The sequence below is a fragment of the Coffea eugenioides genome, chromosome 6, assembly GCF_003713205.1.
Source record: "Coffea eugenioides isolate CCC68of chromosome 6, Ceug_1.0, whole genome shotgun sequence".
Classification (NCBI taxonomy): Eukaryota; Viridiplantae; Streptophyta; class Magnoliopsida; order Gentianales; family Rubiaceae; genus Coffea; species Coffea eugenioides.
The window spans coordinates 9651379-9723086 of record NC_040040.1 but is presented as its reverse complement, the minus strand read 5'-3'; the positions used below and the strand labels follow the sequence as shown (position 1 = coordinate 9723086).

General features: G+C 38.2%; 4 protein-coding genes across 5 annotated transcripts; 3 read left to right on the top strand and 1 right to left on the bottom strand.

Moving 5' to 3' along the window:
* Positions 1–5037: 5037 nt before the first annotated feature.
* Positions 5038–10071, top strand: LOC113773091 (2-oxoglutarate-Fe(II) type oxidoreductase hxnY-like). The gene is made up of 11 exons (XM_027317626.1): positions 5038–5234; positions 5760–5955; positions 6323–6421; positions 6524–6575; positions 7524–7645; positions 7714–7814; positions 7902–7960; positions 8328–8384; positions 8853–8898; positions 9160–9239; positions 9548–10071. The coding sequence occupies exons 1-11, from the start codon at positions 5124–5126 to the stop codon at positions 9618–9620; spliced, it is 996 nt and encodes a 331-aa protein (XP_027173427.1). The 5' UTR covers positions 5038–5123; the 3' UTR covers positions 9621–10071.
* A 12329-nt stretch (positions 10072–22400) lies between these two features.
* Positions 22401–27057, top strand: LOC113773092 (2-oxoglutarate-Fe(II) type oxidoreductase hxnY-like). 2 transcript variants are annotated; one of them, XM_027317627.1, is made up of 11 exons: positions 22404–22555; positions 23072–23267; positions 23653–23751; positions 23853–23904; positions 24855–24976; positions 25045–25145; positions 25233–25291; positions 25651–25707; positions 26205–26250; positions 26512–26591; positions 26912–27057. In XM_027317627.1, exons 1-11 carry the CDS (start codon positions 22487–22489, stop codon positions 26982–26984), a joined length of 954 nt encoding a protein of 317 aa, XP_027173428.1. In that variant the 5' UTR covers positions 22404–22486; the 3' UTR covers positions 26985–27057. The 2 variants fall into 2 exon arrangements, with proteins under 2 accessions (XP_027173429.1, XP_027173428.1); XM_027317628.1 differs by lacking the exon at positions 26512–26591 and having other exon boundaries at positions 22401–22555.
* A 13171-nt stretch (positions 27058–40228) lies between these two features.
* Positions 40229–47051, top strand: LOC113773094 (2-oxoglutarate-Fe(II) type oxidoreductase hxnY-like). The gene is made up of 11 exons (XM_027317629.1): positions 40229–40359; positions 43011–43206; positions 43592–43690; positions 43792–43843; positions 44794–44915; positions 44985–45085; positions 45173–45231; positions 45591–45647; positions 46154–46199; positions 46461–46540; positions 46867–47051. The coding sequence occupies exons 1-11, from the start codon at positions 40291–40293 to the stop codon at positions 46937–46939; spliced, it is 954 nt and encodes a 317-aa protein (XP_027173430.1). The 5' UTR covers positions 40229–40290; the 3' UTR covers positions 46940–47051.
* A 5192-nt stretch (positions 47052–52243) lies between these two features.
* Positions 52244–57192, bottom strand: LOC113773090 (NADP-dependent malic enzyme). The gene is made up of 19 exons (XM_027317625.1): positions 56906–57192; positions 56224–56344; positions 56033–56107; positions 55688–55839; positions 55495–55600; positions 55285–55350; positions 54947–55042; positions 54779–54850; positions 54547–54630; positions 54370–54468; positions 54014–54061; positions 53868–53921; positions 53637–53735; positions 53464–53553; positions 53303–53380; positions 53050–53124; positions 52867–52957; positions 52656–52784; positions 52244–52546 (listed from the first exon to the last, which is right to left on the bottom strand). The coding sequence occupies exons 1-19, from the start codon at positions 57055–57057 to the stop codon at positions 52458–52460; spliced, it is 1776 nt and encodes a 591-aa protein (XP_027173426.1). The 5' UTR covers positions 57058–57192; the 3' UTR covers positions 52244–52457.
* Positions 57193–71708: the final 14516 nt, after the last annotated feature.

Sequence of the window (71708 nt, the reverse complement as noted above, 5' to 3'; positions counted from 1 at the left end):
CTTCTCTTCTCCTCTTACTATTGCACGTCAACCAGCAAAGATTCTTAAGTTAACAAATTTATTAATTGAGATTGCTTTTTGCCGTTATATTAATAAGTATATGCTACCGTACAAAGTCCAAATTACTACTACTACGACTTAGTCTAAGATCTTTTCGATGAGTTGATGGCGGCCCGCACTCCGACCGCAGTCGTATTCCTAAACAGCTGCTCTGATATTTTTAATTTCACACCTTCATTCATTCAATCAAGCCTCTCTCTCTCTCTCTCTCAAATCAAATGAAATATTGAAGAGTAGTACATGTTTTAAAATTTAGCATAACTTGTACAGAAATTGATGGTGACAGTTTTGGTCCTCAAACAATGGTCGAATTTTTACTGGGAACTTGTATCACTGGAAAGTGTGCGTGTCATTATCAATTACCATCAAGACTAGAGAGAAAACATACAACATGGGTATTCGTGTAGTAGCAGTACAAGGTGAGATATTTTGTTTCAAAGAAGAAGAAGATAAGAAGATATTACTCATACCTGACGAAGAAATTAAGAAAGATAAGGGCAACGTCAGCGTCAACTTGCAGTTGCAGTTCGATTTGCACGATCAATTGCCAGTGGGCTTCATCGCAGCTGGCGGTGTTTGATCAAAAGAGCCAATGGCCATTTTAGCCTTTCATGATGCAATTAAATCCATCCCATTTTTGCCTTTCTATCTATGTGTTAATACAGGCTAATGCATGAAAACCTTAAATCTGGTTTCTAAAGCCCTACATCGTTTGGATCAGACGGATCCTCTATTCCTATCCAATGTAAAATTACGTAATTTCACTTATTAATATTGTTGATGTGGTACGTAACATTGAATGCATATTTAGGGGATATTTGATAAATGAGTTTTAAATTCAATTTTAGCATGGACGGCCTATTTTCTGAATCAACAAAACTGCACGTTAACTGCAACTCTGACAAACTCAAGGATCTTGTCCTCAAATGCTTGTCTAAGCTCATCTGAATCATGCAGCGTGAAATTCCAAAGTAGAAAACTATAAGTACAATTAGAATATTATTGAATTTGAAACCTATTTACCAAACACCCCTTAAATATGCATTCAATATTATGTGACACATGAGCAATATTAATAAGTGGAACTACGTAATATTGTATTGAACAGGAAAAATTGACAGAGAATCCTGTCTGCGTTTGGATAGCCTTTTCCTTTTTATTTTTCTTTGGCTTGCATAATAAATTATGTCTAGTTATCTTGTTTATCATTTCAATCACCTTTTTATCTTACATATATTACACCACAAAAGAGATACTTTAGTGTTATTCTAAAAGAAAAAAAAAAGAAGAAAATTTCCAAATAATCTGCTATCCAAACATAATTTTCAAATTTACATGACATTTATATACTATCTACATAGTGTTCAGCAAAGACTTGGAATAAAAAAGGTTAAATGATTTAGTATTAATTTAATATGTTAGTCACACCCCCTTTACATAATAGTAGTAAACTGTATTTCTGAAAAAAACCAAATACTAATTACGTATTCACCTTGTTGGTGGAAAGGTCCGTGATAAAAGTTTCTCTTACCTTTACGTACTTAAACGCGGACCGTCAGCTTCATGAATAACGATGGTGGGAGCTTCAAAGAAGTCGTCATAAAACGTCTTTCTCTACAGCCCTCTTCTTTGTTTTCTTCTGCTTTTTAGTCATTCTGCTCGCCATGCATGTAAAACACCGTCTGAGCCAGAAACAGCTGCCGTCAACCTTGAATTGAAGTTACTACTAGATGCACGCCGCCACGCTTTAATTTGGAAAGCAAATCTAAGCATTAACTTTATTTCTATACATATTGAACATGTTCACCACGTGTAGGATAGTCAACATAATGCCCTTTTATTTTTATTTTTTTTTGAGAAAATGAAAGTTTCAAATTAACATAATATTTGCAATTTTGAACAAGATCTTTCTATGGTCTTACAATTAATTCACAAAGACCGTAGAAACCAAATTAATTGACCACATAAATGTTCTTAATCAATCACATGATAAGAAGGAAGCTTTTTCTTTTCTTTTTTTTTTTTCCTGGGAGTTAGATTACAGTTAGTAGTGATTATTTCCATCAATTTTACAATTTAATTGAATTCAGACTTAACCTCTCATATACTACGAAAGCTCTTCGAAATTGTCTTAGATCCACAATTATGTACCTAATCCTCTGTGAAGTAACATGACGATAACTCGTAATGAAAATTACTATATAATAGCTTTATCACCATAGTTGCTCTCATGGCAAAATAATTAATCTGGACCAAAATGTATATATTAGCCCTTTGCTTTATTACAAAATACTAAAAGTCCGGGCCTTTTCCATATATATATAGATGCACCAGCCATCTTTCCTACCGTACAAAAAAGTCAGATGATCCCATATCACATACAATTTTTAATAAGGATTGCACCTGAGTCTTTACCATGTGAAAACGCACACTCATACTTTCTCAAAATAATTATACTTTTATATATATAAAAAAAAAAATTTAACATCTGACCCCTCTCAATGAATGCTAGCTAAGGCCCACAAATACAATGGTCGGTCTTTCCCTGTCGAAATTCTGTCGAACGATGGTCCCACAGAATACCACAATATAGGAAACTAATCAGAAGGATCAAAACGGTTGACCACATATCCAAAGGCTGCCAATGCATCTTGAGCTCCCCCCTCCTCCTCCATCCCTTCTTGCGTATGCATATATATATATAGACCAAATTCATCAGCAATTGATGATGTACTATAGTATAGTACATCCACGTCCAAGCAAAAGAAAGATCGTAAGACGCTACAAAATACCCGCAATCCCAGATAACTGGTGAGTACTTCCTAGCTAGCCTATATCCTAATTATAAAATCTCGTGCCAAATCCAATGGAAGGAATGTTTGATCTGGAGATGGCTCTGTCCATGACAACTATGGAGGAGAACTATATCCAGACAAAGTTGTTTGAAGCCAAGACTTTGAACCAGAATCAACTGAGTGAAATGCCGATGGTGGAAGCAGTTGGAGACTGCATAATTTGCATGGAAGGTTTCGAGTCCGGCGTTGGGGGTAAACAAGTTCCATGTGGGCACGTCTTCCATTCATCTTGTATAGCTCAGTGGCTCTCCGATCACAATTCTTGTCCTCTTTGCCGATCCACAGTTCTTATTGCCACCTAAACATCATCTTCTCTCACTTCATCATTTGAAAATACACATTCTTTTATTTTTTTTTCTTTCCCCTTCGATTTTGCATCAATTAATTATTTCTGTAACTTGAATCATGCTCCGTTGTCATAAATAAAGACTTGGAGCTGATTAATCGGACGTTACAATTTGTTATGAATATTCATGCTCCTTTATTAGATATGGAATGGAAGATGCAGACGCCTTTACTTCCTTCTATTCCTCGAGTTTTTCTTTTTCCCCTTTGTTTCTCTTATTATCAGCAGATATGCAATGCACTGAGACATAGGATCCAAAGCTGCGTTAAAGCATTTGTGTTGTAATAGTTTAAAGACGGATTTGTACGTTCTCCTTCTGGGGTTAACGATTCCATCCGTTTGGATTACCTATTTTTTATTTTTAGCGTGTTTTTGAAATCCTTTTGGATTTACTGTGATAGAGTTTATAAAGTATATTTTGAAATATTTAAGAGTAGTAGAATTTTTAAAATATATTTTAAATATTTTAAAGAATTTAAATTACTTTTTAAAAAAATTTTATAATATTTAAAAAACTGAGAGATCCAAACAGTTCTTTTATTCTTGAATTTTTCTAATAAGTGTTTACGGACACTATCTAAATAATTCTTAATCTATTGTATGAATAAAGAAGGCACTTGTAATTATTAACTTCTCTTGCATTTATGTGTCTTTTCAATTGATCTCCACTCTTCTAAGAAAAAAAAATTTAACGCGTAATCGCATCAAGTACTTGTTTACAAAAGAATTAAATGAGTCCATGCACACTTTTGTGGCACAAAAATGTAGCGGAAATGATGATGAATCAGCTCCACACATTCATTTCCATCACATGTCGTCAAACAAAGTATCATATACGACGATCCGAAGAACAGAATGTTGTCGCAATCTTTTCACGTGAAAAAAACGATGCCTTCTTTTTGTTCGTTGGCTCGGACTAGAATGGATTTAACTTGACGAGTTACGTGGTCGATTGGAATGGAAACTGGAAAGTTAGGACCAGACAAGACACGTTTGTTTGTAGTCGGACCAGACAATTCAATGATCGAACTCGTTTCAGATTTTTAAAAATTGGGATGAAAGCCTACAATCTAACAATGGAATTACCTAAAAGTTAAGGATAAGCGTTTAAAAGTCTAGGTTGAAAATATTAGTGGTTAGTGCAATTAGATCGAAACATTATTATTTATATAACAAAACTATTAATGGTTTATCAACGTTTATAACTCTCAAATTAATGGCATCGATGATCTTCATATTATCCGGATAAGAGATCTGTTTTGGTGCTATCTTATCTGCAAAATTCCAATTTCTAACCTCAAAGTCAAGAGGTTGGTGATACTGTCAGATTTTTTTTTATTTTTTATTTTATATATATATATATATATATATATATGGCGGGCTCATCACTTTTTAGACCATAGAGTTAAAAAAGCCATGAAATTTAAGAGTTAAATGATGTGGCAGTCTAGTATAAACCTGTGCTACTGTAAACAATGAAGATGCTTTAATCCTACGCTAATCAACGTCCGTGAAGAATGCAAATATATTTTTCTTTTTTTCCAGAATAGTTTGATCCGATGTTGCCGTAAAAGAATGAAGATGTTCCTTGAAACATGAGAAGCAAGCCCAACTGACAACCCAATTGAAAATGGGTTTTAAGAATACTGGAATCGGTTTCCAATGAAGTCCGATTTTGTGCCCATTTCCAAGACAGTTAAAAACTCAAATCCAGACTGACAAAATGACCCACTCTGGCTTTTTTTATCCAACTTCCCCAGAAGACTTCTTCTTGAAAAGCTTCTCCCTACTCCTTTGTCAACGCTGCAACTTGCTGACATTCCCTAACTTAATCGAGGAAAACCAAAAGAAGAATATTAACCATGAATTTCGACGAACAGAAGCTTCCGGCGGCATCTGCAAATATGGCGGCACTGAATTGTATAGACCTCTCCGATTCCGACATACAAAGAACAGTCTCTCTCCTCAGACAGGCAGGCACTCCACTCCTCCTTTTCTTTTTATTCCCACCCCCCGCCCCACACAACACCTGATATCGCTCGATTTAAGTTTATTTTTGTGCATTCTTTGGTCTATCTGTGGGGTAAATTTACAGTTTTTCCGATGATGAGTAATTTAGTTTGAAGATTGAAGAACTAAAGGAGTGAATATATGAGTAGAGAGTAGGACTAATACTTCTTAGCAAGTAATGAATTGTTCAGTTGTTAAGTTAGTATATAATATTTCCATGCAACGATGTAATAGATACAGCAAGTAACGTAACGTAACGTAACGTAACTCTGCATCTCAATTCTATGATCACTTTTATCGATTAGTGCTGCATTAATTTGTTATTGCAGCTATACATGGATAACCTGTTCTTGCCTGCACAAATACTCTTACAATAATATACACCTTTATCTAAAGCCGTTTCCATTCTCCATATCAGGGCTTCCCAATGATTGGCATCGTTCTGGGAGTTGATTTGCTTACTCCTAATGATGTTATCGTTTATTTAGGCTTGCTCGGACTCTGGATTTTTTTATGTAGTCAATCATGGTATCAGCCCAGAATTTATGGATGAGGTCTTTTCTCAAAGCAAAAGGTTCTTTAGTCTACCACTTGATGAAAAGATGAAGCTTCTCAGGAATGAAAAAAACCGTGGTTACACTCCTCTTCTAGATGAGCATCTGGATCCTGTTAACCAGATACATGGTTTGTTTTCTCATACCTACTGCGTTTATCCTAATTTTTATATACCAGAATACAAGGACAGGTGTAGCCAGTGCATTAAACAAGTGAATAGTTGGAGTTCATTCTCTTGTTGCTCTAGAATATTTTCATTTTCAACACCTTCCGGCCCTACATGTTGACTATATCAACTCCTGGTCGTGGCTATTTTTGCATTGCTATCAAATGTCACTTATCAGGCCTCTTTTATGTTGTTTATATGCTCCTTTTCTTTCTGCGTCCTCTGTTCTCTTATGTGATGTTTGTACATGCCACTTACCAGAATGAGCAGCAGAACTAAGTTCGTGTTTTTATTTGAGCTAAGCATTTCTGCGCCCTGATGTTCTTGTAGGAGATTATAAAGAAGGATATTACATTGGTGTGGAAGTACCAGAAGATGATCCTCAAGCCGAAAAACCATTTCATGGACCAAACTTGTGGCCTACGGCAGGTAACTTTGCTACGCAATTATTGTTACATGGTGAACATCAATCTTGCTTCATAAATCTTGCAAATCTTTTGGTTACAAGTGGAATTTTTTTTTTCTGTAAAGATATTTTACCTGGATGGAGAGAAACTATGGAGAGATACCACCACGAAGCACTGTAAGTATTGAGATACCTATCATGTATCAGAAAAACTATCTATTTCTCTTGCATGTGGTTGCACTCATCGGTGCTGCAGAAGTAACTTAATGTCGAGTACTGACCTGAATCATCTTTGCTGTTGTATGAGTAAGCAGCAGATCAGTTTAGTTAATCATATTGATTAATCATCTTTGCGTGCAAGGGTATATTTTTTCTTAACCAATTTGCAATTCCATCACCTTAACAACATTTGATGTGTTAAGTTCTAATGAAATTGGTTGTTGGGCCATTTAGATTGCAAATTGCTGGCCATCCGGTTAAATTACTTATTTCGATGTCACTGATGCATAAGATGTTATATCTCTTCTCCCATGTGGTTGTATGTTTACAAAATCAGATAAATCATTATTTCTTTTAGTGGAACAGTCATTATTGATGAATATGTGTCATCAAATTGTGCTGAGTAAGTCCAAATACATAGCTTTTGTATTTGCTCTCATTTCTAATACATTAATTGATTAGACTTAGACACAATTTTTTGTCTTCCCTATGATGTCATTAAGCACTTGCTTGAATCCACACATTCACTGTTAATTCTTCCTAGTTTGAAGAATGGAATCCTGTATTTAATGATCAGGTAATTAAACAATGAGCACCACATTTCTCAAGCGAGAACCTATCATTTTGTTCATCATTTGACTATTGAAATATTGGTGTTTTTCATTTTGGAAAGGCTTATCTTGTTCCAAGGTACAATACTAGTTAATGATGTTGAAATGAAACTGAAGTCGTTGTCTGGTTCTGCATCTTTTCTACTGCCAAATTTGAAAGGTTCTTGATTATTATCTTGTGATGTACTTTCAGTAGTTCTTTCTAAATCTTCCTACATTTAGCTCTACATCTTGCAGACTGCTTTTACAGCTTGTTTGATACTGACATCCTCTCTATCTTTATTCTTGCATTCAGCGAGGTTGCAAGGGCAGTTGCTAGAATTATAGCCCTAGCACTTGACCTGGATGGAAACTTTTTTGATCAATCAGAAATGCTAGGCAATCCTATTGCAATCTTGCGGCCGCTACATTATGAAGGTCAGGTTGTGGACAGTTTCCTAAAGAAGGCTGTATTTATAAGCTGACATGAGCTTGATTAATTTCAGGTAAAATCTCTGAACCAGAAAGAGGAATATATGGTGCAGGTGCCCACTCTGACTTTGGCTTGCTTACCTTCTTAGCCACAGATGATGTCATTGGTCTTCAGGTATACACAAACGTTGGAATTAGATTGCTTAGGAATGATCCCATAATTATTCTTGAGTGGGACCATGAACCTGCTTTTCCATTGCAGATATGCAAGGACAAGCATGTTGAGCCTCAGATTTGGGAATACGTGTCACCAGTAAAAGGGTAAGGCCTTTTTCTCTCAACAATCAGTTTCTCTTTAGTAGAAACGAATTTTCTGTTCCGGATTCCTTGTTTGGTGTGTCTGGACATTTCATCATACATATATTCAAAAAAAAATAAAAAAGGATATTATGCAGTCACTCTATAGATGAAAAAGTCTTTTGTGGAGTCAGCTCATGAATTAGTATAGCTCATTAACCTAAAGAACTTTCTTATGGCTATGCTCTTGACATTCTGCCATTCTTATTTTTAGACTTCTTGTTAAATTATTGTTGCAGCATAACTGTTATAGATTAGATTAGTCCCAACGATAAGTATCATACTGCATTCTATGATGGCTGCAAATAAATAGTTGATGCACAAAATGCAGAGCATTTATTGTGAATCTTGGAGATTTACTGGAGCGCTGGAGCAATTGTTCTTTTAGGTAATTATGAGTTTTTACTAAGCACAGTAATCCTTTTTTCCCCCTCCTAAAAAAATGAGAATGCTTCTTGAGCTATTGCAACTGTTAGTTCTCATTTTTCTTGTCTGTGTTTTAACACAAATCATGCACCAATAATTGAATGTCTAACACAGACAAGGGGTTCCCATATTTTACCAGTCTTTTCTAGAAGCATTCAGTTTTTAATTAGACAGCTGTTTCAGTCAAGGAGTTCTCATGTTCTAGCACACATTGAACCTAATTATCTTTATGGTGGTTTCGTTGTAAGAAAAACAATCACTAATGTCTGAAGTTACAAACTCTTCGTAAAAGCAGTCATCCATTTTCAGTGGTTGGGTTATGAAGTTTGATAATTCAGGAAACCTGAAAATTTGTAGTTGAGGGCCTGGAATTTATGGTTTCTTGGAGATAAAATAATTGAATATCTAATTTACTGAACTTTCATTTCAGGTCAACACTACATCGAGTCTTGGTTAGTGGTCAAGAAAGATATTCTGTAAGGCTTTCTGAACCTCCATATGTTCTGTAACAGCAATGTTTTGTTGGAATGAGATCCTCATCTTAAACAGTGTCTGCGTGAAATACATTAGCACAAGGAAAGTTTCAAACGTAGTTCTAAATAGTTAAATCTTTCTCAAGCCATAGCTTTACAGATACAGTGGACGTTACAAGCTCGGCTGATTTCTCCGTAAGAAATTTAGTTCTGTAAGCAGCGATCAGGGCCTTGCTAACTTCTTCTCTCTGTGATGGTGGGCAGATTGCTTTCTTCGTGCTGCCCAGTTTCAATTGTGTTGTCAAATGCCTGCCAACCTGCCAGTCAGAGGATAATCCTCCGAAGTATGTATTGTATTTAGATACATGATATGGGATTTTGTAGGTCATTATTATCTTCTTTTAGTTGTTTTGGCCAGAAGAGATCTGCTATTGGTTGCAATGTTCACGTACGTGAAAGGTTTGGTCGTAAATTCTCAATTACAAGTTTTTTTTTTTCGCTCTTGGAACCGGTTATAGTAGATGCCAAGCTGTTGAGTTAGTAAATTTAGTTTGACCTATAACATCCAAGGTGGATCAGCGGAAAACCTTTGTATGTTTTGGCCAGATGTAATGGGGTCATTGTGCCATTGATTTATTGTATCTGTGTTCAGGTTCCCACCCATCACATGTGGAGCTTACTTGGTGCAGAGATATGAAGATACGCATGCCGATCTGAGCTCCTAGAATAGTTCGTCCCTGATTTTTTTTTTGGTAACCCGGAACATATCTCGACCCGAACCCTTTGGACCCGAGCTGGCACACCAAATCGGAGGGAAGCCGACAGCCCCATACAGCTTTTCCGGGCGAGTCAGGATGTGCGACGCAGCGGGCACGAACCCTGGTCAGTGGGGACCAGGGTACGAATCGAACTTTAGTTAATGGAGAAACCAGCAACATAAGACTGACCCCTCAACCGTTGCGCCATATGTCCTAGGGGCGTTCGTTCCTGATTGGCAAGGTTGTTGAACCTTTTGCTGATCTGTTGTTTCATGTAACGGATGGTAGATGTATATTCTTATCAGTTGGTTTTTTCCTAGTATTTGATGGTTAGGAACACAAAAATTATGACTTAGCTGAAATAATCCAGATTTTGAAACGTTAAAATACATTAAATTGTATATTCAGCCGTTACATTATGAATGATATGAAATGTTACAGAAATCCAGTACATAATATTTTATTGTTTCCAAGAGATCCATCATGCTAGTCTAGTGATTATCGATAGACAGCAGGTTAGACGTAAACAACGTTAGTTTTATTAGCAGGTCATTACTCTCTCGTCTATGCTTCTGATTCACCATATCCTGTGTGCATATTTGTTTGGATATCAGAAGTGTTGAGATATGCCAACTTTTCCTACAGATTTTATCAGATTGAGTTTGATATCAGAATAATTTAGTTGGTAGAAGAATAAGTCTTATTGTTAGGATATTTGTTAACCAAGATCATATTGGTTTGATAACAAATATTTTAGCTAAGATTTGCTAGGTAGAAGATCAAGTTATCAAATAGTTTTTGTTGAGATTTTCTAGAGAATTGTTAGCTGAAATTGTTTTAGTTTGTTCCTTTGTAAACACTATAAATAGGGTGCTAATGAATGAAGGAATTAAGCTCCTTTTTCAACCCTCAATATAGTCTTGATATCTTTGTTTATGCTTCAAAAAATCAACAAAGTGGTATCAAGAGCCTAATCTTAAGGGCCTGTTTCTTTGAGAGTGAATGAACTTGGTGAGAAACCCTTTTCACTATAAAATTATACACTTAAGCCTTCAACATCAAAATGCCAGGAAACAACTTCTTGTCCAATCCTCCAAATTTCACTGGTGAAAACTACCAAATCTGGCTGTCAAAATGAAGTCCTATTTGGATGCTAATGATCTTTGGGATGTGGTAGAGACAGATCCTGTTCCTGAATTATCGGAAGATCCAACTATTGCAGAAATGAGAGCCCATAGAGATGCAGTCAAAAGGAGATCAAAAGCCATGACGTGCATTCATTCAGCAGTTTCTGATGCAGTATTCACAAAAATTATGACTTGTGAAACTGCAAAGGAAGCTTGGGATACTCTCAAAGTGGCTTTTCAAGGCAATGACAGAACAAGACAAATGCAGGTTTTGAACCTTAGGAGAGAGTTTGAGCTCCTTAGGATGAAAGACACAGAAAACATCAAAGAGTACTCTGACAAACTCTTAGATGTTGTGAATAAAATCAGATTGATTGGAGAACAATTACCAGATAGCAGAGTTATAGAGAAAGTCTTGGTGAGCTTACCTGAAAGGTTTGAGGCCAAGATTTCCTCCCTTGAAGATTCAAGGGATTTGTCTCAAATCACTTTGCCAGAACTAATCAATGCATTACAAGCACAAGAGCAGAGAAGAGCTATCCGAAAGGAGGAAGCAGTAGAAGGTGCTTTTCAGGTGAAAGACAAAATTCAAAATCAACAAGGTGGCAAAGAAAAGAAACAGCAATGGAACAAGAAGAGCAAGAAAGAAGGTGAGTCTAGCAGAGATGAAGGAAGAAGAGGAAAATTTCCTCAATGTCCACATTGCAAAAAGACTTCACATCTGCAACAATATTGCTGGTGGAGACCTGACGTCCAATGTAGGTCATGCAATCAGAAGGGACACGTCGAAAAGGTATGCAAAAATAACAGAAGAGACCAACATGCTCAAGTAGCTGACCAACAAGAGGAGGAGCAATTATTTGTGGCCACTTGCTTTGCAAGCAAGATCTCCAGTGAAGCTTGGCTAATTGATAGTGGCTGTACTCATCACATGGCATATGATGAGTCCATATTCAAATTGGATAAATCATATATTTCCAAAGTTAAAATTGGAAATGGAGATTGTATTGGGGTGAAAGGCAAAGGTAATGTGGTTATTGATTATGGTTCAGGTACTAAAATAATTTATGATGTTTTATATGTACCTGAAATTAATCAAAACCTGTTAAGTGTTGGACAGTTGCTTGAGAAAAATTATTCTGTTGTCTTTAAAAATAGGAGGTGCTTCATTTATGATCAAAATGGAGGTGAACTTTTTTCAGTAAAAATGAATGGAAAAAGTTTTTCTCGAAATTGGTTGAAAGCAGGTTCAAGTGCATACCCAAGTTTAGTGGATCAATCTGAATTATAAACGATTGGGCCACTATCACTATTTTGCACTTAACTACATGCATAAGAATAGTCTTGTGCAGGACTTGCCTTTTATAGAAGATAAAGGTGGAGTTTGTGAAGTTTGTCAGTTGGAAAAACAGAGCAGATTGTCATTTCCTCACAACAAATCTTAGAGAGCTTCAGAAAGGCTTCAACTTGTTCACACAGATGTATGTGGTCCAATGAGAACTTCTTCATTAAATGGCAGCAGGTATTTCATAATTTTCATTGATGACTTCAGTAGATATTGTTGGGTCTATTTTATGAAACAAAAATCAGAGGTTGCTGCTATTTTTTTGAAGTTTAAAAATTGGATTGAAAATCAAAGTGGCAAGATGATTAAAGTGATTCGGTCAGATAATGGAACAGAATATACTTCTAATCAGTTCAACAAGTTTTGTGAAGATGCAGGAATTGAACATCAGTTAACTGTTACTTATACTCCACAACAAAATGGAGTAAGTGAAAGAAAGAACAGGACAATCATGGAGATGGCTAGGTATTTGTTGTTTGAGAAAAAATTGCCAAAGAAGTTTTAGGCAGAAGCTGTCAACACTGCAGTGTATCTTTTAAATAGGTTGTCTACAAAATTATTGAACGGTAGAATCTCGTTTGAAACTTGGTTTGGATATAAACCTTCAGTACAAAACTTGAAGGTGTTCGGCTCCATTTGCTACACACATATTCCTGATGTAAAGAGAGGCAAGCTTGATGAAAAGGCAGAAGTTGGGATTCTAATTGGCTATTGTAGCAGTACCAAAGGTTATAAAGTTTATCAACCTTTGATTGCAAAAGTGATAGTCAGTAGAGACATCCATTTTGATGAATACGCAACATGGGACTGGAACAATTCCAAAGTTGAACATTTCAAGGGATCAGAATCTAAAGAATTGCATGAGGAGAATATTGATGAGTCAATAGATCATATTCCAGTTAGAGGTACCAAATTACTCTCTGACATTTATAACAAATGTAATGTTGCAGTTCTTAAACCTGCAGATTATGAAGAAGTTGCCAAAGACTTGAAGTGGATCGAGGCAATGAAGGAGGAGTTGAGAATGATTGAAAAGAACTAGACTTGGGCGCTTGTGGACAGACCAATTCACAAGAAACCCATTGGTGTAAAGTGGGTTTTTAGAACCAAATTAAATGCTGATGGTTCCATCAACAAGCACAAGGCAAGGTTGGTCGTCAAGGGATATGCTCAACAATTTGGAGTGGACTTCTCGGATACATTTGCACCAGTAGCAAGACTTGACACCATCAGGTTGATCCTAGCACTTGCAGCTCAAAAAGATTGAAGAGTTTATCAACTTGACGTCAAGTCAGCATTTCTAAATGGCTACTTGGAGGAGGAAATCTTTGTGGAGCAACCTCAAGGATTCGCAGTGAAAGGTCAAGAAGACAAGGTGTACCTACTTCATAAAGCGCTATATGGCCTAAAACAGGCACCAAGAGCCTGGTACAGCAGGATTGATGAGCATCTTCTGAAGATTGGATTTAAGAAGAGTTTGAGTGAATCAACTCTTTATATAAAAATTGTTAATGATGATATTATTGTTATTTCAATATATGTTGATGATTTGCTTGTCACAGGAAGTAAGCCAATATTGGTAAATCAGTTTAAGGAGCAGATGAAGCAAGCTTTGAAATGACAGACTTGGGAGAGATGTCCTATTTTCTTGGCATGGAGGTTATTCAATCTCAACAAGAAATCTTCATAAGTCAGCACAAATATGCAAGAGATGTGTTGAAAAAGTTTAATATGGAAAGTTGCAAATCAATTAGTACTCCGTTGATGGAGAACGACAAGCTTAGTAAAGATGATGGAGCTGCCAAAGTTGATTAAGACCTGTACAGAAGTCTTGTAGGTTGTTTGATGTATCTTAGAGCAACAAGGCCTGATATTATGTATGCTGTGAGTTTACTGTCTAGATTTATGCATTGTGCAAGTGAGTTGCACTTCAAAGCTGCAAAAAGAGTACTCAGGTATGTCAAAGGCACTGCTAACTTTGGAGTTTGTTTCAAAAAATCAGAAAAATTGGAGTTACATGGCTATTCAGATAGTGATTGGGCTGGTTCATATGATGATATGAGGAGCACTTCTGGATACTTGTTCAACCTGGGTTCTGGATGTTTTTCATGGAATTCTAAGAAGCAAGATGTGGTAGTTCAATCTACCGCTGAGGCGGAATATGTTGCTGCTACGGCTGCTGTTAATCAAGCCTTGTGGCTTAGGAAATTGTTAGCTGATCTAAATCAAGTTCAACAAGAGGCTACTCAGATTTTTGTTGATAATGAAGCTGCTATAGCTATTTCCAACAATCCAGTGTTTCATGGGAAGACTAAGCACTTCAAAATTAAATATTATTTTCTTCGAGAAGTTCAAAAGAATGAAGAAATTGTTCTAGTTCATTGCAAGACTGATTATCAGATTGCAGATATTTTTACGAAGGCCTTGTCGAAAACAAAGTTTGAATGCCTAAGAAGACAGTTGGGGATCTGCAGTAAAAGTGGCAAGGATGAGTGTTGAGATATGCTAACTTTTCCTACAGATTTTATCAGATTGAGTTTGATATCAGAATAATTTAGTTGGTAGAAGAATAAGTCTTATTGTTAGGATATTTGTTAACCAAGATCATATTGGTTTGATAACAAATATTTTAGCTAAGATTTCCTAGGTAGAAGATCATGTTATCAAATAGTTTTTGTTGAGATTTTTTAGAGAATTGTTAGCTGAAATTGTTTTAGTTTGTTTCTTTGTAAACACTATAAATAGGGTGCTGATGAATGAAGGAATTAAGCTCCTTTTTCAACCCTCAATATAGTTTTGATATCTTTGTTTATGCCCCAAAAAATCAACAAGAAGACATCTGGCTCTGGCTAGCTGGCTTTTATTATTTGCGGTGGATGGTCCGAAAATTTGATACTGCTTCATAAATGACATACCATCTTTGCCCAAACGACTAATGATCCCATACACACCATCTTTTGCCCAAATGCCTAATGTCCCTGACTCGGGAGATGATCTAGGCCAGAATATTGTTCCCGGTTAGATTACAGTTAGTAATGATTACTTTCATTAATTTTACGATTTAATTGAATTCAGACTTAACCTCCCACATACTACGAAAGCTCTTCGAAATTTTCTTAGATCCACAATTATGTATCTAATCCTTTGTGAAGTAACATGACGATAACTTGTAATGAAAATTACTATATAACTAGTGTGAATACCCGTACTACGCACGGTGCTGACATTATTGAAAAAATAAAAATAAAAGGGTGAATTAAAAAAGATTAAAAAATTGTACTAATACAATTAAAATATAATATCTGTCTAACAATAATTTGAAATATAATAGAATGTGTATATTATTCAAAAATTACCTTTTTCGGAAGATATATCCTGAAAAAAATAATAGAAATTTATATTAAAAAATGAATGATATATGAATAAAAATGAATATAATTAAATATTGTTAAAATGAAATACTTACAAATATTATGTATTCGATACGATAATCTTGCATGAAAGTGCGAGCACTTTTCACACCAATCAACTTTTAGTACGAAAGATAAAATTGGTGATTTAATTAATTCTGTTAATTTTTGTGGAATGCGTATTACAAATAGAAATGTACGATTTTTGCATGAATTGATTCGTTGGTTGAACAACCTATCACCATTGTCCTGAGAATTAAGTACGTGCGAAATTCAAAATTAATGTATTTTTTTTTTACATAGTTTATAAATAACATTATAAAAAATAAACATATATCAAGAAATTCTATCTTCCGTTGTAATTTTCTGAGATAAGAAGCATCACAACCAAATACGAATCATGCATGTCTGTCCTGTAGATTAAGATACATGACACCACTAAAAATTTTGATTTGTATGTTAACATTGTACTTGTTTGACAAATAAAATGTTATATACAATACAGAAAAATTTGTTAAAATTAAAGGTATATGAAATTAATTACCTAACAACAGTGTCGACCACGTCATTACAATGTATATACACTGTTTTTGAAAAATGACCTTCACATAGTTATCCACAAATTTTACATAGCTCATAGAACATGTTTTCTATATTAATACTCTAAATGTAAGCAAGTATTCGAAAATATTTAATCTAGTAAGAATGAAAAAAGATATATGTTATGATTATAAATTTAAAAAATTTGTGCAGTAATTAAATTAAATTGAGTAAGTTTACCGTATGCATGATTGTATATTCGGATATCCATATTCTCCTTGAATTTGCTATCAACAATACTTGTGATGTTATAAAATTGCTTGACCTCAACCATGTAACTAACTTTCGAGCACATGTATCATTTTCAAACCTACAATTTTTTGAAATACATATTGATAAGAGTATGAAACAACATTAAAAGTTTGATGTAGTGTTACTAATGGAACTCACCAACTGCGCAGGTATCGAACAAAATCTAAATTGTGATTGATATACAATTTGTTAGTTTCAATTATACAAAGTGATGGTCCTGCATAGTATGGTTATATTCGCTAAAAAACTATTCAAATTATATAGAGTATAAGTAAAAGTATTTGATTTACCTCTGAAATTTCGTATGCAAATACCATATGCTAGTAAAATATTATTTTTTGTAGTAGACTGAAATTATACGATTTATAGTATATTCAATAATTTGATACTCAAATCACCAATGAGTCAAAATTTGGCTAGATAAGTTTTACAGTGTCCTAATTCCTTGCAAAAAAAAAAAAAAAACGCTAAATACTCCTAATTGGCGTTGCAAGTTACGACAACGTGCCAGTGGCATATAGGCTTAATTTTTTTTTTTGGAGTCAAAATTTAGTCCTAATTGGTTCTGCTGTTTCTTGATTATGTTGTATGCTTTCGAATTAAAATTGTATTAAAATAGCATGTGAATGAACATTTGTTTTTAATTAAGGAGTAAAAAGGATTTAAAATATAAAAAACAAACTATAAACGGTTTATGAAGTAGATTGTGGGAAAGTTTTAAATTTTAAATTTGACTGATGATAGAGTTGGTTATAACCCACTACTTTTTATGTATTAAAATAAATACAAAAATCTATAACCCACTACTTGTTTCATTCTTGAGATTTTTTTTAGAATTAAATATAGTAAACCCCCTTAACTTTACATTTAGCTGCACTTTACCCCCTCAATTTTACATTTAGTTGCACATTTGTGATTTTTTTGAAACATGATTGTAATTTGCAAAACTTATTTATAGAGGTGGTTGTAGGGTTAGTGTGGTAACAAATATTTCTTAATTATAAAAATGTAACATTGTATTAAAATAGCATAGGAATGAGCATTTGTCTTTAATTAAGGAGTAAAAAGGATTTAAAGTATAAATAACAAACTATAAACGATTTTTGAAGTAGATAGTGGGAATGTTTTAAATTTTAAATTTGATTGGTGATAGGGTTGGTTATAACTCACTACTTTTTATGTATTAAAATAAATACAAAAATTTAGAAAAAAGAATGAGAAGTTTGGAAGTTATTGAGAGGATCTCTGTTAAAAATTCCTTCTGCAATATATATAGATATAGATATAGATAGTTTTATCACCATAGTTGCTTTCATGGCAAAATAATTAATCTGGACCAAAATGTATATTATCCCTTTGCTTTATTACAAAATAATAAAAGTCCGTGCCTTTTCCGTATATAGATGCACCAGCCATCTTTCCTACCGTACAAAAAAGTCAAACGATCCCATATCACATACTCCCTCCGTCCCACTTTAATAGTCCTGTTTTCCTTTTTCGTCTGTCCCAAATTGTAGTCCATTTTCCAAGTGAAGAATGTAGTTGTATTTTAATTTTCCTAAAATACCCTTATTCAATGTAAGTTGTTGTTACTATAAACCTACCCCATTTAATGAGAGTTTATTCTTTTTTAACCATCAATTCAAGTTCCCATAAAATTATACTCTAATTAATGTGAGGGTATTTTAGAAAAATAGCTATTTAAATTGATTGTTCCAATAAAGTTAACTACTTTTTCTTAAACTGTGTGAAAAAAGAACTAGAACTATCAAAATGGGACGGAGGGAGTATAAATTTTTCTAGGGATTGCACCTGAGTCTTTACCATGTGAAAACGCACACTCGCACTTTCTCAAAATAATTATACTTTTATATATAAAAAAAAATTTAACATCTGACGCCTCTCAATGAATGCTAGCTAAGGCCCATAAACACAATGGTTGGTCTTTCCCTCCCTGCCGACGTTCTGTCGAACGACGGTCCCACAGAATAGCACAAAATAGGAAACTAATCAGAAGGATCAAAAACGGTTGACCACGTATCCAAAGGCTGCCAATGCATCTTGAGCTCCGCCCTCCTCCTCCAGCCCTTCTTGCGTATGCTTATACTAGAGGTACTTGAGCTGTGCAAAGCACAGTTTGGGCCCCCTAGAAATTTAGTCCAACACATAACATCAAATTATTTTGGCACATGATGAATGAATAGAAATATAGGCGAAAATTGAGTATCAAAACAATTAAAATTGACAAATGTTATTTGAACTCTCATTTTTATTAATCACACTTTCACTATTATTTTTATCATATAATTTTTATTTATTATAGGATTACGATTAACGAAATATAGAGTATAAATAAAATTTCCCTCAAAATTTGTTGTGAAGAGAAATTCTATCTATGAAATCAACCTCCTATTTATTGTGATTTAAATAAAAAATTTTAAACCACTCTTATGATGATACCCAAAAAGGAGAGAAAATTAATACATTACAAGCGCATTGCTGTATTAATAGCAGTATAGTTTTAGTTGTAACTAAACCAAAAGTAGTTATAATACTTCCAATACTTTAATAATGAGAAAAAGTTTAGAAAGCCACTCAGACATGGCACAATCCTCAACATCAATATAGTTTATTATAAACTTTCACATTTTCATTCTTTTGATAGAAGAAATTAGTTCATCTATTTAAATCCCCGCTTCTACAACTCCGTAATATAAATAGCAAGGTCAGATAAAAATATGAATTACTACGTTTCCAGATCTACATATACAAATTAGAACTAAATCATTTTTTTTATTGCAAAAACATCTTCCTAATCAAAATTGAATTTTCTAACAATTTTTTGTTAAGTCACACTCTAGGTTGAAAGTCTTGACTGTGACTTCCACCACCAACTACAAATCCTTTTATGCCAACCCAATTGATACTACAACACTTGAGTAATTAAAAAACAAACAAAAATTAACATTAGTTTAAATATATATACAAAATCTTATTGGATCCTTCAATTAAATTGAATAGACCATAAAGTAATTCCAAAGGGGGGAGGAGGAGAAAGAAACAGAGAAAAACAAAGATAGACGAAATTCTAGTTAGATTTATTTTGGTGGAAGCATCACATGATATATCTTTTCTCCTAAAAAAATACACAAAATTGTAGATAATTACAAAATGTAACAAAAACAGAAAAGGAAAAAATGCGAAGTAAGAAATCAAATATTGGGAGGAGAAAAGAAAAGAATGAATTTTTGTTTTATTCTTCATAGAAAATGATCATTGGTATAAAATGAATTCTAAGATTTTTTTACATATTTTAATACTTCACCTTTTATCCATGAAGAAATATCAAATAACAACATCATTCTATAAATTTAACAAACAAATGCCAGTTGGCTATAACATTATGATCGAAGAATAGAGCAAACATAAGAGATTAGAGATACAGAAAAAAAGAAAGAAAAGAAAATGTAAAATGGGATAAAAAAAATAATAAAGACTTCTCTTTGTTAAGTAGCTAATCATCTCAACGAAAAAAATGGCAACAATCTTAGTTAGATTAGTTTTAAAAAATAAAAAATAAAAAGGTGAGGGATAATAACAGCTGTGGCAAGAAGAAAAAGAAGAGATGGAGTTGATTTTCTCAAGGAGAAAAAATATTTTAATCCTTTTGACCCAATTGAATAAAAAAAGTGAAGGAAAAATTTAGCTAAAATAATCAAGATTCCACTTTTCAAAAATATAAGTAATACATGTGTCAAAAAGATAGACTGCTACAGTTACTTGGCTTTCTTCTTATATACAAGGTAGAAATTAAACAGGCAGCAAATTGAAATTGCGCTGGCCGTGGACTGTGATTGATTCTTGAGTCCACGTGAACGAGGCGAGGCAACCACGAAAGCTGCTTCTTGGATTCATTTGTTTTTCTTGGATTCACTTGTGTGTTCAAAATGATTTTAACCGGAACACTGGCTCCATTTGATTATCATAATTTGTTAAAATGATTTTAAATATTATTACACTTGCATCATAAATCTTGTTTTTTTTTCCTTTTGCTCTCCTTTTTTTTTTTTTTAAATGCTAAGGAAAGATAATTGTTTTGTTTTTCCTTTTTGCCCTCCTCATTAGTATTATGACATCCATGTCTTGCTTATACCGTGACCCTTATTCTCAACCCCGAAAAAAAAAATGTCCACGTTTGATGCTAAATTGAAAACCGGGTCTCCCCCACCCCCCTTAACCGTTAAACAACAGGGCTATTTTTCTTTAAGTAAATCTTATATATATTGACAGTGTATACACTATCACCATTAAATTCATGATATGTGTACAAAAGTTAAATTTTAAATTCAAAATTTATATAATTATCATTCATCCAATACTGACGGTATATACACTGTTAGTGTAGGAAAAATTAATCCTTTTTCTTTTCCCTTTATTCCCTCCGTATTCTTGAGGAATTAAATTTGTGGGTTTCTGTTTTGCTTTGAGGCCCAATACAACGACGCAGCGCATGTGGTGTAAAGTAATCTTGAACCCTCAAGTCCCAACTGCCCGGGCAATATCTAATCCCATGATTAAAAAAATCCCTGTAGTGGCCTGTAACGGAAAACGCGGTAGGTTGCAGCTTGTAGGTGCCTAAACCATTCCACTTGTCAAAAATATACGTAATACATGTGTCAAAAAGATAAGCTGCTACAGTAACTTGTTTTTTTTCTTTGTCGACATAGGGGTGTTCGGGTCAATCCTTACGAGACCCGACTAATTCCCTGCGGTCCGGGCCTTGACGCCCCAACCCGACCCAAGCACGGTAAGTGCGCGGAGGAATCCAACAGCGCAGGGACTCGAACCTGAGACCTAGAGGTTTACCAGAAGAAGGTGCTACCACTGGACAATCCATCAGCAATTGATGATGTACTATAGTATAGTACATCCACGTCCAAGCAAAAGAAAGATCGTAAGACACTGCAAAATACCCGCAATCCCAGATTGCTGGTGAGTACTTCCTAGCAAGCCTATATCCTAATTATAAAATCTCGTGTGACTAGCATCATCAAATCCAATGGAAGGAATGTTTGATCTGGAGATGGCTCTGTCCATGACAACTATGGAGGAGAACTATAACCAGACAAAGGTTCGTAGATATGGATTAATTGGACGTTACAATTTGTTATGAATATTCATGCTCCTGTATTAGATATGGAATGGAAGATGCAGACGTCCTTTACTTCCTTCTATTCCTCGAGTTTGTCATTTTTCCCCTTTGTTTCTCTTATTATCAGCAGATATGCAATGCACCGAGACATGGGATCCAAAGCTGCGTTAAAGCATTTGTGTTGTAATAGTTTAAAGACGTATTTCTTCTCCTTCTGGGGTTAACGATTCTATCCATTTGGATTAGTTTTTTTTTTAGGGTGTTTTTTGAAATTCTGTTGGGTTTACTGTAGCAGAGTTTTTAGAGTATATTTTGAAATATTTAAAAATAGTAGAATATTTAGAATTTATTTTAAAATATTTTTTAAATATTAAAAAAAAATTTAGACTACTTTTTAGAATATTTTTAAAAATTTATATAGTATATAAAAAATTAATTTTTAAAAACTGATGAATCCAAACAGTTCTTTTATTCTTAGGTTTTTCTAATAAGTGTTTACGGACACTTTGTTAGCATATCTAAATAATATTTAATCTATTGTATGAATAAAGAAGGCACTTGTAGTTATTAACTTCTCTTGTATTTATATGCCTTTTTTCAATTGATCTCCATTTTTCTAAAAAAAATTTAACACGTAAACGCATCGGTACTTATCCACAAAAGAATTAAATGAGTCCATGCACACTTTTGTGGCACAAAAATGTGTCGGTGTTATCCGGATAAGAGACCTGTTTCGGTGTTATCTTATCTGCAAAATTCCAATTTCTAACCTCAAAGTCAAGAGGTAGAAATTGGACCGACTGCTTGAACCAGTCGCCTGTCAGATTTTTTTTTTTTTATATATATGGCGGACTCATCACTTTTTTCGGTGTTCTTAATATTTGCTCTTAGACCATAGAGTTGAAAAAACCATCGACGAACAAAAGCTTCCGGCAGCATCTGCAAATATGGCGGCACTGACTTGTATAGACCTCTCCAATTCCGACATACAAAAATCTGTTTCTCTCCTCAGACAGGCAGGCACTCCACTCCTCCTTTTCTTTTTATTCCCCCCCCCCCCCCCCCACAACACCTGCTATCGTTCGATTTAAGTTTATTTTTGTGCATTCTTTGGTCTATCTGTGGGGTAAATTTACAGTTTTTTCCGATGATGAGTAATTTATTTTGAAGGTTGAAGAACTAAAGGAGTGAATATATGAGTAGACAGTGGGACTAATACTTCTTAGCAAGTAATGAATTGTTCAGTTGTTAAGTTAGTATATAGTATTTCCATGCAACGATGCAATAGATACAGTAAGTAACGTAACGTAACTCTGCATCTCAATTCTATGATCACTTTTATTGATTAGTGCTGCATTAATTTGTTATTGCAGCTATACATGGATAACCTGTTCTTGCCTGCACAAATACTCTTACAATAATATACACCTTTATCTAAAGCCGTTTCCACTCTCCATATCAGTGCTTACCAATGATTGGCATCATTCTGGGAGTTGAGTTACTTACTCCTAACGATGTTATCGTTTATTTAGGCTTGCTTGGACTCTGGATTTTTTTATGTAGTCAATCATGGTATCAGCCCAGAATTTATGGATGAGGTCTTTTCTCAAAGCAAAAGGTTCTTTAGTCTACCACTTGATGAAAAGATGAAGCTTCTCAGGAATGAAAAAAACCGTGGTTACACTCCTCTTCTAGATCAGCATCTGGATCCTGCCAACCAGATACATGGTTTGTTTTCTCATACCTATTGCGTTTATCCTAATTTTTATATCCGATGGTTGTTAATACCAGAATATAAGGACAGGTGTAGCCAATGCATTATACAAGTGAATAGTTGGAGTTCATTCTCTTGTCGCTTTAGAGTATTTTCATTTTCAGCTACACTTTCCGGCCTTACATGTTGACTATATCAACTCCTGGTTGTGGCTATATTTGCATTGCTATCAAATGTCACTTATCAGGCCTCTTTTATGTTGTTTATATGCTCCTTTTCTTTCTGCATCCTCTGTTCTCTTATGTGATGTTTGTACATGCTACTTACCAGAATGAGCAGCAGAACTAAGTTCGTGTTTTTATTTGAGCTAAGCATTTCTGCGCCCTGATGTTCTTGTAGGAGATTATAAAGAAGGATATTCCATTGGTGTGGAAGTACCAGAAGATGATCCTCAAGCCGAAAAACCACTTCATGGACCAAACTTGTGGCCTACAGCAGGTAACTTTGCTACGCAATTATTGTTACATGTTGAACATCAATCTTGCTTCATAAATCTTGCAAATCTTTTGGTTAAAAGTGGAATTTTTTTTTCCGTAAAGATATTTTGCCTGGATGGAGAGAAACTATGGAGAGATACCACCGCGAAGCACTGTAAGTATTGAGATGCCTATCATGTAACAGAAAAAACTATCTATTTTTCTTGCATGTGGTTGTACTCCTCGGTGCTGCAGAAGTAACTTAATGTCAAGTACTGACCTGAATCATCTTTGCTGTTGTATGAGTAAGCAGCAGATCAATTTAGTTAATCATATTGATTAATCATCTTTGCGTGCAAGGGTATATTTTTTTCTTAACCAATTTGCAGTTCCATCACCTTAACAACATTTGATGTGTTAAATTCTGATGAAATTGGTTGTTGGGCCACTTAGATTGTAAATTGCTGGCCATCCGGTTAAATTACTTATTTCGATGTCACTGATGCATAAGATGTTATATCTCTGCTCCCATGCGGTTGTATATTTACAAAATCAGATAAATCATTATTTCTTTTAGCGGAACAGTCATTATTGATGAATATGTGTCATCAAATCGTGTTGAATAAGTCCAAATACATAGCTTTTGTATTTTCTGTCATTTCTAATACATTAATTGATTAGACTTAGACACAATCTTTTGACTCGCCTATGATGTCTTTAAGCACTTGCTTGAATCTACACATTCACTGTTAATTCTTCCTAGTTTGAAGAATGGAATTCTGTGTTTAATTATCAGGTAATTAAACAATGATCACCACATTTCTCAAGCGAGAACCTATCATTTTGTTCATCATTTGACCATTGAAATATTGGTGCTTTTCATTTTGGAAAGGCTTATCTTGTTCCAAGGTACAATACTAGTCAATGATGTTGAAATGAAACTGAAGTCATTGTCTGGTTCTGCATCTTTTCTATTGCCAAATTTGAAAGGTTCTTGATTATTATCTTGTGATGTACTTTCAGCAGTTCTTTCCAAATCTTCCTACATTTAGCTCTACATCTTGCAGACTGCTTTTACAGTTTGTTTGATACTGACATCCTCTCTATCTTTATTCTTGCGTTCAGTGAGGTTGCAAGGGCAGTTGCTAGAATTATAGCCCTAGCACTTGACCTGGATGGAAACTTTTTTGATCAATCAGAAATGCTAGGCAATCCTATTGCAACTTTGCGGCTGCTACATTATGAAGGTCAGGTTGTGGACAGTTTCCTAAAGAAGGCTGTATTTATAAGCTGACATGAGCTTGATTAATTTCAGGTAAAATCTCTGAACCAGAGAGAGGAATATATGGTGCAGGTGCCCACAGTGACTTTGGCTTGCTTACCTTGTTAGCCACAGATGATGTCACTGGTCTTCAGGTATACACAAACGTTGGAATTAGATTGCTTAGGAATGATCCCATAATTATTCTTGAGTGGGACCATGAACCTGCTGTTCCATTGCAGATATGCAAGGACAAGCATGTTGAGCCTCAGATTTGGGAATACGTGTCACCAGTAAAAGGGTAAGGCCTTTTTCTCTCAACGATCAGTTTCTCTTAAGTAGAAACGAATTTTCTGTTCCTGATTTCTTGTTTGGTGTGTTTGGACATTTCATCATACATATATTCAAAAAAAATTAAAAAATGATATTATGCTGTCACTCCATAGATCATAAAGTCTTCAGCTCATGAATTAGTATAGGTCATTAACCTAAAGAACTTTCTTATGGTTATGCTCTTGGCATTCTGCCATTCTTATTTTTATTTGAGGACTTCTTGTTAAATTATTGTTGCAGCATAACTGTTATAGATTAGTCCCAATGATAAGTATCATGCTGCATTCTATGATGGCTGCAAATAAATAGTTGATGCACGGTATGCAGAGCATTTATTGTGAATCTTGGAGATTTACTGGAGCGCTGGAGCAATTGTTCTTTCAGGTAATTATGAGTTTCTACTAAGCACAGTAATCCTTTTTTCCCCCTCCTGAAAAAATGAGAATGGATCTTGAGCTATTGCAACTGCATTTTTCTTATCTGTGTTTTAACACAAATTATGCACCAATAATTGATGTCAAACACAGACAAGGAGTTCCCATATTTTACCAGTCTTTTCTAGAAGCATTCAGTTTTTAATTAGACAGCTGTTTCAGTCAAGGAGCTCTCATGTTCTAGCACACATTGAACCTAATTATCTTTATGGTGGTTTCGGTGTAAGAAAAACAATCACTGATGTCTGAAGTTACAAACTCTTCGTAAAAGCAGTCATCCATATTCACTGGTTGGGTTATGAAGTTTCATAATTCAGGAAACCTGAAAATTTATAGTTGAGGGCCTGGAATTTATGGTTTCTTGGAGATAAAATAATTGAATATCTAATTTACTGAACTTTCATCTCCGTGATGTTGAAATTGTTCTGTTGTGGGGATCATTTTCAGGTCAACACTACATCGAGTCTTGGTTAGCGGTCAAGAAAGATATTCTGTAAGGCTTTCTGAACCTCCTTATGTTCTGCAACAGCAATGTTTTGTTGGAATGAGATCCTCATCTTAAACAGTGTGTGCGTCAAATATATTAGCACATGGAAAGTTTGAAACGTAGTTCTAAATAGTTAAATCTTTCTCAAGCCATAGCTTTACAGATACAGTGGACATTACAAGCTCAGCTGATTTCTCCATGAGAAATTTAGTTCTGTAAGCAGCGATCAGTGCCTTGCTAATTTCTTCTCTCTGTGATGGTGGGCAGATTGCTTTCTTCGTGCTGCCCAGTTTCAATTGTGTTGTCAAATGCCTGCCAACCTGCCACTCAGAGGATGATCCTCCGAAGTATGTATTGCATTTAGATACATGATATGGGATTTTGTAGGTCATTGTTATCCTTCTTTTAGTTGTTTTGGCCAGAAGAGATCTGCTATTGGTTGCAATGTTCACGTACGTGAAAGGTTTGGTCGTTAATTCTCAATTACAAGGTTTTTTTTTTTTCGTCAAAATCGCTCTTGGAATCGGTAATAGTAGATGCCAAGCTGTTTAGTTAGTAAATTTAGTTTGACCTCTAACATCCAAGGTGGATCAGCGGAAAACCTTTGTATGTTTTGGCCAGATGTAATGGTGTCATTGTGCCATTGATTTATTGTAGCTGTATTCAGGTACCCACCCGTCACATGTGGAGCTTACTTGATGCAGAGATATGAAGATACGCATGTTGATCTGAGCTCCTAGGATAGTTCGACCCTTGATTGGCAAGGCATCAGTTGTTTCATGTAACGGATGGTGATAAACATTCTATCAGTTGGTTTTTTTTTTTTTTTTTTTTTTTTGCGGGTGGCAGGCTCCGTTTTTTTCTCTTTTTTTTTGTGGTAAAAGTAGAAGTTTATTTTAGAAAGTATCTAAATGTATTTATTGACATAATAAGTTAAATATAATTTGAATGTACTCATGAATATATAAAATTAGTGTGAATACCGTGCTACGCATGGTGTGACATTATTGAAAAAATGAAAATAAAAGGGTGAATTAAAAAAGGTTAAAAATGTACCAACACAATTAAAATATAATATCTGTCTAATAATAGTTTGAAATATTATAGAATGTGTATATTATTCAAAAATTACCTTTTTTCGGAAGATAGATCCTGAAAAAATAATAAAAATTTATATTAGAAAATGAATGATATATGAATAAAAATGAATGTAATTAAATGTTGTTAAAATGAAATATTTACAGATATTTTGCATTCGATTTGATAATCTTGTATGAAGGTGCGATCACTCTTCACATCAATCAACTTTTAGTACGAAAGCCAAAATTGGTGATTTAATTAATTCTGTTGAATTTTGTGGAATGCGTACTAGAAATGAAAATGCATGATCTTCGCAAGAATTAATTCATTGGTTGCGAAATTCAAAATTAGTGTATTTGTTTTACATAATTTATAAATAGCATTATAAAAAATAAACATATATCGAGAAATTCTATCTTCCTTTGTAATTCTCTGAGATAAGGAGCATCACAATCAAATACGAATCATGCATGTCTGTCCTGTAGATTAAGATGCATGATACCACTGAAATTTTTGATTTGTATGTTAACATTGTACCTGTTTGACAAATAAAATGTTATATACAATACAGAAAAATTTGTTGAAATTAAAGGTACATGAAATTAATTACCTAATAATAGTGTCGACCACGTCATTACAATGCATACACACTATTTTTGAAAAATAACATTCACATAATTGTCCACAATTTTTGCATAGCACATAAAACATGTTTTCTATGTTAATGCTCTGAATGTAAGCAAGTATTCGAAAATATTTAACCTATTAATAATAAAAGAATGTATAGGTTATGATTATAAATTTAAAAAATTTGTGCAGTAATTAAATTAAATAGAGTAAGTTTACCGTATGCATGATTGTATATTCGAATATCCATATTTTCTTTGAATTTGCTATGAACAATGCTTGTGATGTTGTAAAATTGCTTGACCTTAACCACGTAACTAACTTTCGAGCATAAGTATCATTTTCAAACCTACAATTTTTTTGAAATACATGTTGATAAGAGTATGAAACAATATTAGAATTTGATATAGTATTACTGATGGAACTCACCAATTGTGCAGGTATCGAACAAAATATAAATTGTGATTGATGTACAATTTGCTAGGTCCAATTGTATAAAGTGATGGTCTTGCACAGTATGGTTATATTCGCTAAAAAATTATTCAAATTATATAGAGTACTAGTGTGAATACCCGTGCTACACACGGTGCTGACATTATTGAAAAAATGAAAATAAAAGAGTGAATTAAAAAAGGTTAAAAAATTGTACCAACACAATTAAAATATAATATCCGTCTAACAATAGTTTGAAATATTATAGAATATGTATATTATTCAAAAATTACCTTTTTTCGGAAGATAGATCCTGAAAAAATAATAGAAATTTATATTAGAAAACGAATGATATATGAATAAAAATGAATGTAGTTAAATGTTGTTAAAATGAAATATTTACAGATATTATGCATTCGATTTGATAATCTTGAATGAAGGTGCGAACACTCTTTACATCATCAACTTTTAGTACGAAAGCCAAAATTGGTGATTTAATTAATTCTGTTAAATTTTGTGGAACGCGTACTACAAATAAAAATGCACGATCTTTGCATGAATTGATTCATTGGTTGAAAAACTATCACCATTGTCCTGAGAATTAAGTACGTGCAAAATTCAAAATTAGTGTATTTTTTTTTTACATAGTTTATAAATAGCATTATAAAAAATAAACATATATCAAGAAATTCTATCTTCCTTTGTAATTCTGTGAGATAAGAAGCATCACAACCAAATACGAATCATGCATGTCTGTCCTGTAGATTAAGATGCGTGATACCACTGAAATTTTTTATTTGTATGTTAATATTGTACCTGTTTGACAAATAAAATGTTATATACAATACAGAAAAATTTGTTGAAATTAAAGGTATATAAAATTAATTACCTAACAACAGTGTCGACCACGTTATTACAATGCATACACACTATTTTTGAAAAATGACATTCACATAATTGTTCACAATTTTTGCATAGCACATAAAACATGTTTTCTATGTTAATGCTCTGAATGTAAGCAAGTATTCGAAAATATTTAACGTAGTAAGAATGAAAGAATGTATAGGTTATGATTATAAATTTAAAAAATTTGTGCAGTAATTAAATTAAATAGAGTAAGTTTTACCGTATGCATGATTGTATATTCGATATCCATATTCTCTTTGAATTTGCTATCAACAATGCTTGTGATTGCTGTTAAAAATTGTTTGACCTCAATCACGTAACTAACTTTCGAGCACATGTATCATTTTCAAACTTACAATTTTTTGTAATACATGTTGATAAGAGTATAAAACAAACATTAGAAGTTTGATGTAGTGTTACTGATGGAACTTATCAACTGCGCAGGTATCCAACAAAATATAAATTGTGATTGATGTACAATTTGTTAGGTCCAATTGTACAAAGTGATGGTCTTTCATAGTATGGTTATATTCGTTAAAAAACTATTCAAATTATATAGAGTATAAGTAAAAGTACTTGATTTACCTCTGAAATTTTATACGCAAATAACACATGTTAGTAAAATAATTATTTTTTGTAGCAGACTGATATTATAGGATTTGTAGTATATTCAATAACTTGTACTCAAATCACCGACGAGGCAAAGTTTGTCTAAATAAACTTTACAGTGCTCTAACTCTTTACAATAGAAAAAAGTGCTAAATAGTTCTAATTGACATCGCAAGTTACGGCAACGTGCCAATGACATCTAGGTCTAATTTTTTTTTCGAGGTCAAAATCTAGTCCTAATTGGTTCTGCTGTTTCTTGATCATGTTGTATGCTTCCGAATTAAAATTGTATTAAAATAGCATGTGAATGAGCATTTGTCTTTAATTAAGGAGTAAAAAGGATTTAAAATATAAACAACAAACTATAAACGGTTTATGAAATAGATTATGGGAAAGTTTTAAATTTTAAATTTGACTGGTGATAGGGTTGGTTATAACCCACTACTTTTTATGTATTAAAATAAATACAAAAATCTAGACAAAAATCTATAACCCACTACTTGTTCCGTTTTTGAGATTTTTTTTAGGGTTAAATATAGTAAGCCCCCTTAACTTTACATTTAGCTGCATTTTACCCCCTCAACTTTACATTTAGTTGCACATTTGTTATTTTTTTGAAACATAATTGCAATTTGCAAAGCTCATTTGTAGGGATGGTTATAGGGTTAGTGTGGTGACAAATATTTCTTAATTATAAAAATGTAACATTGTATTAAAATAGCATACGAATAAGCATTTATCTTTCATTAAGGAGTAAAAAGAATTTAAAGTATAAATAACGAACTATAAACGGTTTATGAAATAGATAGTGAGAATGTTTTAAATTTTAAATTTGATTTGTGATAGGATTGGTTATAAGCCACTACTTTTTATGTATTAAAATAAATACAAAAATTTAGAAAAAAGAATGAGAAGTTTGGAAGTTATAGGGTTTCTGCTAGAAACCCCTTCCACACTACATATAGATATAGATATAGATACACTGTGAACAACTAAATACTTCTACGACTATCAAAAAAAAAATGCACGAACTAAACGAAAATGACGACTCACTTGCGGATACACTTCTCCGAGGCCTAGGCCAATCAGCCATGTTGTCCTTCCTCCTGGATTTATTTGTCCTAGCCCATGAACCATGTAATCCAAAATGCAAGTTTGGAGGAGCAAAAAGAAAGCCCTTCCCTTCTCCAAGTACGGACTACAGAATAAATGATAATACTTTTTCCGTCCGGCATTTTCGCTTGTCCCAGTACCATATCAACCGCGTTATGCAAAATGCAAGTTCTGCAGTGCCAAAAGAAATCCCTTCCCTATTCCCCTGCATTACCTAGAAATTACGTAGTACTTCTGTGCTTTGCACTCTCTGGATCTCCTCAACTGGTTGCTCCCGTGCAAAAAAAAAAATCTCCCGCACTCATTAAGGAGCAACAATATTCGATTTGAAGGGCAACCAAACTCTGGAAAATATTTTGTTGATCTCACAATAGCAAGGAGAAACACAGAGTCATATTTTTACAACAAATCAGCTGATAACGTTGCAGGGTACAGACACATTTTGTCGCAGCTTATTAGAGACCACTGTGATACCCGAGTCATCCATAAGACAAACCATTGGATGAAGGCACACCAGCAGCAGGAAAAACTGAGAAATCACCGGTAACTTCGGTAGTTTGGAGTGTACATGCAGCTTTCACCGAACTTCACCAGATCCGCAGGTCGAGGAAGCCGTGTTGCCACACCTACATAATAAGCAAACAGCATTTAGGCATAAATCTCGTTTGAGTTTTAGAGATAAAAAAGGAGGGGCCTTTGAGCACCCGCATAGGAAAATATGTAAAGAGCACCCACCGAGCTCATATGCTTTTGCAGCAACACCAGCAGCAATATGAGCTGAGCTTTTTCTGATATTTGCAAATGGAGGATAAATCATCCCCCGTGCATAATGCTCGTCTGTAACTTGCTTAGCCAAAGCTTCCTCTGTTCCAATATAGAGACTAAACGTATCAACATACTACATTACAATTAACATAAGCAAATATCAAGACCTGAAATATGAAGATATTGTAGAATTAACCGGAAAATCCCCGAACGGCACCGCACATGACAGCAAAACTTGAGATGCAAATACTAACATGCTGCCAGAAGCATATCATCATGAACACGAATTGCACCACACATGACCAAACCAAAACCAAATCCAGGAAATATGTAGCAATTGTTTGCCTGCATTCCCAAGACAGCATAATTTAGTTACTGTCCGCTCGGTTAATGGAGGAAACTGTGACAAAATCAGGAACATGAGAAATTTATTAAATCTGGCCAGGGACGTAAACTTTGCCGTTGAATTCAACAGGGTCAAATGGACTATAACCAGACAAAGTTGTTTGAAGCCAATGGAAGGAATGTTTGATCTGGAGATGGCTCTGTCCATGACAACTATGGAGGAGAACTATATCCAGACAAAGTTGTTTGAAGCCAAGACTTTGAACCATAATCAACTGAGTGAAATGCCGATGGTCGAAGCAGTTGGAGACTGCATAATTTGCATGGAAGTTTTCGAGTCCGGCAAACAAGTTCCATGTAGGCACGTCTTCCATTCATCTTGTATGGCTCAGTGGCTCTCAGATCACAATTCTTGTCCTCTTTGCCGATCCACAGTTCTCACTGCCACCTAAACATCTTTTCCTGTCACTTCATCATTTGAAAATACACATTCTTTTTTTTTTCCCCTTCGATTTTGCATCAATTAATTATTTCTGTAACATGAATCATGCTCCGTTGTCATAAATATAGACTTGGAGCTGATTAATCAGACGCTACAATTTGTTATGAATATTCATGCTCCTTTATTAGATATCGATTGGAAGATGCAGACGTCCTTTACTTCCTTCTATTCCCCGAGTTTTTCATTTTTCCCCTTTGTTTCTCTTTTTTATAAGCAGACATGTAATGCACCGAGACATAGGATCCAAAGCTGCGTTAAAGCATTTGTGTTGTAAAAGTTTAAAGACGTATTTCTCCTTCTGGGGTTAACGAATCTATCCGTTTGGATTAGCTATTTTTTTATTTTTAGGGTGTTTTTGAAATCCTTTTGGGCTTACTGTAGCAGAGCTTTTAGCGTATATTTTGAGATATTTAAGAGTAGTAGAGTTTTTAGAATATATTTTGAAATATTTCTTAAATATTAAAAAAAATTTTGACTACTTTTTAAAATATTTTTAAAAAATTTTATAGTATATAAAAAATTAATTTTTAAGAAACTGATGAATCCAAACAGTTCCTTATTCCTGGGTTTTTCTCATTAGTGTTTACGGACACTTTGTTAGCATATCTAAATAATACCTAATCTATTGTATGAATAAAGAAGACACTCGTAGTTATTAACTTCCCTCGCATTTATGTGTCTTTTCAATTGATCTCCACTCTTCTAAGAAAAAAAATTTAACACATAAACGCATCAAGTACTTGTTTACAAAAGAATTCATAAATGAGTCCATGCACACTTTTGTGGCACAAAAATGTTGCGTAAATGATGATGAATCAGCTCCACACGTTCATTTCCATCGCATGCCGTCAAACAAAGTATCATATACGACGATCGGAAGAACGGAAAGTTGTCTCAATCTTTTCACGTGAAACTAGGAGGCATAAACCGCGCTGCGCGCGGTGGAAAAAAGAGATGAGCATGCCCAATTTAATAAAATGATTTATACTCAATCCATTAAAATGATTCATACTTATTCCAAAATGGATATGCTCTCAAAATAGTGAAAATATTTATATTAATATAATTTTTGGGCTTTTAATGCAGAAAATAGACCATATTCCAAATCTTCCTGATTCATATGAGAACTCAAATATATCAAAAGTAGGAAAATCACAAAAGAATGGATACAAATTTCAACTAACAATATAAAAATCAATAACCACCATGTGGTGGTACACTTTCTTAGTTTACATAAACTAACTAAAGATAAATTCTGAAGTTAAAACAAAGCTAATATTTGTCCTTTTTATAATGTCTATCCTTGTACCATCTAATATTTGTCCTTTTTATAAAGTACAAATGTATACAAGCTAAGCTTCAGTTTTGGCGATCCCATTGTAATAAAGAACCAGTAAACCAGAAGCCACCGTTAGACATACATAATAGTGCTCTACAATGATAGTGAAAAGGGAGGAAAAAATAGAAAAAAGTTCTGGGTACAAAAATCTACCAACAGCAATCTCATTATCTACTCTTGTTCCTTGCTAACTTCAACTGTGCTTTGCTCCGGGAAAGGTTGCATTCTCACATATGGGTTTCTAATCAACATTTCCCCTCGCAGAGCAGCAACATACCTGTCATTTGTATCCTCTTTCCTCTACAACTCCCCAAGGAATTCTCCTAGCCTCTCTTTATTCACTTATCCCATTATCTAATTTGAGTGACAAGTACAAGCAAACAAAAGTTTGATCAGTAATCCTCACCCTAAGAATAAGTGATTTGAAAACATTCGTGCAAACAGATCCATAATCCAACAAGAAATCGAAGGAAAATACCCAGTAGCAATTTAGCAAGTGTAAATAGCTTAAGAACCATAAAATCCTAATAAGACAGCATTTTCCTTTCTTCGGTAATTGAAATCAGCCAACAAAAAGTATCAACAAACACTCTCATAGTTTTATGCTTAGAATAACTAACATTGTCAGGAAGCTCATCACTTCACACACAGCCGAAACGTTGGTACATCTGTTTAAAGATGTACTTCACTTCATAGTTTTATACTTAGAATATATATATATATATATATATATGGTTTCTGATTTTTTCTTTTCTTTTTTTCAATTGAGCCCCTAACTTGGGAAGACTGTGGAAAGAGAAAAAGGAAAACGCTAATATATCAAGATCGGTTTAGTATATTAGCAAGTAAAGCAATAAGTTCCACATACATAAATGGACATCCAAGATTTTCTGCTTTCTAATATATTGATGCAATGGAGATACGTCTAATAATCATGACCTAGAATTGGTTTCTCTAATGAGAATTCTTAGAAACCAAAAAAAAAAAAAGATCTTGTGATTAAAAGACTGCAATTAGAACTAAGACATGAAAACAAACTAACTGGATTTCCCGAGATAATTAAAATCAATGTTCCTAATTAAATTTGATTGTCGTTTTCAATTTCATTCATTTCAAATGCATCCTAGAATTGGTTATACCTTCTTGATTGATTGGACAAGCCCATCAATATATCTAGGAGCAGTACATTTGATTCCAACAGCAACAACTCAGTTGCATGAATCAGCAATTGCAGCACAATCTGATATAGGATTCCCACTAACTACATTGATCCCATCCTTAGAATTGAAAGAAATCGAGGCTGGAACTTTTATGTTTTCTTCCTCAAGAATCTCAGTATAGTCCTATATCAAGAAGCTATTAGGCAAAATGGACAACAAATAATCTAAATTGCTCTAGCGAAATAAATGTTTGAGGTACACTGAGATAGTCACAACTCAAAAACAATACCATAGCTTCCAATTTGTTTGGAATTGTCTCAAATGCAATCAGGTCAGCACCAGAGTCAGCAAGAACTTGAACTCTTCTTTTATGGAAATTTTTCAAAGTCGCTAGAGTCACTGCATCCCCATATATGCCACTGCAATGCATGAGAAGGTCACAAGTGCTTGAGAGGAAAAGTTTGTAGCACAAGTTCAAATATTTCAATTCAGCATTGGGCACTGAAATACTACTCTGTTTCCAATGTAAGAAGAGAATTAAAAGTTTCACCTATATTCAGAACCAACAGAAGCAGCAACAAGGAGTGGACGTTTAAAGCTTTTGGATCTCCAATAACATCCTAAGAACCTTTGCTGGCTCTATCATAATATATATCCCATATCTTCGCGGGCTATTTCAACACTTTTCCTGAGTAAAGCTTCACCATCTTCTCTTGATATCCCCTTAGTTACAAATCCCTGAAGAGTAGCCTGTCTCCCAAACAAGGCAAATCAGAAGTCCTCAACTTCATAATAAATTCTTCCAATAATAATTAAACGATATCCATAGGAAGGCCCGAAAAATGAAAAAATTAAAAAAGACAGCCATACAATCTGATATGATGCAGATATTATGATATTAGCACCAATTTTTAGGTAATCAAGGTGTGCCTGTCACATGAAACAAACAATAAAGAACAAAACAAGAAAACCACATGGCCAAGGTGCTAATATTTAATCGTAGTTAAAAGAATAAGGCCAAATTCATACAACTTTTTAAGCTGGCTACATTGGAACTTCTTAAAATTATGCTGAATAGTTTCTTTGCCATCACTGGTAGCAATGCAGGGTTAGTAATAGACCACAGAGCCCAAAAAAAGAATTAAAACCACATAAGAAGCTAATTAAAAACTAACCTGTCTCTTAATCATAGCCTTCAGTGCTATCATAACCTGAAATAATCCATTGTAGATAGACCTTTTGTTAAGGGAAAAATCGAAATAGAAGAAAGAATTAAAGAAATAGTGAGGGTTAATAATAGACCACTGAGTGGCAAAGAAAAACCACATAAGAAGCAAATTAATAACTAACCTGTTTCTTAATTGTAGCCTTCACTGCTATCACAACCTGAAATAATCCATTGTAAATTTTATCCAATATAGAAAACATTAAAAAAATGGATTGATCTTTTTCCCCTTAAGAAATCACCGCACAATTCTTCGTGTGATATCTTAAGGTGAAGTAAATTTCTAATCTTCATAAGTAATATGGATTGGATTTTAACAACCTCATGGATTATTCAACACTTTTACAAAAATATGGTTTAACATAAATCTATCAAACTCATTAACATGGATTACACTTATGGACCATAAAATATAAGCCAGCTAGCCAATAACATTACCTTCTCCACTGTTCACAAACTTAGCAAGGCTTCTGCAGATCGTGCACCTTCATACCTGAGAATAAAAACAAATTCATGATGTGACCATGGTGTGAACCAGCTATATACGAGTACTAACGATGTCGCTTTGAAAATATGGGCTAATCCACAAAAGCTCGAACAAAGGACAATCCACAAAAGATTGAACAAGGGAAATAGAAAAAATGGGAAAGAACATCAAAACAAAGAAGGTAGTACCTTAAAAAGGGCAATTTGCGAGTTTTTTATTAACAAAAAAAAAATCCAATAAAGTATCACAGAGCATGATAGCTAAAGGGGCAAAAGAAAAGCAGATCTCCCTCTAATTCATCAATTAAACTAAAATCCAAAAAAGACAGAAACTTTATCAAACAACAACCAAAAAGCATCAAAATTTCTCCGAGTGCAGAAAAAAAAAATCAAGAGGTAGGGGAAAAAAATCCAGTAAAGTGTGACAGACCATGATAGCAAAAAGGCAAAAAGAAAAGCACATTTCCCTCCAATGCATCAATTAAACAAAAATCCAAAAAAGACAGAAGCCTTATCAAACAGGAACTAAAAGCATCAAAATTTCTCCAAACGATGACGATGATGATGAAAAAAGAAACAAATTATCTATAGATAGGCAAAAAAAAACCAATAAAGTATCATGAAGCACGATAGCAAAAAGGTCAAAAGGGAAGCAGATTTCCCTCCAATTCATCGATTTAACCAAAATCCAAAAAGGCAGAAAATTATCAAACAACAACCAAAAAACAACAAAATTTCTCTAAGTGAAAAAAAACTAATTATCTAAAGCCAGGGGAAAAAAATTTAAATGCATGAGGCAAAACTTCTCTAAAGGAGCAGATCCCTAGGTGTAAGAATTGGAACAGACGGCAACACAAAAAAGAGGAGCAACGCAAAAAAGGACATGCAAGTTTAAAACTAAGTTTAGCTGAAAGGGAAAAGCAGTTCTCCAATACAGCTAGAAACAAACTAATTTGGTTAACCAAGTTAATCAACCATGAACTATCGAAATATTCGAATTTTTAAAAATGTAAACCCACGCGTTGGAAGTACTAAACATCACGATGTTATAGGCACATTATCAAAGAATCTCAGAAATATAGGCCTTGACCATCCAATGGTTGGCGACATTGCAATAAATGAGGGGCAAAAAAGGGGCAATAAAGTTTCACAGACCATAATAGCAAAAGGGAAAAAAAAAAAACTGGTTTCCCTCCAATGCACCAATTAAACAAAAATCCAAAAAGGCAGAAACTTTACCAAGCAACAACAAAAAATTCAAAATTTATCTAAATGATGATGAAAGAAAACCAAATTATGTAGAGATAGGCATCAGCAACAGACCAAGAACAGAGAAGAGGAACAAAAAACAAAAGAGTTTATTTTTTTGGTCAAGGGACGGTTCCCTTTTATTTTTTGGAGCACAAGACAATATAGCAAAGGGTGGGGGACCAGAAGGGGGGAAAAACGCAACATTCCACAGACAAAACGCACCAGACACTGGAACAACCTTGGAACAACCAGGAGGGGCAAGATCGTACCTTGCTTCGAGAGAAAAAACAGAAGGCCTGCGTTCGGGGTGGGAAAAAAGGTCAAAGATGGCACCTCCTTGGCCTGTAAGGAAACAGTTTCAAGAATCACCCCACAAACCAGTAAAAGAGAAAAGCACTGAGAGAGTAAGAAGATGGTTCACATCAGTGGTGAACATAAGCTATATAGCAGACATTCGCAGTTCATTTGCCGAAACCACTCAGACACAAGGCAAGAGGACGATTCAAAATACTCACAAATGCACACGTAGCTAGAACCAATAAGAGAACAGAACCCAAGTCTCCCAAATACACAAGCCGGAACATACCTTGCAAGAAAATATTCTCAAATCAAGTAACATAAGATAAGATAACATAACATAAGATAAGATAAGGAAAAAAATGAGGAGAAAAAAAAACACACAAACCACATAACTGGCTTTACTAAAGTTTGCAACTTTCCGGCGAGCAAAATAGTAAATCTAGAGGACCTAAAGGACCCAAAAACTAAAGAATACAAAAAAAAAAACTTACAGAGAAAACTCGCACAAAAAACCGCAACTAACCGTAAAGGAAGATCAAGAAGACTTACAACGGATGAGGAGGAAGAGAAACGAACGGGCGGCAGCTGATCCCGACCACTGAAACCCAGAATTGGCCGATGTCTGGCTACATGGGCCTTGTGCGGCTGCGAGAAGGGAAACAAAAGAAAAAGGAAAAAATATCAGTCTCAAAGCTAAGGATCAGGTAGAAAGCTCACGGCAAAGGCTGCATCTCACCGAAAAGGAAAAGGAAAAAGGAAAAGGAAAAGGAAGAAAGCTCACCAGGGAGGAAGAGCAAACCCCAAGGCCACAGCTTAAGCAACGAATGAAGAGAACCGGATATCCGAGCAGGGCGTGAACCAGGCTTAGAATAGGCGGATAAGCAACAGAGCAGCATTGTCCAAAAGAAGGAGAGAGAGAGAAGGCAACGATAAAAAGAGCCATGTGATAGTCCCAGATAGAGAAACAAGTTTACCAAATAGGCAGCGCGACAGACAACGCAGCAGGAGGCACATGAGATACTGTCAGAGGAGAAGAGGCACGCAATGCGCGAAGAACACAATGTTCTCAATCCACATGTGCGGCACGTGAGAGGACGACGAAACTCTGGCCGAAGGGCGTTCGCACTTTATCTACTTATGTTGAAAAACGACGCCTTCTTTTTGTTCGTTGGCTCAGACTAGAATGGATTTAACTTGACGAGTTACGTGGTCGATTGGAATGGAAACTGTAAAGTTAGGACCAGACAAGACACGTTTGTTTGTAGTCGAACTCGTTTCCGATTTTTAAAAATTGGGATGAAAGTCTACATTACAATCTAACAATGGAATTACCTAAAAGTTAAGGATAAGCGTTTAAAAGTTAGGGATAAGTGGTTAGTAAAATTAGATTGAAAGATTATTTATATAACAAAACTATTAATGGTTTATTAACGTTTATAACTCTCAAATTAATGGCATCATAATCTTCATATTATCCGGATAAGAGACCTGTTTCGGTGTTATCTTTTTTTTTTTTTGTCAGCAACGATACATTTGTATAACCTATTCTATCCTAATCTAGGAGGAGGGGGAGCCTAAGGAGGCTGTGATAGGGGCTAGTGGGTATACAGATCCAACTAGACCAAGGAAGTGTTATGGCATAATCCTTAGATTTTTTTCGCTGCTGGTCCCTGGTGGCCACTGAGCCATTGGCCCAGTGGTGGCCCTGTTTCGGTGTTATCTTATCTGCAAAATTCCAATTTCTAACCACAAAGTCAAGAGGTGAGTGATACTGTCAGATTTTTTTAATTATTTTTTTTATATATAGCGGACTCATCACTTTTCTCGGTGTTCTTCATATTTGCTCTTAGACCATAGAGTTGAAAAAGCCATCGACGAACAAAAGCTTCCGGCAGCATCTGCAAATATGGCGGCACTGAATTGTATAGACCTCTCCGATTCCGACATACAAAAATCTGTTTCTCTCCTCAGACAGGCAGGCACTCCACTCCTCCTTTTCTTTTTATTCCCCCCCCCCCCCCAACACCTGCTATCGTTCGATTTAAGTTTATTTTTGTGCATTCTTTGGTCTATCTGTGGGGTAAATTTACAGTTTTTTCCGATGATGAGTAATTTAGTTTGAAGGTTGAAGAACTAAAGGAGTGAATATATGAGTAGAAAGTGGGACTAATACTTCTTAGCAAGTAATGAATTGTTCAGTTGTTAAGTTAGTATATAGTATTTCCATGCAACGATGCAAGAGTAAATTCTTAAGTTATTATGAAAAAAAAAAATTGTTCTACAAGAGGGGTTATTTTTGAAGCTAATTCTAAGACTAGAATCTTCGCATTTGTGAAATGCGAGTTCAAGGACTTCGCATTTGACAAATGCGAGGTTAGTGCTTTCAGAAATGTCTTTGGCAAAAAACAAAACCACAAAGCTCGCATTTGTAAAATGCGAGCTTTGTGAGCTATCTTCCCAAATAGCCGGTGAATGTTCAAAACAGAGCAGCTCTAACATTCTAAATCCCTAACGCGATTTCGATTTGGGAACACCAAAACGAAGACGAAATTGAGGCCAATACCAAGAGTCAAACCGCTACAAACATAGCATTTTAGCATCAGCTTTCAAACATTTGAAGGAGTTCCAGATTTTTTCCCAATAGCTGCAAAAACTCACTCCATCTCCGGAAAAGTAGTCGCTGGAAAGCTTGAAAACGTCGACGTGCTTGAGATAGGTGTTGTTCATGATTTGCTGTCATAACTGTGTGTTTCTCTAATTTGTTATTGTTCCTTCCGTTGTCTACTGGAAATGCATCAGCCCTGCTGCATCACTAGGAATTGCATCTGCTGTTTCAACAGCAGAAAGCTAGAAAAAGGAAAATGACCATCTCGGACCAGTGAAAGTTAGTGTAGCTAGCTAAGTAGTAGCTTTTTAAAATATTGCTTCAGACACCGGGAAAAACTAGTTCAAAAAATGACCTAGTAGCGCAGAAAAGATAACAATAGCATAACCGGTAGTGCAGAAAAGTAAGCATAACTAGTAGTGCAGAAACTGAGAAATGTGACCTCGCATTTGACAAATGCGAGGTCGGGCTCTTCTCTCTCTGTTTTTTTTTGGATTTTGTGGGTCAAAAATTTTAAGTGACTTCGCATTCAACAAATGCGAGCTCAGGAGTTCGCATTTGTTGAATGCGAAGAACCCCTTGGACAGAATTCTATACTCAAAATGCCTCCTTTGCAGAAATTTTTTAAATTTCATCATCATTTTGGAAATTTCTCAACGATGCAATAGATACAGTAAGTAACGTAACGTAACTCTGGAGAAAATTCTTAAATTGTGATGAAAAAAAAAAGTTATTCTACAAAGGGGGTGATTTGTGAAGTTGGTTCCACAATTGTGATCTTCGCATTTGTGAAATGCGAGTTCAGGTACCTCGCATTTCACAAATGCGAGGTAAGTGTTTTCAGAAAAAAAGAAAAAAAAGCTCGCATTCTCCAAATGTGAGCTTATAAAGCTCGCATTTGGAGAATGCGAGCTGAGATACCTCGCATTCAAGAAATGCGAGGTACTCAATCTTCTTGCTTCATTTGCTGGTACAAGAACCAGCATGAAGTACAAGACCTCGCGGTTGCAAAATGAGAAGCAACAAATGGGATTTTTCTTCATTTTTCTTTTTTCTCCAAGATTACCAATACACAATTCCACCTCACTCACCAGAAGATGCCAAGAATATTCTGGAATTAAGAGCATCAAACGGCTCAAATTCTGGCCATAAAAATGCAGCAAACAATTACCATGGATGCTAGGGTTGAGGGATTTCTTGAAGTTATAAAAAGCGGAGGAACGCAGCTTGGAAGGGGAGAGAAATTGGAGTGGCATTTGGAGAGAAAGAAAGCGAGAAGGGCAAGCAAGAAGGTTGAGATTTTCGGGGAGAAGAAAAACTGGGAAAAAAAGGAAGAACTGGGGCTGAGAGTTTCGAGGGGCTGAGGAAGACAAAGAGCAAGAGTGAAATGAGGGGAAAAGGGAAGAGTGGAAGCAAGAAGCTTTCGGAGGGTTGGAAAGGATGAGCTGGAGCAGGAAAGAAAAAAAAGCAGAGGAGAAACTAAGAGAAAAAGGAGGAACTTTGCAGCTGGGTTTGTAAGAGAGCTACGGTTGAGTGAGTTGCCTGGGCGAGAACCTCGCATTTGTTAAATGCGAGGTATTGACCTGCATTTAACAAATGCGAGGTCTGTTTTTCTTTTTCTTTTTTTTTTTTGATTTGAATGCTAGGAAAATTCAGGGAGACCTCGCATTCAGCAAATGCGAGTTTCTTGAGCTCGCATTTGCTGAATGCGAAGACCCCCTGAACGGAATTCCATACAAAAAATGCCTCCTTTGTAGAATTTTTTTAAAAATCATCACAATTTTAGAAATTTCTCCGTAACTCTGCATCTCAATTCTATGATCACTTTTATTGATTAGTGCTGCATTAATTTGTTATTGCAGCTATACATGGATAACCTGTTCTTGCCTGCACAAATACTCTTACAATAATATACACCTTTATCTAAAGCCGTTTCCACTCTCCATATCAGTGCTTACCAATGATTGGCATCATTCTGGGAGTTGAGTTACTTACTCCTAACGATGTTATCGTTTATTTAGGCTTGCTTGGACTCTGGATTTTTTTATGTAGTCAATCATGGTATCAGCCCAGAATTTATGGATGAGGTCTTTTCTCAAAGCAAAAGGTTCTTTAGTCTACCACTTGATGAAAAGATGAAGCTTCTCAGGAATGAAAAAAACCGTGGTTACACTCCTCTTCTAGATCAGCATCTGGATCCTGCCAACCAGATACATGGTTTGTTTTCTCATACCTATTGCGTTTATCCTAATTTTTATATCCGATGGTTGTTAATACCAGAATATAAGGACAGGTGTAGCCAATGCATTATACAAGTGAATAGTTGGAGTTCATTCTCTTGTCGCTTTAGAGTATTTTCATTTTCAGCTACACTTTCCGGCCTTACATGTTGACTATATCAACTCCTGGTTGTGGCTATATTTGCATTGCTATCAAATGTCACTTATCAGGCCTCTTTTATGTTGTTTATATGCTCCTTTTCTTTCTGCATCCTCTGTTCTCTTATGTGATGTTTGTACATGCTACTTACCAGAATGAGCAGCAGAACTAAGTTCGTGTTTTTATTTGAGCTAAGCATTTCTGCGCCCTGATGTTCTTGTAGGAGATTATAAAGAAGGATATTCCATTGGTGTGGAAGTACCAGAAGATGATCCTCAAGCCGAAAAACCACTTCATGGACCAAACTTGTGGCCTACAGCAGGTAACTTTGCTACGCAATTATTGTTACATGTTGAACATCAATCTTGCTTCATAAATCTTGCAAATCTTTTGGTTAAAAGTGGAATTTTTTTTTCCGTAAAGATATTTTGCCTGGATGGAGAGAAACTATGGAGAGATACCACCGCGAAGCACTGTAAGTATTGAGATGCCTATCATGTAACAGAAAAAACTATCTATTTTTCTTGCATGTGGTTGTACTCCTCGGTGCTGCAGAAGTAACTTAATGTCAAGTACTGACCTGAATCATCTTTGCTGTTGTATGAGTAAGCAGCAGATCAATTTAGTTAATCATATTGATTAATCATCTTTGCGTGCAAGGGTATATTTTTTTCTTAACCAATTTGCAGTTCCATCACCTTAACAACATTTGATGTGTTAAATTCTGATGAAATTGGTTGTTGGGCCACTTAGATTGTAAATTGCTGGCCATCCGGTTAAATTACTTATTTCGATGTCACTGATGCATAAGATGTTATATCTCTGCTCCCATGCGGTTGTATATTTACAAAATCAGATAAATCATTATTTCTTTTAGCGGAACAGTCATTATTGATGAATATGTGTCATCAAATCGTGTTGAATAAGTCCAAATACATAGCTTTTGTATTTTCTGTCATTTCTAATACATTAATTGATTAGACTTAGACACAATCTTTTGACTCGCCTATGATGTCTTTAAGCACTTGCTTGAATCTACACATTCACTGTTAATTCTTCCTAGTTTGAAGAATGGAATTCTGTGTTTAATTATCAGGTAATTAAACAATGATCACCACATTTCTCAAGCGAGAACCTATCATTTTGTTTATCATTTGACCATTGAAATATTGGTGCTTTTCATTTTGGAAAGGCTTATCTTGTTCCAAGGTACAATACTAGTCAATGACGTTGAAATGAAACTGAAGTCATTGTCTGGTTCTGCATCTTTTCTATTGCCAAATTTGAAAGGTTCTTGATTATTATCTTGTGATGTACTTTCAGCAGTTCTTTCCAAATCTTCCTACATTTAGCTCTACATCTTGCAGACTGCTTTTATAGCTTGTTTGATACTGACATCCACTCTATCTTTATTCTTGCGTTCAGTGAGGTTGCAAGGGCAGTTGCTAGAATTATAGCCCTAGCACTTGACCTGGATGGAAACTTTTTTGATCAATCAGAAATGCTAGGCGATCCTATTGCAATTTTGCGGCTGCTACATTATGAAGGTCAGGTTGTGGACAGTTTCCTAAAAGAAGGCTGTATTTATAAGCTGACATGAGCTTGATTAATTTCAGGTAAAATCTCTGAACCAGAGAGAGGAATATATGGTGCAGGTGCCCACAGTGACTTTGGCTTGCTTACCTTGTTAGCCACAGATGATGTCACTGGTCTTCAGGTATGCACAAACGTTGGAATTAGATTGCTTAGGAATGATCCCATAATTATTCTTGAGTGGGACCATGAACCTGCTGTTCCATTGCAGATATGCAAGGACAAGCATGTTGAGCCTCAGATTTGGGAATACGTGTCACCAGTAAAAGGGTAAGGCCTTTTTCTCTCAACGATCAGTTTCTCTTGAGTAGAAAGGAATTTTCTGTTCCTGATTCCTTGTTTGGTGTGTTTGGACATTTCATCATACATATATTCAAAAAAAATTAAAAAAGGATATTATGCAGTCACTCCATAGATCAAAAAGTCTTCAGCTCATGAATTAGTATAGGTCATTAACCTAAAGAACTTTCTTATGGTTATGCTCTTGGCATTCTGCCATTCTTATTTTTATTTGAGGACTTCTTGTTAAATTATTGTTGCAGCATAACTGTTATAGATTAGTCCCAATGATAAGTATCATGCTGCATTCTATGATGGCTGCAAATAAATAGTTGATGCATGATATGCAGAGCATTTATTGTGAATCTTGGAGATTTACTGGAGCGCTGGAGCAATTGTTCTTTTAGGTAATTATGAGTTTCTACTAAGCACAGTAATCCTTTTTTCCCCCTCCTGAAAAAATGAGAATGGATCTTGAGCTATTGCAACTGTTAGTTCTCATTTTTCTTATCTGTGTTTTAACACAAATCATGCACCAATAATTGAATGTCTAACACAGACAAGGAGTTCCCATATTTTACCAGTCTTTTCTAGAAGCATTCAGTTTTTAATTAGACAGCTGTTTCAGTCATGGAGCTCTCATGTTCTAGCACACATTGAACCTAATTATCTTTATGGTGGTTTCGGTGTAAGAAAAACAATCACTGATGTCTGAAGTTACAAACTCTTCGTAAAAGCAGTCATCCATATTCACTGGTTGGGTTATGAAGTTTCATAATTCAGGAAACCTGAAAATTTATAGTTGAGGGCCTGGAATTTATGGTTTCTTGGAGATAAAATAATTGAATATCTAATTTACTGAACTTTCATCTCCGTGATGTTGAAATTGTTCTGTTGTGGGGATCATTTTCAGGTCAACACTACATCGAGTCTTGGTTAGCGGTCAAGAAAGATATTCTGTAAGGCTTTCTGAACCTCCTTATGTTCTGCAACAGCAATGTTTTGTTGGAATGAGATCCTCATCTTAAACAGTGTGTGCGTCAAATATATTAGCACATGGAAAGTTTGAAACGTAGTTCTAAATAGTTAAATCTTTCTCAAGCCATAGCTTTACAGATACAGTGGACATTACAAGCTCAGCTGATTTCTCCATGAGAAATTTAGTTCTGTAAGCAGCGATCAGTGCCTTGCTAATTTCTTCTCTCTGTGATGGTGGGCAGATTGCTTTCTTCGTGTTTCCGAGTTTCAATTGTGTTGTCAAATGCCTGCCAGCCTGCCACTCAGAGGAGAATCCTCCGAAGTATGTATTGCATTTAGATACATGATATGGGATTTTGTAGGTCATTATTATCTTCTTTTAGTTGTTTTGGCCAGAAGAGATCTGCTATTGGTTGCAATGTTCACGTACGTAAAAGGTTTGGTCGTTAATTCTCAATTACAAGTTTTGTCTTTTTTTCGTCAAAATTCGCTCTTGGAACCGGTAATAGTAGATGCCAAGCTGTTTAGTTAGTAAATTTAGTTTGACCTCTAACATCCCACCCAAGGTGGATCAGCAGAAAACTTTTGTATGGTTTGGCCAGATGTAATGGTCTTATTGTGTCATTGATTTATTGTATCTGTATTCAGGTTCCCACCCGTCACATGTGGAGCTTACTTGATGCAGAGATATGAAGATACGTATGGTGATCAGAGCTCCTAGGATAGTTCGACCCTTGATTGGCAAGGCCTCAGTTGTTTCATGTAACGGATGGTAGATAAACATTCTATCAGTTGGTTTCCACTTTTAACTTTTCTTCTTTCTTTCTTTTTTCTTTCTTTTTTCTTTTTTGTGGGTGGCAGGTTCCTTTTTTTTCTCCTTTTTTGTTGGGTGTTTTTTTTTTTTTTTTGGTGGTTGGGGGGGCCCGGGGGGGCTGGTGAGGGAGATGCAAGGAAAGTGGAGATGGTTAAATTTTTATATAAAAGTAGAAGTTAATTTTGGAAAGTATCTAAGCATATTTATTGACATAATAAGTTAAATCTAATCTATATATGACTCATAACCCACTTTATCACCAATCAAATTTAAATTTAAAATATTTCCACTATCTCTTAACTCATTCTATAACAACTCCTACAAATTCTCTAATCATCATCCAAAGTTTCTCCCTACATTTCCTCCCACGTTTCCCACTCCAATTAAGAGTCCACTCCAACTATCTCTTAACTCATCATACAACCGCTCCTACAAATCCTTTAATCATCATCCCACGTTTCCCCTTGCATTTTCTCTCACGTTTCCCACTTCAATTAAGAGTCTACTCCAATTAAGAGTCCTCCAATTTAAGAATTCCACCTCAATTAAAACTCCTCCAAAGAATTCCACCCCCAATTCCCCCCACCCTCTCTCTCAGTTTCTTATTTGTTTTTAGTTCTCTATTGATTTGTAAATGTATTGATTTTGTTTCTTTTGTGAGCAGTTATGAAAGAGATTATGTGCAGAGACTTCAGCGGAAATCAGCCTTCTTGCAGAGAATTGGAAGTATATTCTTGCCAGCTTAAATTTTCAGGTCTGTCCCCTCTGCCCCTCTGCCTTTTAAGTATGTTTTGCTTTTGATTTGCTTTTTGTCATGAATGATATTGCATTGAATTTCTGATCATCCATTATTCCTGAATTTTTTTTACAAAATCCTATGTACGGTTGTTTGCTTATTGTTACATCGTAAAGTAAAGATACTCAACAGTGGGATAAAGTATAAACACAAAATCACAAGCATATGCTCCAAAAATATCCATTAAAGGCATGATTTATGCACCGACCGTGCTGTTGCTACTCAAACAGCAACAATTCAGCGAAAATGGAAAGTGGAAACGACATGTGTGAATAACAAAATTGTAAAGTTTAGTTGCACTTATTGTTCATGATAAGACACAAACTCGAACCATCAGAGTAGGGCCTGTTAAACCTCTAATAATTAACCAACGTGATCTTCTAGAATTTCAATTTTTAGGCCTGCAATAGCCTCGCTCATTAAAGCTACTTGGCAATGTACTTGAAGGCCCTGTTTTTTCAATCATATTTAAACTTCACTTGGAAGGATTAGAGATTACCTTGACCCAAAAGAAATAAAGAAAAACGGAATAGGAACAATATGGTGGTAGCTTTTAAATTCTAATAATCACATCATCTATCCTATTCATAATCGGTAAATCCACAAGGGTCATTAGATGGGGAATTGAAGACGGTGACTAAAAAAAAATATGGTTTCTCTTGGTATTTGAAAAATTCTGAATTCTAACTAAACTTAAACCAAAAGAATAAATTAAAATTATAGAGGCTGCCAAATTAAAAGACTATATTGAATTGGATATTAAAAGATGATTTAAACATAGTAGGGACTAAGAACCAAAATCTTTGAAAAACAATTCTATATAAAAAAAAAAAAAAAAAAAAACCTACAAGAACAAACTCATTTTCCCCAAAAAAAGAAAAGAAAAGAAGCCTATAAGAACATACGCCCTTTTCCAAATTTAATAATTTATCTACATTATGAACATTTTATAAACTAATGGATTCCTTTTTATTTAATATTAAAAATTGATTTTAAATATACAAGTGATAGCAGAGGGAATGAAGCAGTTAGCGACATGTGAAAAAATCTAAAAAGACAAAAGCAATTAGAGGGAAAAAGTGAGCTACTCTACAGTCTCCTCGCCTTGGTGCTCATAATCGGACGCGTGGGATGGGAAGGTTCAGTAACGGGAAATTTTCAGTAGTTTCATTGGACTAAAAATTTTCAAGTGCAATCGAAGTACAAGTCATTATTACAAAAATGCAAAGATCGTGCATTTTCATTTGTAGTACGCACTCCACAAAATTTAACAAAGTTAATTAAATCACCAATTTTGGCATTCGTACTAAAAGTGGATTGGTGTGAAAAGTGTTCGCACCTTCAAACAAGATTATCATTTTAACAATATTCAATTACATTTATTTGTAGAAATATATCATTCCCTTTTTTAATATAAATTTTTATTTTTCTTTCCAGGATCCATCTTCCGAAAAAAGACAATTCTTGAAATGATATACAATTCTATTATATTTCAACTATTGTAAACATATATTACATATTTAATTTTGTTGGACAATTTTTTCAACCTTTATTTGTTCACATTTTAATTTTTATTTTTTATTTTTTTCAATAATGTCAGCACCGTGCATATCACGGGTATTCACACTAGTCTGTATGTATTGCAGAAGGGATTTTTAGCAGACCCTCTCAATAACTTCCAAACTTCTCATTCCTTTTTCTAGATTTTTGTATTTATTTTAATACATAAAAAGTTATGGGTTATAACCAACCCTATCATCAATCAAATTTAAAATTTAAAACATTCCCACTATCTACTTCATAAACCGTTTATACTTTGTTATTTATACTTTAAATCCTTTTTACTCCTTAATTAAAGACAAATGCTCATTCGTATGCTATTTTAATACCATGTTACATTTTTATAATTAAGAAATATTTGTCATCACACTAACCCTATAACCAACCCTACAAATGAGTTTTGCAAATTACAATCACGTTTCAAAAAAATCACAAATGTGCAACTAAATGTAAAGTTGAGGGGGTAAAGTGCAGCTAAATGTTTAAGGGGTTTACTATATTTAACCCTAAAAAAAATCCCAAAAACGTAACAAGTAGTGGGTTATAGATTTTTGTATTTATTTTAATACATAAAAAATAGTGGGTTATAACCAACCCTATCACCAGTCAAATTTAAAATTAAAATCTTTTTCATAATCTATTTCATAAACCGTTTAAGTTTGTTATTTATACTTTAAATCCTTTTTACTCCTTAATTAAAGACAAATGCTTATTCACATGCTATTTTAATACAATTTTAATTCACAAGCATACAACATGATCAAGAAACAACAGAACCAATTAAGACTAGATTTTGACCCCAAAAAAAAATTAGGCCTAGATGGCACTGGCACGTTGCCGTAACTTGCGATGCCAATTAGGACTATTTAGTGTTTTTTTTTTTTGCAAGGAGTTAGGACACTGTAAAGTTTATTTAGACAAACTTTGCCTCATCGGTGATTTGAGTATCAAGTTATTGAATATACTACAAAACAAAAATATTTTACTAGCATGTGGTATTTGCGTACGAAATTTCAGAGGTAAATCAAATGCTTTTACTTATACTCTATATAATTTGAATAGTTTTTTAATGAATATAATCATATTATGCAGGACCATCACTCTGTACAATTGGAGCTAGCAAATTTAATATCGATCACAATTTAAATTTTGCTCGATACCTGCACAGTTGGTGAGTTCCATCAGTAACACTACATCAAACTTTTAATATTGTTTCATACTCTTATCAACATATATTTCAAAAAATTGTAGGTTTGAAAATGATACATATGCTCGAAAGTTAGTTACGTAGTTGAGGTCAAGCAATTTTACAACATCACAAGCATTGTTGATAGCAAATTCAAAGAGAATATGGATATTCAAATATACAATCATGCGTACGGTAAACTTACTCTATTTAATTTAATTACTGCACAAATTTTTTAAATTTATAATCGTAACCTATACCTTCTTTCATTTTTACTAGATTAAATATTTTCGAATACTCGTTTATATTCAGAACATTAACATAGAAAACATGTTCTATGAGCTATGCAAAAATTGTAGATAACTATGTAAAGGTCGTTTTCAAAAACAGTGTGTATGCATTGTAATGACGTGGTCGACACTGTTGTTAGGTAATTAATTTCAACAAATTTTTCTGTATTGTATATAACATTTTAGTTGTCAAACAGGTACAATGTTAATATACAAATCAAAGATTCCAGTGGTAACATGCATCTTAATCTACAGGATAGACATGCACGATTCATATTTGATTGTAATGCTTCTTATCTCAGAGAATATAAAGGAAGGTAGAATTTCTTGATATATGTTTATTTTTTATAATGCTATTTATAAACTATGTAAAAAAAAATACACTAATTTTGAATTTCACACGTACTTAATTCTCAGGACAATAGTGATAGATTGTTCAACTAACGAATCAATTCATGCAAAGATCGTGCATTTTCATTTGTAGTACGCATTCCACAAAATTCAACAGAATTAATTAAATCACCAATTTTGGCTTTCGTACTAAAAGTTGATTGGTGTGAAGAGTGTTCGCACCTTCATGCAAGATTGTCAAATCGAATGCATAATATTTGTAAGTATTTTATTTTAACAACATTTAATTACATTCATTTTTATTCATATATCATTCATTTTCTAATATAAATTTCTATTATTTTTTCAGGATCTATTTTTCGAAAAAAGGTAATTTTTGAATAATATACACATTCTATCATATTTCAAACTATTATTAGACATATATTATATTTTAATTGTGTTGGTATAATTTTTTAACCTTTTTTAATTCACCCTTTTATTTTCATTTTTTCAATAATGTCAGCACCGTGCGTGGCACGGGTATTCACACTAGTTTGAATGTACTCATGAATGCCCTTAAAATACCCCGTGAACAACTAAATACTTCTGCGACTATAAAAAAAAATGCACGAAATAAATGAAAATGGCGGCTCACTTGCTGAATCACTTCTCCAAGGCCTAGGCCAATCAGCCATGTTGTTTTTGCTCCTGGATTTACTTGACGTAGCCCATGAACCATCATGTTATACAAAATGCAAGCTTTGCAGTAGCAAAGAGAAAGCCCTTCCCTTCTCCAAGTACGAAGTACGAAATAAATGAAAATGTCTTTTCCTCCCAGCATCTTCACTTCGTCTATATCAACCACGTTATGCAACATGCAAGTTCTGCAGTGCCAAAAGAAATCCCTTCCCTTTTCCCCTGCATTTTTGTTCAAACTAAAAATTACGTAGTACTTCTGTGCGTTGCACTTCTGGATCTCCTCAACTAGTTGCTCCCGGAAAAAAAAAAAAAAAATTCCCCGGACTAATTAAGGAGCAACAATATTCGATTTGAAGGGCAACCAAACTCTGGAAAATATTTTATTGATCTCACAACAGCAAGGAGAAACACAGAGTCATATTTTTACAACAAATCAGCTGATAACGTGGCAGGGTACAGACACATTTCGTCGCAGCTTATTAGAGACCACTGTGATACCCGAGTCATCCATAAGACAAACCATTGGATGAAGGCACACCAGCAGCAGGAAAAACTGAGAAATCACCAGTAACTTCGGTAGTTTGGAGTATACATGCAGCTTTCACCGAACTTCACCAGATCCGCAGGTCGAGGAAGCCGTGTTGCCACACCTACATAATAAGCAAACAGCATTTAGGCATACATCTCGTTTGAGTTTTAGAGATAAAAAAGGAGGGGCCTTTGAGCACCCGCATAGGAAAATATGTAAAGAGCACCCACCGAGCTCATATGCTTTTGCAGCAACACCAGCAGCAATATGAGCTGAGATTTTTCTGATATTTGCAAATGGAGGATAAATCATCCCCCGTGCATAATGCTCGTCTGTAACTTGCTTAGCCAAAGCTTCCGCTGTTCCAATATAGAGACTAAACGTATCAACATACTACACTACAATTAACAAGACAGCAAACCTCGACATGCAAATACTTACATGCTGCCAGAAGCATATCATCATGAACACGAATTGCACCACACATGACCAAACCAAAACCAAATCCAGGAAATATGTAGCAATTGTTTGCCTGCATTCCCAAGACAGCATAATTTAATTACTGTCCGCTCGGTTAATGAAGGAAACTGTGACAAAATTAGGAACATGAGAAATTTATTAAACCTGGCCAGGGACGTAAACTTTGCCGTTGAATTCAACAGGGTCAAATGGACTTCCACTTGCAAATATTGCTCGACCCTTTTCCAATACCACACATTGAAAAGAAAGATTTGGTTATAGAATCACTTATTGAAGAATCACGGTCACACTACCATATAATTTGATCACAAATAAACAAACCAACAAAAACACTTTACAAGACCTAATGGCCGTAAGACGAGAACCAATGCTCAGTAAAAACTTTTATTTATCTCACCTCCGACCATTTATAAGCTTCTTCAGCAGTGCACTCAGATTGTGAGGTTGGGTTGGAAAGAGCCATAATAAGAGGTTTCTGCATATCATGCATTTAATATGAGACTGAATTAAGCCTGTACTGGCTTTTATTTCCTCGAGAAAGGAGAGAGATTAACAAACCTCGTTCAAGGCAGCCATAGCCTCAATGACCTCCTTTGTAAATTGTTTTCCAACTCCAGAGGTCCCAATTAGGGCGGTAGGCTTGACAGCCTGATGAAGTTCACATGAAAAAAAGATTAAGGCTCCTGAAAGTTTTATTAAAGGTTGCATAGATGTATTGAGAATAAACCAACCTTAATAGCATCTAAAAGATTGTTAACGGGTTCACACTCATGAGCCCAAGGCTTCTTGAAGTGTTGAAGGGACTCCTTACGAGAACTAACAATTAAACCCTGCATTATGATTCCCGATGAGTGCATATTCAAGAATCTAGATAATCATATCCATGTAACAGTACAAAATAATAACCAACAAGACCAATACCAAAACATGGTCCAAGAGAAAATCATTAAATATTTTATGACCTTTGAGTCCACCAGCCAAATCTTCTTACGCAACTCTTCAACAGAAGCATTTGCCTGCAATTTTGCATGGATATAAAACATCACTGCAAATAACCCGCTGAATAGAATTCCTCACCGTACACAGAATGAGAGGTACAAGTCCTTACCTTCTTTGACATTTCAAGGGCTATAAGCTCTGCTATGCCAGTACCAGCCTGCAATTACAAGACAACTAGGTGAGATATGAAAGCTCAATCTTGCACATGTTTGCATCACGTGTCTCAGCAAGGGAACCATGTAGAGCAGGAAAATATACACTAAGAAAGTTGAAACACCTCTATGGTACCCAAAAGATTAAAAAAAAATGTAAGCCTAAATTATCATTCCTTTCATCTTCTACTTGTTTTAATACATACAGATGTGCTCATGCCGGTCGAAGAGACAGGTCAAAATGGGGTTTTACATTTTACCTTCATAATACAGAAATGCACTTCAATAGTTTGAGCAAAAGCCAGAGCTTTACCTCTCCAGCACCAAGGAACAAAAACGTATGGTCAGCCAAGGTCCCCCCAAGCAATTTAAGTGATGCAACAAGACCAGCAAGGACAACAGATGCTGTCCCCTGAAATAAACAAGGTCATGTTTATAAATAAGCACGGGGAATCCTGCAACAAGGTTCTACTAGTAAGCATCCACATACCTGTATGTCATCATTGAATACCAGATGGGTGGTACCATATTTGGCCAACAGCTCAAAAGCATTGTGATTTGCAAAATCTTCAAACTGCAGAGTTAGAGATTGAATTAATAATTCTATCCAGAACTACATTATTGAAAAAAAAAAAGCAAAAAAAAAGAACACACACACACACACACCCTGAAAGCATGGTATCATCTCATATGGCCACCTTTTGACAGGTCTGGGGACTAACCTGTACAAGGACTTTTTCTCCATAATTCTGTTTTACAGCAGTCATGAACTCATGGAGGAAGTCATAATATTCCTGTGATTAAAAGTACAAATCACGTCAACCCTAAGGAACCCATAATCAAAAGATGGTGATACAGAAGCACGCATGCAGAATGTACTAAATTTTCACCTTTCCAGTTGGTCTCTTCTGTTTGAGACCGATGTAGAATTCATCATTTAGTAGCTTCTCATTATTTGTCCCCACATCAATGGTAATAGGCAAACACTGCACAAGTAAGATCGAAGCCATCACAGAAATCCAAATGACCAAATTTCACTCAACAACTCCAATCAACCAGAGAAGGTTGTACCCACAACAAACCTGAATAGAAGCTTTAACTTTACTGCTCAGGTTCAACATATGCAAAATGATTTTGACTCCAGACACCCTTTATGGTGCAAAAAAAGAGTTTCTAATCTAATATTTTTCAATTAAAACGAGAAGCTTAGGGAAACTTTGATGCTTACAGCTGAAGGTCTGACACCTCCAAGTGCAGTGTACAGAGCCAATTTCCCAACAGGTATTCCCATTCCCTGTAATAGTGCAAAACAAGTCCAGTGAAGTCTACCGAACCAATCGAGCATCATAACTGAATTGTTGAAAATACAGCACATTTAAATCCAAATTATGTGCATTCACAGAAGAAAAGCAGAAATATGTTGAACTTCAGCTTTTACCTGGCAGCCAAGGTCCCCAAGTCCCAATATTCTTTCACCATCAGTCACAACTATAACTTGGATTGCCCTCTCTGGCCAGTTCTTCAAAACCTCAAGAATCTTACCCCTGCAAGCTCCAAAAAATTTAATTTGGATGAGTAAAATAATACCCTACAAGTAACCTTCGAAAGAATAGCTTCCACACAGATCATACTTCTCCTTCAAACTAATGAAGAGACCCTGGGGACGCCTAAAAATGCTCCCATATTTTTGGCAAGCCTCACCAACAGTGGGAGTATACACAATAGGGAGCAGTTCCTCCACATTATCAATAAGAAGCTTGTAGAATAATCTTTCATTTCTCTCCTGTAAAAGGTTAGTAGCAAGAAAATCTTAAACAGACAATCAACTGGCCATCCTCAGATACAATATGAAGGTGGAAACTTCAATACTCTTTGGCATCAAAACCAGAAAATCTAATTTTCTGAGTCAAATACCACACGGACGCTCTAAGTTAAAAGTGAGAAGAAACTAGAACCGAGAAGCCAATTTGCATTACCTCCAGTTCCATCAAAGCAATGTACTTCTGCAAAGGAACCTGATACTGGCGAATGCTGTGCATCAATTTCTTCTCCTGATAAGGTAGAAGCAAAAGTACTTGATTAAAAAGAACTGTCAAGCAAAAGGCACAGAGTACATGATAAAACATAAGCAAATTCTCCAAGCCCCAAGTTGACCAGATTATAGTACCTGAAGTTCCTGAGTCATAAGAGCCGGAGGCAGAAGACCGCACAAGTAATGAGCTTCTCTCTCTTTCTCAGAAAATGCAAGTCCTTTGTTGTAACGAGGATCTCTCAGCAAATTATAACCACTATTCTCAAACAAGTCAAGGTCAAATCACTAACAAAATAAAGCATTACACAATTACTAATGTGATCGAAAGCTTTCAGAACATGCAAATTATGCATGAAGAGAGGAACTTAAATACACTTGAATCAAAAAGGGGTCAGCAGAAAGTAAAAAATCTGGCTAAATTCTGTTTTATTTACATAACAATGATCAGATCCACCAAATTTTATTAGCATCGGTAAAAGAAAAAGTTCAACTTTAGCAAACTGTTGGAACTAAGCAACAAAGATTTCTCAGAAACTACCTTCAATTATGAAGTTAAACGAACAGCAAAATCTTGGCAAAAGAAGAAACAAGCATGAAGAATCACTAACTGAAAAAAAAAAAGGCATGAAGAATCACTACCACTACTACTACTACTATCGCTTACTAAAATTTTAGCCTATCTACTACACCAACTAAAATTCATTCAAAACACTAGCAGTAGTTCTCATCACTCAATTAGTTTAGTTGTACAAGAAGTTGACGGAAAAGGAAACGGAAAGAAGAAAAGGAATTTGGGCGAAGGAAAAAGAAGAGGGACCTGGCGACAGAAGTAACCCAGGGGGTGACGAGTTGTTCCTCAGTGGCACGATCCTCGCCGTAGACGTCCTCAACACCGCCTCCGACAGTTGCGCGCGGTGACATGTCCAGCACCGATTCCCCTCCCCTCAAATCCTTCATCGTGCTCTCCATTTCTTTCTTTTTTTTGGTTTGCGCTTCCTTCTCTCGCTCTCTCTCAAAGGACAGAAAAACAAAAAGCACAGTCACACACCGAAGCAACAATAACAGTGCAAACTTTAAGCAAGCCTGTAAGGCAAGGTACTCCGGTGACTTTATGATACTCTGCAGTCCTACCACACACAAAATATCAGAGCAAGTAATGGTACTGCTACCCCGACGGACGTGATGGGGAACTCTATGTATGTATATATATATATATATATAGACACACGCACACAGAGAAACGGAAGTACTATATCGTAGTAGTATATGGGAGTATATACTTACCAGATCCACACCTCTCAAGTCTCAAGTATTTCATCGTTTTATTACATTTCGGCTATATCATACTCCCATGTTCAGTTATTCCCGCACCGCTTTCACACGTACGTAGCCCCTAGTCAACAGCCAGGACTGTTCAAATTCGAACTATTGAATATGAAATTCTATAGATTAAACTTAATTCGGTAATATTTTTGAGATGTCCGAGTTTGACTCATCTGCGCTTGAGCAAACTCAAATCCAATGGAACTCGAATTTGAATTGGAAATTGATGTATTGAACTCAATTAGAAAATAAGATATTTTAAAAATTTACAATAACTTAATTCCTATACATGTAGTTTATTCTACACTAATATATACATATTATATATACTGTTTGATAAGATTCGACGAACTATCAATCTTAATTAAAAATGATCGATACTCAACTCGTTTGGCTAAATAAATCGCTCGAGATCTACTGGAATTCGATCGACTCAGAGTCGAGTTCCCTACCCGCGACTACCACTAGTAAACCACTGCCAAGTCTAAATTGTCTCCAAATTCAGTATATGCCACAGGAACAAGTCTTCAAAATTTTATCACGTCCCCGGCTAATTATTTGACAAATTGGTTATTATTCTTTGACCAATAAAAATAAAATATTTTATCTAAAATTGTAGACCCCGCTAACTCCACGTTAAGTACAATCTGAATAAGATCGTGACGTGTTGTTATTTCGTTAATCGACAGTAGTAATTTTTTATTGATCAAACACTACTAACTACTGAACTTATCGAGTTGTTGGTCCTGACGACGGTCAAATCTTTCTTTTCGGACACGCTACAATGTTCATGTAGCACCAGCTAGTATTATTTATTAATAATATCGAATTTATTTGTGGAAAGGTGGGGAGAGCTTATCTATCTGTTGGCAACTTCCAATAATCAAACATTTGGATATTGTATGGTGGGGTCGTCGACCGGGAAAACAAAACCTGTGTTGCATTGCTGTCATGACGACGTCATAAGCTTTGAACCGGAGTATCAAAATCCACAGGACGGGTCCACAACTTATCCCCCAATTATATAAGCCAGATGGCAACGACCACTTGTTGTATTAGTCAATCAGGTCTTCCCCACTTCTAAGAACGTTACAAAAAATCTATAATCCTAGGCCTTGGGATAACCTCAATCAGCGCTACAGTATATGCCAACCCAAAACGAAAAGTTTTTTTTTTTTTTTTCAAAGCAGTGGGAAGACTATGATGGATCTTTCTTTGCATTTCTATCGAGCTGATCATTTACAATCCGAAAAATTTTATGCCGATTCAGAATAACTATCAAATATATGTCTAATAGTTATTTTCTAATCGAATAAAAAGTTTTAGGATCCCAATTCATTTCATTCAACATATCAAATGAATCCTATTTAGCATGTAAATTAGCATGTAATTAAATATTATCAAAGTATAACTTTTCTATTACCGTTGAACTAACTACTTATTAAACATGTTTAATAGTAGTTATTTTGGACACATTTTTCTGCCTTTTAAATTTTAGTCCTCCAACTACAAGTCTACGATAATGATTATCTAGAAAGATTCTCCACAATTATGAGCCACTGTCGGAGATCTTTTGTCCGATATGATGTGATGGAGTGCTAATCATCATTAATTAAAAAAAAAAAAAAGGACTTCCGCTTCAGAGATTCAGGCGCGTGTAATTTGACGACGATGACTCATGAAGCCCATCACGCGGTCCAGTCAACGTCAGAATTGTTGTCTGTGCGGAAAATGGATGTTCTCATTTTGTCCGCTCCCAATATGAGGGAAAAAAAAAGAGAGAGAGAGTAAAAGTAAAGGGAATTTAACATAATGACCATAAAGAAACATATAATTATAATTGTTGGAACTTAACATGGGCACAAATAGTAAGGAAATTTGTACACATTTAAAGGAGATATCTGCAATTTAATTTCTGAATATTTGGATTGCTGCAGTATCAGTACTATTTTAAGAAACTTGGTTAATCTTTTTTTTTTTTTTTTTTTTGGATGAGTGATTACCTAATAACGAAAAGTAAAGAAGGCACCGCACGGAATGACATTATTGTTGTGCATCGAAGCAAAATTTTACTAGTGATTTTTATGAGTTGTTGCTATTTAATTACAAGAAAAATATTTATTAATTGAATATTAAATGTACTAGCGCGTAAAAATTTTGAATTTTTTTCCCCGTTTTTTTTTTTATCTAAGTCACAGCATAAATTACTTCTAATTGTAAATAAGTGTTGGAGACCAGTTAATTGATAAGAAAAATACTCATGAAAACAACTTGTAAGAACAAAACGCGAACAACTCAATGAAACATTCATTGAGGTCAGACCTCAGATGTGATTTCTTGATTGAATCCGTGATTGTTGGCTCTTCTTAGTTAGTTAATTGAATGAATAAAGACAAAGTACATTCTTTTTTTTTTTCCATGACGTGCTTAGACGGTACTTTAGTATATATTAATTTCAGGTGACTTTATTTAGTACTATATATATATATATTAATTTGTTGCTTGCGTTGAGATCTGCACTTGCGCATTTGTCGTAAATGAAATTCACTTCTGTTCCTTCCTTCCCAAAACGAGGAGAAAAAAAACATTTGTTGCTTACGTTGAGATCTGGTATACTATTCCAAAGCGTGCCCAACGCCCCGACCATTGGAAGATTTCGGCTATACATAATTACATAATACACTGGCGGCTTTTATCACGGACAAAATAGATAAGAGTAGATTTAATGTAAAATTCAAAATATTATCATTTTTTTTTCTCATTGGCAGTTCACTTTATTCATCTTATTTGGTAAATTGTTTAAAATTTTTGTATACAAAATTATTATTATTATTATTTTTTTATAGACAACTAAACATTGGACTCACCTCTTGTCATTGTCATGTACTCTTAGAAGAAACCCGTGGCCGTTGTTGATATATAAGATTTTATCCACAAAAATACTTCTTAACAAAATACAAGTCTTGTGTAGCCCTTTCCCAATAAGTAATACGATTCGGCGATCGCGTCAATTAATCCAACTAAAAAATAAATTTGCCCAGCAAGTTGACTCTTGACTTTTTTCACCAATAATTCATGATCGAAACGGGGAGGGCTGGACTGACATGGCATCGGATTAGGGTTGCAAAAGAGCTGGGTCGAGTCGAGTTTTGGACTAATCGAGTCGAGTCTCGACTAAATTTTACCAAGCTCGAACTCGAGCTCGAGCTCGAGCTCGACGAGCCGGCAATTTCGAGTTCGAGATCGACGAGTCGGCAATTTCGACCTCGAGAGCTTGACTCGAATCAATTCGAGCCGAGCTCGAGCTCGAGCTCGAAAAAAATAAAAAAAATAATTATTTTATTTTTTAAAAAATAAAATAAAATAATATTTTTTTAAAAAATAATAAAAATATTAAGGATATATATGTAATTTTACTATTAAAATAAAGAAATATATATATATACTTAAAATAAAAAATATATATATACTTAAAATAAAAAAAAAAATATTATATATATATACCCCGCTCGCGAGCTAACGAGCTTAATATTTTGAGCTCGAGTTCGAGCTCGATTTCAACTCGAGCCAGCTCGAGCTCGACTCGAGCCGCGAGCCGGCTCGATTTGTTTGCAGGCCTACATCGGATTAATGTCAACTTTAATTTTATAATATGAAGAAGCAGCCCTGGCCCACCCTCGTATGCAGAAGCAGCCCCGCCCCACCCGGCGCCACAGGAGGAAACTGAAACAATAAACTGCAACCAACTTTGAGTTCTAATAACCCCTCGCTTTCTAGTTTCTAGTGGGGCCTTTGTCGAAAAAATAAAAAGAAACAAAAGAGATGAAAATTCAATCAGTCAACCAACACACTGCTTAGATGGGTAGATGCCCAGGCCTTAGTTAAAAGGAAAGTGACCACATTTTGTTTGAATCATCCCCCACACTTTTTTTTTCTTTTTATTTTTTTATTTTAATGGGGACAACATAAAAATCATTCTTACTCAATCACAACTAAACACTTTCAATTAGAAAAGAAAAAAAAAAAAGGCAACGTGTTATCAATAAACCAATTTTCTGAATGTGAACATAGAATTGACATCATCAATTCACATAAATAAATATGAGTGAAATCTTATATACACGACTGGTTAATATATTATCATTATTAGAAAATATCATATAAGTAAAAATTTAAATTAAAGATATGTGACATTCATTGGCATAGCATAACAATAATGCTTACTGCAGAGGCCCCGTTCCGGGCCCAGACACGTGGCAGCCCAGGAATGGCCGAGCTGGGCCTTGGCCCTCAGACCCCTGGGAGCAGCCCCGGGCCGTACCGACTAGGGCTCCCAGGGGAGGCGAAGGTCCATCCCGAAGAGGTCGGAGGAAGTCCCCCCCCCGAGTGCGGGATACTATCTATACCGGGCAAGTCCCGCGTCGTGCGGAGGTCGGACTCCCTCGCAGGTATAAATAATAGCACACATCCACTGTACAAGGGACGCTGATTATTGGCAATTAACTCTGGACAGTTGCTACTTCCCGTGAACCCTACTCACCGGAAAACTAACTTGGCCGTCGGAGCGCCCTCGGGGACCACCCTCGGGCCCCCTCTGTTAGCTCATCTTCTCTGTTTTGCAGGTCTTGGATCAGCTCTCCCATCGACACCCCGAGCTGATCAGGTCAGCTCTCCTCGGGGAAGCGTCTGCGCTTCTTCAGTTGGCGCCGTCTGTGGGAACCGTAAGGTAAGTAAGATTGTGTTGATGGCCCGGACGCGATCCAAGCGTACGGCAGAGAGCGCCGGCCCTGAGGGCGGTGAGAGGTCCCAGCGGAAAGAGGCCGGGGCGTCCCAGGGCGTCGGTGGCTCGGCCCTTTCAGGGGAACGGAGGCAGCAGATCTTCCAGTTCGTGACGGAGAATCTCCCCATGCTGGAGGATATAATTCGGCAGGCCAAGCAGGGAGAGGGGGCTGGAGGTGCACAGACCTCCAAGGCCAAGGGAAAGGAGAAGGATTTACCCACTGATCCTTCAGAGGATGACTCGCGTGACCAGCCCCCTAGGAGGAAGCGACCCCGGACTCCTCCCCGCCCCCGAGCCTCGGTGGTTGAGGACAGCGAGAGGTATTCCCGCGACAGGTCCGCGAGGAGCCAACCCAGAGACCCCTCTCCGAGGAAGCCCACACGGAATGGGTTCGAGCGTTCCCCTGCTCGGTCTGTCAAAAGCCGGCCCCGCGATCATCCGGACCCTGCTCGGGATGAACTCGAGCAGATCTTGAGGCCCCGGTCATACGAAGATAACTATGCAACCTCGCCCTTTACCCGGGAGATAGAGGACTACCCCCTACCCCGGAGGTTCAAGATTCCGAGCATCGAGATGTACGATGCCTCTACAGACCCGGAGGACCACCTCTCGGTATTCCTGACGCATATGCGCATGCAAACCGCCGCGGATGAGGTCCGCTGCAAGACCTTCCCTATGTTCCTAAAGGGGAAGGCGCGGCTCTGGTTCCAGGGACTGAAACCGGGATCTATACGGAGCTTTCCCGAGCTGGCCCGGCAGTTTGCAGCCCAGTTCGTCTCCTCGAAGGTTTACGCGAGAAACGCAACCCACCTGATGTCCATCAGGCAAAGGCCCGACGAGTCGCTGAGGAATTTCATGACCCGCTTCAACGCGGAGAGCTTGCAGGTCAGGGACAAGGACGAAAAAGTGGTGATGGCCGCCTTCACGAACGGGCTCAGGGTGGAGGAGCTCTTCTACGATCTGGCCAAGAAGCCTCCCGTAAACCTGGAAGAGCTCCTACGCAGGGCTCACGAGGCTGCCAACGCGGAGGAGGCGGGTCGCCTAAAGAAAGAGTCAGATCGGGAGATCGGAGATCGTAAAGGCCGGACCAACCCCCTGGAGGTGAAGGAGGCCCCGGCCAAGAAAAATGTCTTTGATCGGCTCTCGAAGGAGAAGGCCCCTGCTCTGCCACCACTCTCAGAGAAGACCTACACCCCTCTAACACGGCCCAGAGCTCAGATCTTGGCCGTCATGGAGGAGGAAGGGCTGGGAGATCGGCCGCCCAAGATGGGGACGCCCCGGAACAAAAGGAACCAGGACCGATATTGCGCCTTTCACCGTGACGTCGGACACGACACGGAGGGGTGCTGGGCCCTGCGTAAGGAGATCGAGGACCTGATCCAACGTGGCTTTCTAGGTCGGTTCGTACGCCGACCAGGACAGGAGTTCGGACGCAACCCTTACGGAGATAGGCGCGAGGGACAGCGTCGCGACCGTCCAGAACGACGTGAGGCTCCTCGGAACCACTCTCCCGACCAGGACACCCAGAACCTGGTGGGAGTGATAAACACCATCGCGGGAGGCCCCACGGGGGGGGACAGTCATGCAGCTCGGAAGAATAAGCGGCCACCTCCCGAAGGGGACGACTCTTTGAAGCGTCTGCGCATGGACGAGGAGATTACCTTCGGACCAAGGGATGCGGTTCCCTTGGCTTCCGGGAACCATGAAGCTATTGTGATAGACATTGTCACCAATAACTACCGGGTGAAGAAGGTGTATGTCGACCAGGGTAGCGCGGTTGACATCATGTTCTATCGCGTGTTCAAGGAGCTCGGATTAAGGGATGACCAGCTGACCCCGGTCCGGACGCCCCTGGTGGGCTTCACCGGACCACCCATCAGCTCGGAGGGAATGATCACCCTGATGGTCACCGTGGGACAGGCCCCCAGGTGCCGGACCATTCTCGTTGATTTCGTGGTGGTCAAGCAGTCGTCCCCGTACAATGTGTTCTTGGGGAGACCCGCTCTGAACGCCCTCCGAGCTGTCTCCTCTACTTTCCACCTCAGAATCAAGTTCCCCACCCCTGGGGGGATAGCCGAGGTGCGCGGCGACCCAGAGGTAGCCAGGGCCTGCTACCTGGCCACTCTCCGGGGGCAGGAGAAGGTGGTCGCCCAGACAACCTGTTTAGAGCCCTACATCCCAGGGGATGAGGCCCAACTGCTGGGCACCCCGGATGAGATTGAGGAGTTCCCCTTGAGGAAGGAACGTCCCGACCAGGTCATCCGCATCGGGGCATTGCTGCCAGCGGACGAGAAGGAAGATTTGAAGGCCTTATTGAGGGAGTACTCCCAGGTCTTCGCATGGACGGTGGATGACATGCCCGGGATCCCTACGGACCTGGCGGTCCATCACCTCGACGTGGACCCTCACTTCAAGCCAGTAAAGCAAAAGAGAAGGAGTTTCGCCCCCGAGAGAAATGAGGTGATCAGGGCGGAGGTCGGCAAGTTGTTGGAGTCCAAGATTATCCTGGAGGTCTACTACCCGACCTGGCTGGCCAACCCCGTCCTGGTCAAGAAGGAGGACCTGACCTGGAGGATGTGTGTAGACTTCACAGACCTCAACAAAGCTTGCCCAAAGGACTGCTTTCCCCTGCCTCGAATTGGCAGGTTAGTAGATTCCACTGTGGGCTTTGACGTTCTATGCTTTCTGAATGCCTTTAAGGGATATCACCAGATAGAGATGGCCGAGGAGGACCGGGACAAGACCTCCTTCATCACCGAGGAGGGAACCTACTGCTACAGGACCATGCCCTTCGGATTGAAGAACGCGGGAGCAACTTACCAGCGCCTGGTGAACAAGTTATTCCAAAACCAGGTCGGCAGGAGCATGGAGGTTTATGTGGACGACATGATCGTCAAAAGTCGGACTGACCAGCGTCTCATACCCGACCTGCGGGAGGTACTGGACATCCTACTGAAGAGCCGGATGCGCCTAAATCCGAAGAAGTGCACTTTTGGGGTCAGATCGGGAAGGTTTCTCGGTTTCCTGGTGTCCCGAGACGGAATCCGGGCCAACCCGGATAAACTCCAGGCCATCATGGACATGGCCCCTCCGAGGAGCGTGAAGGAGGTCCAGCGGCTAACAGGAAGGATGGCCGCCCTGAATAGGTTTCTCTCGCGCTCCGCGGTCCGGGGGCTGCCCTTCTTCCGAGTACTGAAAGCGCCGAAGGACTTCCACTGGACTGAGGAGTGCCAGAAGGCCTTCATCGACCTAAAAACATACTTGGCCGAGCTACCATCTCTGACAGCCCCAGAGCCGGGGGAGACCTTATTCCTATACCTATCTGCCTGCAACGAGGCCGTCAGCGCGGTCCTGGTGCGGGAGGATGAGGGGGCTCAGAGGCCGGTGTATTACGTAAGCCGAGCTCTACAGGGGCCAGAGACACGATACTCGCCAGCCGAGAAGTTGGTCCTTGCCTTGGTACATGCGGCACGCAAGCTCCGCCCTTACTTTCAGGCTCACGGCATTGTAGTCCTGACTGACCAGCCCTTGCGTCAGATACTCACCAAGCCAGAGGTCTCGGGCAGAATGACCAAATGGGCTGTCGAGCTAGCCGAGCACGACATCGGCTACCAGCCCCGCAAGGCTATCAAGGCCCAGGCCTTAGCGGATTTCCTGGCTGAAGGGGCTAGCTTGAGTCTAACCGAGCTGAGCCCCCAACACGAGGAGCGGCTGCCGAAGGAGCCCTGGGTGTTGTTCGTGGACGGGGCCTCCAGCAAGGAAGGAAGCGGGGCGGGTCTGCTACTCATTTCACCCACCGGGGAAGAACTGACCTACGCCCTCCGGTTGGACTTCCCCGCGTCCAACAACGAGGCCGAGTACGAGGCCCTGCTCACAGGGTTGCGGATGGCCCACCAGATGGGCATAACCGCGATCCAGGTCAGGAGCGACTCACAGCTCGTCGTCCTTCAAGTCCTTGGGGAGTATGAAGCCAAGGACGAGGTTATGAAGAAGTACCTGGCCAAAGTTCGAGAGGCGGTGGCCTTGTTCGAAACGTTCGAAATCGAGCGGGTGCCAAGGTCCCAGAACAAGCGGGCAGACGCCCTTTCAAAGTTGGCATCCTCCTCATTTGCCCACCTGAGCAAGGAGGTATTGGTGGAGGTGCTAAAGCAGAAAAGTATCGATCAGGTCCAGGTCCTGGCTATAGACAGCTCGGCCACCTGGATGACGCCCCTCATTGACTTCCTCAGCTCGGGTGCCCTCCCCGAAAACAAAGCTGAGGCACGCCGAATCCGGCTCCGGGCTGCCAAGTACGCCTACACCGGGGGTACCCTCTATAGGAGGTCGTATTTGTCCCCCTGGTTAAAGTGCGTGACTCCCGAAGAAGGTGATTACGTCCTGCGCGAAGTCCACGAAGGAATATGTGCGGCACACGTGGGATCTCGGGTGTTGGCCAAAAAGTGCCTCCTTTTGGGCTACTACTGGCCATCTGTCTTCCGAGACGCAGCGGATCTGGTCCGGAAATGCCGAGCTTGCCAGGTACACGCCTCGCTGCGTCATCAGCCAGCTCAGGAGATGATTCCCATCCATAGTCCTTGGCCCTTCGCTCAATGGGGAATAGACCTCCTGGGTCCCTTCCCCCGAGCCCTAGGAAGATATGAGCACCTCGTGGTAGCTATAGACTACTTCACAAAATGGGTGGAAGCGGAGCCCTTGGTCTCTATCTCAGGGAAGGCAATTCAGAAATTCTTTTGGAAGAGCATAGTTTGCCGGTTTGGGATTCCGCATGCCCTGATATCCGACAACGGCCGCCAGTTTGCCGAGAACCCTTTCCGGAGCTGGTGCGCCGAGCTCGGAATCAACCAGCACTTCACGTCGGTTGGTCACCCCCAGGCCAATGGCCAGGTGGAGAACGCCAACCGAACTGTCCTGCAAGGGTTGAAGACTAGACTGGAGTCCGCCCAATCGAGCTGGCTGGATGAGCTCCCAAGTGTCCTCTGGGCTTACCGCACTACGCCCAGGGCGGCTACTCACGAGACCCCGTTCTCCCTAACATACGGAGCAGAGGCGGTGGTGCCCGCAGAGGTTGGTCTTCCCTCACCCAGAACGCAGAACTTCGTGGCACCGCCCAACGAGGAAGAGCTTAGGTGCAACTTGGACATGCTCGAAGTCAGGCGGGAGGAAGCGGCTATTCGAATGGCTAAGTATAAAAGCCAGCTTGCTCGCTATCACAACGCCAAAGTAAAGACTATACAATACCAGCCAGGAGACCTCGTCCTGAGGAAGAACTCGACAAGCAGAGTACGCGGCTCCAACAAACTCGACCCAAACTGGGAGGGCCCCTACAAGGTCCTGGAAGCGAGTCGAGCTGGTTATTGCAAGCTCGCAAGGATGGATGGATCTGAAGTACCTCGGACTTGGCACTTCTCCAATTTGCGGTTGTTTGTAGCGTAGGTTAAACCAGGGGGTTCAGTGGCTTGTCCTCGGAAATCCGAATTTTTGTTTTTCCATTCAATCACAGCTCGTTTTCATTTTCATTTGTATTTGTTTTATTTTCCACTTTTACAACCAGCACATACACTAGCACATTCAGCAATCCCTCGCTCAACGTCCTAGTGGGAGGCTTGGGGTAGTGGGTGAAGTGTGAAGTGTTCGGCCCAGGAGGTCGGCACGAACGCACTTAATGAAGTGTGAAGTGTTCGGCCCAGGAGGTCGGCACGAACGCACTTAGTGAAGTGTGAAGTGTTCGGCCCAGGAGGTCGGCACGAACGCACTTAATGAAGTGTGAAGTGTTCGGCCCAGGAGGTCGGCAAGAACGCACTTAATGCTTAAAGTACTCGGTCGGAAGTGCGAATTGTTCGACCTAGGAGGTCGGCAAGGACGCGCTTAATATTTAAAGCACTCAGCCCCGAGGGATGAGGTGTTCGACCCCGGAGGTCGGCACATAGCATTGCGAGTGGGCAAGGAAAGAAGAAAATAACTCTTCGAAATCTTATGTATACATTGCAAGCCTATCTATTACAGAGCTTTCGAGCTGCCTATCTATTACAAAACGCCCTGCCTATCTACCGTAAAACTTCCGAGTTGGTAATCTCCTTCGATGTCTGTTCTACCTGCGGGTGGCCCGACCGGGGTGGAAGCTGAAAGTACACCTCAAGCATGTTGAGAGGCGTATGGTGAAGGCTATTCAGGAGCCCGGGAGCAGGGAACCCATTCCGTCCTGGATGGACCTCCAAGAGCATTTTCAACTGGAGCATGGTCACATCCTTACAAAAAGACAGAATGGGCTTCTGGAGTGGCCACCGCCCTAGGCCACCGGCTCTTTCCCGGCAGCTCTGCCTGGAGACCCGTCCTCCTCCAGGGGAACCTCCTCTAGGTCTGCTCCTACGTCGGTTCGGCGGACCAGGCTCTTCAGGGCATGCCCCTTCCGGTACCCATCAAAGAGCCAGTCCAGCCTATCCTCGGCTGCAGGATCGTAGTCCTTGAAGTCCGCCACGTTGAAGCCGGGTAGGTTGAGGCCCTGCACCTGGGTCAGGGCCCGCGTAGAGCCAACCTGGAGGATGGGCTGGTTGAGGAGGGCGATGTCCACCTCGAACTGATCGGAGGAGATAAACTCCCGAACAGCCTTCTTCCGCTTTCGGCTGACGGTGCCGGAGAGCTCCACGGCATGCTCCTCCTTCAGCCTGGCCACACCAGCCCTCTCCTGGTCGAGTTCCGACCTGGTGGAGGCGAGCTGGACCTGGGCGGCATCCATCTCCTTCTCGGCCTTGTCTAATTTGGCCTTAAGGGAGCTGGCCTCCTGGAGGGCCTGGGAAAGCTTCCTCTCCACCTCCAAGTTCTTCTTCCTCAACTTCTCCAGGTCGGGAGACAGCTCGGAGAAGCGGGTAGCCAGGGCGGCACCAGCAGCGTTGGACTGGAAAAGAGAGAGAGCAGATCAGCATGCCACATCACTTAACCCAGACACGGGGGTGAAATCAACCCAGGGGCGATACTTACTTGGGCCTGGGCGGTGTAGTACGCGTCCAAGAGCTCAGAGGGGCTGGCCAGCTCCATCCACTTCCTGTCCCTAGGAAGGACCGAGCCCACCATCAGCTCGCGAGCCACCTCGGGGAACTGGGCTCGGTCGTTGATGGAGAGTTTCCAAGATGGACAGAAGTGGCGGGGGTCATGCATCGTGGGGGCTTGGCCTGGCTTCAGGGGAGCTATGTGGCGGAAGTGCCACAAGCTCGGGGGAGCCGACTCCTGGACCTGCTCCTCGGCAGAGCCCACGCCCAGGTGGACTGGTCCCCCGGAGACCCGCGCAAGAGGAGGAGGCTGTGCGGAGACTAGGGCGAGCCTCTTCTGCCCAGTCTGAGAGGGCTCGTCCCCTCTGCCCCTCTTTTGACCGGCCGCCTTCTTTTTGCTGGCGGCCTGCTTGGAGGGGGATGGTTGTGATGTCTCCTTCTGGGGGGCTGAGCCGCCCCCCGGGGTGGAAGCCCCACCTGGGGCCCCCCGAGCAGCTCCCGGCTGGGGGTCGGGAGTGGCCTCCTCGAGAGATGCGCCCAACAGCTGGGAGAGTTTCCTCACTGAAATGAACACCAGGTCAGCCAGACGAAAGACAGTAAAAGGCAAAAAAGGGAAAGTCTATACACTATGAATAAAGACAGGGTCAGAGCCAGCGTTACAGGTGTCGAGTTTGGGCTGGGGGGTCGCCACTTCCCCAGAGGATCCGGACAACGTCCCCATCAGCCCTGTTGCGGAGATCTGCTCGGTAGAGATCCTGGTAACATCGAGCTTCACCTTGGAGCCCAACAGCGGGCTGAGGGTCTCGTAGTCCAGGTCCTTTGGGTAGGGGTCGGCCTTGACCCCCCCAACCTTCCACACATTGGGGGGAAAATGTGTGGATCTGACAAAGAAGAAATCCTCCTTCCAATCCTTAACGGAGGAGGGGAGGCCGAAGAACAACTCCTGGGCCCCTTTCCCTCCCTTGGTCTGGGGGCCCCGGCGGGAGAAGTAGTACCATCCCGGAAGGGAGGACTTAAGAATGAAGGCGGCTCGGAAAAGGGAGAGAGAGTAGGGGATGTCGCAGAGAAGGCAGTAAATCAGGAATCCGGTGATGATCCTGATGGAGGTAGGGTGAAGTTGGGTGATTCTGAGCCCCCAGTAGGTCAGAATATGGGTCAGAGCTGGATGGATGGGGAGACGGAGCCCTGCGATGAGCTGCTCCCTGTAGATGGCCACGAAGCCTGGGGGAGGTCGGCAGGCTCGGTCGTCGGGCCCGGCCGCCCTCGGCTCGAAGGCCGGAGGGATGGAGTACGACTCGGCCAGCTCGGCCACGTCCTGGGGCAATAGGGTGGCCTCCTGTAGGTCTGGGTAACCGTAGGAGAATTCGGGATCCTCCCCCTGCTCCGAGGTAGGGGTCCCCTCAGAGGGATCCCTGTCTTCCCCAGCTCCGCCCTGGGCCCTGCCAGGGGAATCATGGGGGGACTGGGGAGAGGAGGTGGTTGCGGCCTCTCGCTCGAGGTAGGCGTCGAGCTCAGCCGTTTCCTCTAGAGCGCGGGCAGAAAAAGGATGGGATGAAGGAGACTGGGGTGGAGGAGAGCTCATGGTGTCAGTAGGCTCGGGCAGGTCTGAGGTGTGGAAGCTGGGACTAGAAGCAGAAGAAGGGGAAAGAGGGGGAGGAGAAGATGGTGACGAAGATGAGGGTGAAGGCGAGGAAAGAGCGATGATTCGGGGAGCTCTGCGGCGGACTGATACTATAGCAACAGAGGAGGAAGAATGATCCGACATAAAAAGTAGGAGGTAGCAGAGGGCAAAAAAGACACTGCAGAGGGGGAAGATGAATCGCAGAAAGGACTTACTGAGAACGGCAGAAGAAGGACTGAAGGCTCGCCGGAATCTGGGCACAGGACGCCGGAGGTTGCTGGAAAATGGAAATGTGAGTGCACAGGGAGCGTGATAACTTGAAATGCACAAGAAGAAGCGGAAATGGCAAATGGGACAGATGAGAATTTGGCATCCCCTATTTATAGGGGGAAGAGTGGAGGGAAAACGGTTGCGTGAATTTGAACCGACCCCCATGTGAACGCATTTAATGCTGGTACGAAAACCGAAAAGGCGGGACAGCTGAAAGGACGCGGGCACAGCGTCCCTGTGACAGCACTGTACCAGAAGTGACCTCGGCAGAGTAGTGCGCGGCTCTGGCCTTCCACGTGGCGGAGGTAGATTAGGTCTGCCTGACAGTCCTACCTAATCTAGGGGGCTAGTGCAGAGGCCCCGTTCCGGGCCCAGACACGTGGCAGCCCAGGAATGGCCGAGCTGGGCCTTGGCCCTCAGACCCCTGGGAGCAGCCCCGGGCCGTACCGACTAGGGCTCCCAGGGGAGGCGAAGGTCCATCCCGAAGAGGTCGGGGGAAGTCCCCCCCCGAGTGCGGGATACTATCTATACCGGGCAAGTCCCGCGTCGTGCGGAGGTCGGACTCCCTCGCAGGTATAAATAATAGCACACATCTACTGTACAAAGGGACGCTGATTATTGGCAATTAACTCTGGACAGTTGC

Coding starts and splice junctions, on each gene's coding strand:
- LOC113773090 (XM_027317625.1), bottom strand. CDS start 57,057: ATGGAGAGCACGATGAAGGATTTGAGGGGAGGGGAATCGGTGCTGGAC. Junction 54,469..54,546: donor TATTCAATGATGACATACAG/GTATGTGGATGC, acceptor TGTTTATTTCAG/GGGACAGCATCTGTTGTCCT. Junction 53,922..54,013: donor CCCTTGAAATGTCAAAGAAG/GTAAGGACTTGT, acceptor GCAAAATTGCAG/GCAAATGCTTCTGTTGAAGA.
- LOC113773092 (XM_027317627.1), top strand. CDS start 22,487: ATGGCGGCACTGACTTGTATAGACCTCTCCAATTCCGACATACAAAAA. Junction 24,977..25,044: donor GCGGCTGCTACATTATGAAG/GTCAGGTTGTGG, acceptor GATTAATTTCAG/GTAAAATCTCTGAACCAGAG. Junction 26,592..26,911: donor TCAGAGGATGATCCTCCGAA/GTATGTATTGCA, acceptor AGCTGTATTCAG/GTACCCACCCGTCACATGTG.
- LOC113773094 (XM_027317629.1), top strand. CDS start 40,291: ATGGCGGCACTGAATTGTATAGACCTCTCCGATTCCGACATACAAAAA. Junction 43,691..43,791: donor AAACTTGTGGCCTACAGCAG/GTAACTTTGCTA, acceptor TTTTCCGTAAAG/ATATTTTGCCTGGATGGAGA. Junction 46,200..46,460: donor GCGGTCAAGAAAGATATTCT/GTAAGGCTTTCT, acceptor GATGGTGGGCAG/ATTGCTTTCTTCGTGTTTCC.
- LOC113773091 (XM_027317626.1), top strand. CDS start 5,124: ATGAATTTCGACGAACAGAAGCTTCCGGCGGCATCTGCAAATATGGCG. Junction 5,235..5,759: donor CAGTCTCTCTCCTCAGACAG/GCAGGCACTCCA, acceptor TCGTTTATTTAG/GCTTGCTCGGACTCTGGATT. Junction 5,956..6,322: donor TCCTGTTAACCAGATACATG/GTTTGTTTTCTC, acceptor ATGTTCTTGTAG/GAGATTATAAAGAAGGATAT.